A 71,555-nucleotide genomic window follows, 5' to 3' on the forward strand; every position below is an offset into this window, starting at 1 on the left:
GCTCAGTGCTGGTGGGAGGGTCCGGTGGATGCGATGGAGATGCCACAGTTGGACCAGCTGAAGAATTCCCTTGAGGATCTGAAGAAGAACGTGTCGAAACAGGCTGATAGGGTTTTGATCCTGAACACCACAAACCCTAGCAGCCAGTATTTTGTGGGAAGCTCAAGTCACCAGCCTGTGATTCCAAATGTTGGGTTCAACGGGAATCATCATGTTATGCCTCCCCATCCTCTTCCCCATCCCCATGGATGGAACCACCCAGCTTATGGACGCTTTTTCTGAAGGCGTGATGATTATGTTGCTCGTTAGGCACTGCGATACAGACTATCTCTCTGCAGTGTGTGTTATTTATTGTGTGCTGCTTGTTATTGTGTTTATTTTCTGTTGTTTGTTTGGTATATGGGTATGACCCATATGTGTTGTTTTCGTTTGTTTGTTTGGTATATGGGTATGACCCATATGTGTTGTGTTCGTTTGTTTGGTTCATAATTTCATAGATGAACTATAAGAATTTTTACTGAGAGTGATGTTGTAAAATAAGGCCGTTTTGGTGGTCACAAATAAAATTGTTAGATTGATTTGAATATTTCTGGTGGACTCAATTTGATCATGCGATATGCATATTCAGTTTAACATTCTGTCTGTATTCAAATCTGCAGATTTTGCCCTAATTTGGTCATAGGCCAAATTGTGGTTTTTTATTAAATTTATCAAATAAAACCTGATATGATAGAGTTTGATGGGATATTTCTATATGAACTAAGAAAAGTACAGTATCCATTGATATGAGTTAAACAGGTAAGTAGTCAGAATTGGAATTTTAGCCATAATAGTGCTCGATCTTACAATTTTAGCTAGTTGCACACGGAGATAGATTGTCGCTCAAGTTAGGGTTTCTTACTCCTATATAAAGAAGCCTATGCGCATTAACGAAAGACTATATATGTATACCAATCATATCAAGCCTGTATTGGTATTTTTGCGTTCTTACCCATTTTCCTTCTGTAGTTTTGATTTTCGTGACTTGAAGGATTGCTCTGCTAGACTTTGCTCTAATATATATACATAGATTTCTTTTCATCAGTTTTTTTCTTTGTAATCGCTTTTCTTATACTCATTCGACTAGTTTTAAAGCAATCCAATTGTTTTTCGCATGTTTGATTAAGCTCTCCCCAAATAGCTTTTACATTCAAGACCTAGAAAGAAGCAAAATAGAGCTTTCAGTAGATGTACCAAGAGTACCTATATCTATTCCAGTTAAAAATGCAATCGTTTGATTGAAAGTAAAAAAAATGCAAAGTACTCATATAATTTTGTCTACTAAGAGTACCTAGTACCTGTTCCAGTTGCCAGGAAATTTGGGGTAAGCACACTCTGAGAGGGAGTGTGCAACTAATTATCGGGTTCAATATTCTTTGGAGGAATAATGCTTTACAAGTCAACCAATATATATAAGTTCCAAAATCTTGGATACCGAATGATTGACAAATATTTCAATTATTTGTGTACATTCATCACATTCTTCACATCATTAATTTCTCACAAATGAAATATTGATATATCATCTATTGGATTATCTATGATGTATTATGTAAGAAAATAATCTGACATGTTATGTTATCAAATGATGGATGTAAAGAGTTAACAAGTAGAGATTTGTTTCAATGTGTGACACAAATTAGTCTCGAAAATATGCCATATATAATGTACAAAGGGAACATTACGTATTCTTTTGGAGTAGAACTGGGATGAGGTCGGGCTAGATTGCCGGATTATGATATAGTACATCCCAAGTATAATCTGTTGCTAGAAAGTTTGAAGTTTGAACTGAATTTGGCCCATTGATAGGAAGAACTTTTTCAATGCAGGATCTGAATTACAGTCTTACAATATAATATTTCGCATGAAAATATTACCTATTTTGCATGAGAATTACTCGTTATATATGAATGTTAGCATAACACGATTGGGTTAAGTTGCATGACTGTAATATTATAAGCAATTTTTTTTCTTTTCCAAACATTCACTTGTTATGAGATCAAATTGTTAATATAGAGTATTGATAGTCTTGTATGAGTCGTATTCATAATCCAGAAATATGATGCTAGATATCTCTCGATCTATGATTGAACAGTGCGTGGCTGAATTTACCTTTCAACCCTACCCTAATATCTACATAGGGAGAGATTTTCTTTTGCAACTAAGTTTTAGTTTAAGTGGTGTCACGGTTTAATAAACACTAACTAGATGTGCTCAAAAAGTTCACTTTTTATCTGATATGGACAATTGTTACGTGGTTAAATTGTGACATGAAAGGATGTCTCCTATATAGAGCAACAAACTATATATGTGTGGGTAGATTTGCCCTCCCATATCCCTACCCTAATACCTACTTTGGGCACCAATTCTCGGTATTTGCTCCATCTTGTAAATTGGGCAGGTTTTCCTTTTCCATATATCTACCGTGATACCTACTTAGAGGCAGGCCGGCCCAGGGAATTTAGGGGCTATGTGCAAGATTTAGATGGGGATCTTTCATTTTTTAATATTGTATTTTCTTTGTTATTTTATTTTTCAATTTGTATCTATAAAATTTAAATACTACAAATTAGAGCATCACTTTGAGTGGACAAGAGTGTTTCCTGTATTGAAAGGTCTTTAGTTCGAAATATGTTGCATGATTTTTTGTGTAAAACTTATTAAGTTTTTAAGTTAATAAATTTGCAAAACTTAAAAATAGTAAAATAGTTCTACAAGGACTCAAACCTAGGCCATGTACAAGGGGATTGAAGGCCTACACCACTAGCGCTTGTGTGATGATTATTATTATCTTGCACATTTAAGTATATAATAGGTATCTATTTACATGTAAAGAAACTTTGGAGGCCCTTCTGAATCGGGTGCTCTGTGCGGTAACACCTGTTGCACACCCTTAGGGCCGGCTCTGCTTAGAGGGCATATTTTACTTGTCAATATCCCGTATAATAAATTGGATATCGATCGCTACTCTGCTCATCTTATTTGTTTAGTTCTTTGAGTTTTCTGGAAGTAAAGCTGGAAAATGAAGAGAGCTATTATTTGCACTTCGAGTCATATAGCACTTCTTAAAAATCAGTTTTATCGGGTGACGTTTTGCGGTTACCCTAATAGAAAATGTTATTTTCATTTTGTAAATGTAAATGATTATTTATTATTTACTCATGGATGTGGTTCACGCTGACTTACCAAAAGTCATATAGTTTTCTATATTATGTCAATGATTTTTTTAATATATGTCAATGAGCAATAGGTTATCATCAGTTTCATAGTAACTGTGCATTAAGTGAGTAGAGATTCATAACTTCCAAAAAGATATTGAATTAATAATTTTACGGTACTAATGTTAATATTGCATTAAGACCTCATTGGACAATACAATAATACGCCCAACATAAGTGCCATTTAATAGAAATAATGAGTAAATAACCCTATAAATACATGTCTTGTCCCTCCCCCCCCTCACACGTCTTTGCACAAGAAAACCAAGCAAACATTAGGTAATCATCATCTAATTATCTTCTTGACTCTTTTATCATCCTCCAGATATGGTGATGAAGATCAAGAAACCTAGCCAAGGTCGCCAAAAGATTGCCATTGCCAAAATACCAAAGAGAAATAATTTACAAGTCACATTCTCAAAACGTCGTTCAGGGCTCTTCAAGAAGGCCAGTGAACTATGCACACTTTGTGGGGTTGAGATTGCAATCATAGTCTTCTCTCCTGCAAACAAGCCGTTCTCCTTTGGCCACCCAGAGGTTGATTCCATCGTCGACCGCTTCGTTGCTCGAAACCCTTACCCTAATTTCCAAGCAGGGTCCACAGGTTCTACTCAACAGCTTGTTGAGGTTCACAGGAATGCTAGTGTCCATGAGCTTAACATGCAGCTGACCCAGGTTGTGAACCAGTTGGAGGCTGAGAAAAAATGTGGAGAAGCACTTGATAAAATAAGCAAAGCTAGTGAAAAGCAGTGTTGGTGGGAAAGGTCTGTGGAGGAACTAGGGTTTCATGAGCTTCAGATATTGAAGGCTTCATTGGAGGAGCTCAAGAAAAATATGACTAAACAAGCCAATGGGATTTTGATGGAGTCTAGCGCTGCTGCTGTTGCTAATTGTTCTTCATCATCATCACCATTTTTCATGATGAACATTAATGGTGTTGTTCAAGGTGACGATCTTCGTTGTTTCGAAAGCAAAATTAAACCGACAAATCAACTTGGATCTGCATATAGTTTCGGTTATGCTGGGCATAGTCTTTTCTGAGTTTTTGATGTTGTTTAATTTCTTTTGAAGGGAGTTACATGCAAGCTAGCTAGCACCTCGCTACAAATTATTATTGTCATTATATTAATTACTTGTTCTTCTCTCTTTCAGTTATGGTTTGATTGTTTTTTATTTTATTTTAATTTATTATGTCTAGAGGAGGATTTGAACTATTTACAATAATTTAGTGAATACGGAATTTCGAATCCGGAATGCATGAATGGAACCCAACATGCAGTTATGGTTTGTAATTGTAAATGTTCAATATTATATTAATGGATTTTCTCTTATCATGGACATTGTTTATCTAAATATTCATTGTCGTTGAAGCCCTTAATTAATGAAAAAGAAACAAGTTTGTTACAGTTTAGTAAGCGCATGATCAATGTAACAATTCTTCATCTGGGGATGGCGCAAATACTTCTTCGACTAGTATTGGAGGGGAAAAGCTATGGAAGAAATTATGGAATGCCTGTGCTCCCGGGAAGGTAAAATTTGTGCATGGTGTGCATGTTTGGACTCTCATCCCACAAGATCGAATCTCGCAAAGAGGAAAGTTGTTGTGGAAGATTCATGGGTTTTGTGGTTCACATGGTGAGTCGACAGAACATGTACTAAGGGATTGTAGTATGTTGAAGGCGGTCTGGTTTGGTAGTCTGGGACTAAGGGTTGATGGTGGCAACACACAGCACCTAATGCAATGGTTATTACAAATTGCTATGCAATTTCTATCCTCGGATTTTGAACTATATGCTTGGTGACTTGATGGACACTGTGGAAGAATAGAAATGATGCTTTATGGAATGGTAATTTCTTGCCGCCGCAGGAGGTGGTATTTCGAGCTGAGGGTTGGCTGCATGAGTTCTAAAAATAGCATAAATCTGCTGCGAGGAAGACAAATCGTGTCTCACAAAAGTGGAGAAAACTTGATGTGGATTCAACAAGGACTACAGGGTGGTTTTGGTGTAGTTCTTTGGGACCTTGATGAGTCAATTTCATATTATATATTTTACTCTATTTTTAGTATGATTTAGTAATTATTTTGGTAGAAGTTTAATACTTTGAATTATATTTCCAATGTAGGACATTCGACTTTTTTTGGAGTAAAATATGGTGAAACGAACGAATTTCGGAGTGATTCCAGTTGAAGGATGTTTATGTCTCTTTCAACTTGTTTGTATCAAAGTTTTAGATTTTTATACCAAGCAGTTTATTTATGGCAATGAAATAAAGGAGCAGTGTGTAGTGCTGTCAAAGTGACGTTTTGGGCTTATTTGGACTTTTTGGCGTCCAAGATGATGTCTTTTGGGTTAGAAGTCTTCTGCAATTATGTTCGGGACATCTCAAGCTTTAATTTCAGTCATTTGGAGCCTATTTTAGAGCCCTGAAAGTAAAAAAAAAAAAAAAAAAAAGAGGCTGATTTGTGGCTGGGCAGATTTCCCATAAGTGATTAGGATTATGTTTCCTAATTTATTTTAAGTTATTATGTTTCCTAGTTTTTAGAAGACCTTTTCTAGTAAGGATTTTATTTTTTAGTAGTATAAATAAGGCTTATTAGCCATTAGGACTTTAGAGAGGAGAGAACACATTACTTTAGAGGAACGCATTACTTCAGGGATAACGCACTACTTATTGTGTTGTCCAAATCGCAGAAATGTCACCACCAAAGAATAGACTGTATGGCTTGCCGACAAGCAGCCCAGGCTACCCCAGCTACCAAATGGCAACCAAAAGAGACGGTGGGTAACGAAGATGACCGACAACCTCCAGTAATCATGACTGAGCTGCTTCAAGGAAAGAAGGCAATCGATCACGATTTTGAAACCATAATTGAAGAATCCGATGAGCGAATCAAACTCATTCTTCGGCCTCGAGCACTTCTGGAAGGAAGCCAAAAGCAAGCTTCCTCCACTACCCCCACATGAGCCATTAATTAAAGTCAGACGAAATAGCCACCAGTCATTTCTCAGTGAGGCTTTGGAATACATGCAGGAGTTTCACAAGAAGCATTTGGCTAATAACTTGTACTGCCTGCCAAAAGCATGCCAAGAGTCTCTTGATCTACTGTTAACTTGCCCTGATGCCTAACAGATCATCCAAAAGTGGTCGGATCTGGGAATGAAGGCTAGATTCCAACATATACGCGAGGCCTGAGTTTTCGGCTTTGAGGTAGAACCACATATTGATGTTGATACTACCGATCTTCCTTTCTCTCTCGAGGACCTCCAATATCTGCGGTACCATTTTGAAGTTTTCTCATCCGTTTCCTTCTTCGGCCTTACGACTAATGAAAAAGAGCACGTGGTGCATTTAGATGCTCACATGGACACATGAGACGCCCGTATCACATATCAGGAGCGGACTTGCAAGGCTTTACAAGCGCAAAACCAAGTCCTAACACCGAGAAAGCCAGTGGTCAAAATTCAAAACAAAACAGCTCCGACAAACATGCCGCATGAACGTGTTTTCGCTGCAACTGAAGATGGCCAAGCGAGTAATGCCCATGAATAAGACATCTCGCCCAAAAATCCAAATGACGAAGATCATGACCTGATGGGCCCTTCAGTCCTCGACAACATGGAAATTAACATGGTCCATGTCTTACCAACATAATTCTAACTGACCACATCCTAACCAAATTTCTTGGACGATGACGTGATTGCCAAAGGGGCCACACAAGTTGATTCTATGGTCATCGAAGAAACTGAGCAAATAAGCAAAGAGGAGAAATTTAAAGCAGCTCTTGCCGAATTGTTTCCCCGTTCTTCATCCGTTAATCTTCATCCCTTGAAGCCGTTGTATCTCACGGCCCATATTGAACGATACCCGTTTCCCATTTCTATCATGAAAGCATTATATCGCTCCAAAAATGAACTCATTCCATTAAGGGTAACCATGAGCAGCTCTTTCGACGATAAATATTAGACTAAGGGAGTGCTTCCTTTATAGGTGAATATTGTGGGTCAAAATCACATGATCACATTTTTTTATAGTCGATTCAAAGACCTAGTATAATGCATTACTTGCTTGTGACTAGATCCACCAAACTAGTTGTATCCCCTCATCATTATATCAAGTTCTCATCTTCTGGGACGACAAATCGATTGTAGTTCATTCGGCTGACAATCAGTCGTTCGAAGCTAATATGAATCAAGCTCAATTTTATGATGATCAAGTCGGCTACATCACCCTGCAAGGTTTCAACAAAGAATGACGGTCGACTCAGATCATAATTTAGAAAGACATCGAGGTTAGAGCCGAGAGTGTTCAGCAGTATTCAGCGAGGCTCAGGTTGGCTAACCTAATTGACAATCATGATGCCTGATACCGAACAGGATAGACGCCGGGCCGCGGTTTCATCTATCATGGAATGCCTGCTGGCCCATTGGTATACTATTTCCAAGCAACCGAATTCTGGCATGAACTTAGTAGAGTTCCTCGCCGTAAAAGACAACGGTCCAATCCTGTCATTTGATAAAGTCCAAGCTGCCCCAGCCGAGCTTAAAGGCAGTCGGCCCCAATTCAAAGATCCATTAGACGAAATAAATGTTGGAACAACCGATGACCCTCAGCCTTTATTTATTAGTTCTTTGTTGCCCCAACTTATGAAACCTGAGCTTTGTAAACTTCTCGAAGAATTTAAAGACTGTTTCGCTTAGAGTTACCATGAAATGCCTGGCCTGGATTGAACACTCATCGAGCATGAATTACGCATCAAGGTTGGTTGTAAACCTTTCCGCCAACCCCCATCCCCGACGATTCTCGACCGAAGTTTAGCTTGGCATAAAAGATGAACTCGTTCGAACTTTAAAAATCTATTTTATTCATACAGCTCGATACGTCAAATGGTTGGCGAATATTGTCCCAGTTTTAAAGAAAAGTGGTGCTTTACGAATTTGCATTGATTTTCATAATTTGAACTTGGCAACCCCTAAAGACGAATATACTAGGGCTGGTTCGGGTCGGGATCCCGAACCGAAACCCTCAATCCGAATTCCAAACCGAAACATTTCGGGATGGGATTTTATATCCCAACATTGAACCGAAAATATGCAATTCCCGAAATTCGGGATACCCGAAACTGTTTCGGGATTTCGGGTCGGGATACCACAGAGTTCTCAATCTCTTGTGCAAACCAAAACCATGGAAAAACCTGCAGGTGGAGACTTAGGCGGCGGTGTTAAAGTTCAAGAGAGTTCTCTCTCTCCTCAGCCATGGAAGAGGAAGAGTGAGAAAGTTGAATAAAAACCTAAATTATATACATATACATACACTTACAGCACGCATGCAATAATCAAATATGAAACAAAAGGAATCCTTGCTGCTCATGATGCAGCTGCCATGCCCATGATTAAATTACACTTTGTGGGAGTGGATTGTGAAGTGCTACTCATACTGAATGCGTTGCAGAATCAAAAGAGGGAGGAGAAAATCATGGGGATCCCACTCCCACATGCAGAGCATCTTCACCGTCCACACCCCCTTTACTCCCACTAAAGTCACTTGCACACCACCAACCCTTTCTCTTTCTTTTCACCCTCTGTACGAACATGAAGTCATAAATAAAAAAGGCTCAACGAAGCTTGGCATGACTTGAATCGATGGAGGAGCGGCAAAAACAGCGTTTGGGAGAGTGGGAGTGAGCGGCTGAGTCTGAGGAAGTGAGGAATACAACAAAAGACCTAACTCCCAATGGACGGTTGGATTAGATCTTAACCAATCCAACGGTCCAAGTGATTTCTAATTATAAATTAAAAAAAAAATATATATATATATAATATTCGGTTCGGTTCGGGATTACCGAACACTTTCAAAGATGTGGCCGAATCCCAAACCGAAACTTTCGGGATCGGTTCGGTTTCGGGTACCGAATTTTTCGGGAAATTCGGTTTGGGCATTTTTCGGGTAAATTTCGGGACGGGTTCGGGACGGTTCGGGATTTTCGGGAAAAAATTCCACCCCTAGAATATACAATGCCAATTTTGGACTTGTTAATCGACACCGCAGTAAACCACAAGATGTTATCTTTCATGGATGGCCATGCTGGTTACAACCAGATTTTCATTACTGAGGTTGATGTCTACAAAACTGTTTTTTGTTGCCCTAGGGCAATCGAGACCTACAAATGGGTCGTCATGCCTTTCAGACTTAAAAATGCCGGTGCCACATATTAACGAGTTATGAATACCATTTTTCATGACCTGATTGACATAGTCGTTGAGGTATAAATAGATCATGTTATGGTCAAATCGAAGCACTACAGAACACATTTAGATGATCTTCCGCAAACTTTCCTTCGTATGCGCCAACATAATTTTAAAATGAACCCTACCAAATGCGCACTTGGTATATCAGCATGCAACTTCTTGTGCTTCCTTGTACATCATTGTGGCATCGAGGTAGATGAAAATAAAGCTTGAGTGATCATTGATGCTCCACCCTTGACAACCAAGAAGCAATTTTAATCCTTACTCGGCAAAATCAATTTCCTCCACCATTTCATTTTTAACTCAGTGGGGAAAATGAAGGTTTTTTCCACGCTTTTGAAACTTAAGGATTCTGACAAATTTGAATGGCGCAAAGAACATTAAGATGCTTTCACGCAAATAAGTTCTCCCTTACTACCCCACATGTCCTCGTTCCACCTAGACGCAGTAAACCTCTTAAGTTGTATATCTCGGCTGCCGAGGAATCCATTGGTTGTCTTCTTGCGTAAGACAATGACACTGGGCAGAAGCAGGCCATTCTTTTATCTTAGCGTGAATCTTAACTCAGCTGAGATAAATTATTTAGCCATCAAGAAACTCTGTTTGGCTTTGTTCTTCGATGCGTATAAACTCAGGCATTACATGCTCCCTTCTATTACTTAGGTCATTGCCCAGACAGATGTTATTTGCTATTTGCTTACTCGGCCGATAGTAAAAGGCTGAATTGGGAAATGTACAATGGCTTTGTCTGAATTTAGTTTGCAATATGTGCCCCAAAAAGCTATCAAAGTATAGGCGCTAACCGATTTCTTAGCTTAACATCCTTCTCAATACGGTTTTGGAGGCAACGATGTCGAAATTGGCATGGTAGAAACATGTGATCATTATTGGACGATGTATTTTGACAGCTCTAGTACCTCGACCTCAGCTAGCGTTGGAATCGTTATCCAGTCCCTTGATCACTACAGATGATATTTTTCTCTCAAGTTGGATTTTGACTATACAAACAATCAGGCCAAATATGAAGCCCTCGTCATCGGCCTTAATGTACCATCCTCGGTGATTCAGAACTTGTAATTAACCAACTCAATGGGACTTTTCGTTGCATGAGTTGTACTCTAGCGCCCTATCATATGGTTGCCAACTATTTAGCCGAATCATTTGTAGGCATTACGTTTAAGCACATCTCACGAGTTCGAAATACTGACGCAGACGAGTTGGCTCAAATAGCCTTCGGAGCACAACTCATGGAGCTGTAGAATTGGCTGACTGAGGAGCACCTTCAGTTTGGATATACATCACTGCTTCGAGACCAACTGGTTATTTATCCAGGTCTCGATCAACAAGGATTTCCGAGTCCTTGTTGGTAGAGGTCATCTCATCAGCCTTCTCGACAAAGTGAGGTGTTGCTAGGTTACTAGGCTTGGCATATTGAAAGCCCAAGTTTTATTTTATGATTGGATATTTGCAAGTACATTTTAGAATTCGGCATTCCGACGGCCGAACCACATTTACAATCAAGACATTTATCTCTTTCGAGTATTTGTGTCTGTACAGCCGGGTACCAGTTCGGCGTACTTATACTCTCACGAATATAATTATCGAGACTGAACTCGGCGTTGACGATTTGTGAACTTTGAAGAAAGTAGCAGCCTTGTCTTCAGGCTCTATAACCCGAAGGCCGAGGCGTGTTCCTTCCTCGGTCGTAGTCACAAGATCAAGAAGATAGCAGTGCGCCCAACACCACATCAACAAGTAAACACCAATGTGCACTAGCATACATTTGACCAAGCAAAAAGCAAGCAAGCATGTCCTGTATCGTCGTGGTGGGGTTAAGTCTCATCCTCCATCATTTGATCCAGATCTTTGAACGTAGGAAGTTCTGTTCATTGTGATTTCCGAATTTCCTATCATTGTATTTTTTCCTCACATCTATTCAAAGAATTAAAAAAAAATTCTAGGAATAAGAAAGTATGAAAAATTTACAAACGAACGAGAAACGAGAAACTTTGAATGGGAAAGTCTTCTTCGAGTGTGTGAATCAAACTCTCAATGAAAGCACCAATTTGTGGATGCAAATTTCCGTTGTCTTCTCCTTTGACGAAAATGCACCTGCAAAATAATAACACCTAAGATTAAGGCCAAAAGCCTCACACGCCCTTGATGATTTTTTTGGGGGGGGGGGGGGGGGGAGGGGCTTTGGCCGAAGAATCTTTTATGCCAAAGTTAGAAATTGAGAGAGAAATTGTTTAGGAATTTTTAGGTAGAGAATGACCTAGCATTTTAGCGGGAAAACATGGCTATTTATAGGGGAGTGACCGGCCCTATTTAAAGAATAGGGGCCAACCACATATGGCCAAATTATGAGTGTAATTGCAAGATATTATGTGAAATAATATCTTGCAATTAACTTGGCAATTAATCCCAAATTGAATAGGAAAATTGGGAGTTACATTTTGAGTGAGAATTTGATGAGGAATGATGAGAATGTTTTGAATAAATACCATTTTGATCACCTTGAACTCTTCCTTGATCCGTTATTGTCAGTTGCATGCACGTGGGAATCCCGACGTGCCTCGAGGATAATTTTGTCCCTTTCACCCAAAAGTATAAGTGTCGCCTCTATAATTTTCTTGATTATTTTTTGCTCCACAGAAACCTTAGAAAATATCAAATACTGATTTAGATGAAATATAAAAATTTCTCCCATAGTTAAAATATTGTCCATTATTTTCTTTTATTTTAAAAAGAAATGCAAACTTAAAACTTATATAGTGACTTCGAGATGCAAAACCCTTTGCACTATCCATAACTTTTGGAAAAAGCCACATTGTGCACAATTATTAAATCTTTTGTAAACTATTTTAGTCCATCTAATTTAATGTATGGATGTAAAAAAGGTGGCATTATTAATCACTCCTAAACTGCTCACTGCTTTCCTTTACCATCTTCCTCTAAACTTTTTTTTAATTAAAAAAAAGTCGTATTATTCAATCCACCCGCTAATATCCTGCTTTTAAATAAATTTTTATTTGCAAGTGACTCTTTATTATAATAGTAGAAAAAATTTGAGTCTTTGCGTGGCAGTAGAAGCTTAAATTCAGTTGGTAGCTAATTTATTGTTTGATAAAAAAATAAAAAATAAAAAAAACTTTTATTGTATTATAAAATAAAAGAATGAAAAGGGGGTGTGAGAATCGAACACACAATCTCTTCTACCCAAAGCAATAACCATACCACTGAATCAAATACCAAGTATGACCGGTTAAACTCACTCCTTAATGCTAGAACAACTCTTCTCCGCCACTATAGTTTCTGATTTATTTGCTTTGTTTTTGCACTGCCACGAGCGGTTTGAAGCTCTCGCAATGAAGGCGCTGAGCTGGTGGCTGATGGTGGTGGGCTCGCTCCTGCTGGTCTCCGTCTGGTTCGGGTTCTTCGACATTTGGGCCCTCCGCCTCGCCGTCTTCTCCAAATCCCCCAGTACACTTCTCTCTCTTTCTCTCACTTAAATGTCACTTCCAATACTTTTCCTGTTTGGTTGCCGAGAAATTTTTTTGGGTTTACTCTTTGGTACTTAGAAGGTTGAGAAAAACAACCCATTTGTCATTTTTTTGTGTTATGTTTCACTGCGTTTGGTAAGTAGAGAGCTAATGTTGATTAACGTGGGAGTTTGATTGGATATGCATTTGGAAATCTTGTGTTCTTAATTGTTTGAGGATGTTAAGGAAGTTCTCAACTATTTGATTTTATGGATTTTGGTGGATATGGAGAGATCCAAAAGAGCTGAAATTGTTCTCACATTTCATCCATAAGTAGCAAAGTTTGTGTTGCGAGTCGTGTCTTTCGATGAGAATGCGTAGCAGGATGGTTTTTCCTCGAATATGTCCTCGTGGGATGAAGGCTTTGTGTGGATGTTCGGATTGTTTGAGATTTTAGATATGTTAAAATGCCTCAGATCACTAGCTTTCACTAGGTAGTAGGTACTGGTACTGCATTCGAGATTCAATGTCAAGATCACACCCAAAGTTTATATCTCGTACTGAGAAAAACCCAAAACTCAGATCACTAGCTTTCACTAGCTATTGCTACTGCATTTGAGATTTGAACTCAAGATCACACCGAAGTTTATCTTTCGTGCTGAGGAAAACCCAATACTTGCTTTGTCTAACTGATGGGAGGCATGCATGTAAATATAATATTCGTAGTCCTTGGTTCCCTAATCTTATTTAGTTATCCTCCTAAATTGTTCATTGCTGAATTAGCATTTGCAACCTTGTGAATTTTCGTTGCTTTTGATACTATAATCATATGTTTCTTATGCGGAATGGAGAGTTCGATTTTAGTTTCTGTTTTTGAATTTTTGCTTTTTCGCTTTGTACTTTTACTGTTTTTCTAATTTTTCATGTGTTGTATTTCTGATTCTTGTTTCTGCAGTGACTGAAGTTCATGGGAGGACATTTGGTGTCTGGACTCTTTTAACTTGCACACTCTGCTATCTCTGCGCCGTTAACCTTGAAAACAAGGCTCTCTACCTATCTACGTTTCCGTCGTTTGTCTATGCACTCGGTCATTTCCTGTCCGAGTACCTAATATATCAGACGATGGCCATTGCAAATCTTTCTACTGTCAGCTTTTTTGCAGGTATCAGTTCACTTGGCTATATTACATCATTTTACTCTGCATCCTTTGTTGTTCTGATTTGAAGTGATGTGCAGCAATTTTGGTGTTTGTGTCAAAAGACCTCTAGTCTACGGTCTCATCTGTTACTTGTGAATGCTTACATGTTTTAAAGCATACAAATGTGACTGTTGCTTTTAAGCATCATAAATCATGCTAGAATTCGGGGTTCATATGCACTAGTCGGGGCTAGAAACACGTGTTTGCGTATACGATGATTCTTATCAGAAAGAAGAAGAGAGAATTCCAGGATCTATACTCAGTATGACAATGCCAGCTTGCTCTGAAGTAAGTTGTTTGGAAGGGGAAAAAACAAAAAAAAAAAAAAAAAAAAAGCTTGACCTGCGAGCACTTTTTAAGAGAGAGCAGGATTAGAATCTTGCGTTCTCATTCACAGGCTATCTCAGAGGAATATTTCAATTGGAAATAAAGTCTATATTCGTCTTTCAACTGTTGGCAAACTATTTATACGCTATGATATTTTGTGAAAAATAGCGTTTGGATTTCCCAGAAAGACTTGGTTGATGGTTGATTTACTGTCTTATGGTAACATCGTATAGTTCTGAGTTCTGATTGCTTATTTCATGTTGAACTGAATTACAAAGCAATGCCCGATGAATTTTGTTCTGGTCTTGATCAGGCACGGCGATAGTCTGGATGCTGCTGCAATGGAATGCACATCAAGCGCAACCTGTGTTAAAATCAGAATGAAGTGTCTGATTCCTGCTTCGGCTTTCTCCGCATAAGTTGATTAAGTGTCTTCTCAATCATGCTTGACTTAAAAGCGCTTCAAGAAAGGTCTTCAGCCTCATGTTTCGACTTTGTAAGAAAGCTGACATCGTTGACAGCTAAGATCATCTCCAGAGATGTCAAATTTAAAGATAAAATTTAATTTGGCAACTTATATGGCCCTTTGACATCTTTTAAAGTTTTGCTTTCCACCTGATATGTTAAATTTTAAACATAAAATTAAATTTCAGGCTTATTTTCTTTGTATTGGTAATGAAAGAAAATGAATTAAAAGGTACAAAAATGTTTATACATTGATTAAAAGGCAAGACTTTAGACCAATAAAAAAATTAATAAAAAGTATTTAATAATTAATTAAAAAAATATTTGACGCTGCTGTCAAAATTGGCAACATAGAGAGATGTCATTTTACGTCATTCCACATCAACTTTAGCTTCTCAATTGAAAAATATTGTTGCTGCTTATTTTTATTGTTATTGCTTATTTGGACATTTTGACGTCTTTAGAAATGTTGCAGTCGAAATCAGACTAAGATACAGGACATGCTTGCTTGCTTGCTTTTTGCTTGGTCAAATGTATGCTAGGTGGTGCACATTGGCGTACAAATTGACATTAGAGTTGAATACTTTTGCCATACAACTCGCAATCTCATCCCATGAATTTGGTGCAGCGGGCTCACATGCCACATCATCATTTTATAAGCCGAAGCGAAAGTAAACTGAAGGAGCTATTATTGACACTCTAAAAAAGTGATTGCCGTCAAACCAAAACTTAATTATACACCAATACGCACCACCAAGTATACAACAGACCAAGAAGTTTTTGTTTCATAGCGTCCGGCGAAAAAACAGCGTCTGGTAAAAGGAAACTGCTTCCAAAACAAAGGCTTAACAGAAGGAATAACAGAAGAATGCTTTAGCATTACCAAACACGACAGAGTTGCTTAAGAGATTAAACATTTTTCTTCAGCATCATCAACAAAACACAAACCATTCGACAAAACTCTAGCAAACAATTTACGTATTTTTTCCGATTCAAATGACATCCAAATTTTCAACTTGGATTAACAATTCATTTCATTTTTAAGCATCACAAGCTTTGTCCCAGGAGCTTACAACTTACACGAACAGCAAATAAAAAGAATAAATGAAAAGAAAGACAAAGGTGCAAATAAACAGCACAGCAGACGGTTGGATTTAGTTTTACAGATTAAACCTGCGGGTGATATAAACTAGCCAACGTTTTAACAGCTATATTGATTTTCTAGCCGTAGATTAAAATTCACAATAACTAACCTAGTTGCTTTGCAAAGGCTTGCATGAAAACATCAAGCGCCAGAAGAAACCAAAGACAACGATCATCATTCTGCTGCAGCCTCTCCATTCTCATCCCCCTCGGTTGTTATCTCCGGCAGTGTAGTTAGATCCGTGCGATCCTCCTTCTTGTCTTGGGTGATATGGGAATCAGAAGAATCAATTGGATCACGCTGAGTTGCGTCCTGTGTCCCATTTGTGGAGTCTGAACCTTCATCTGTCCTGTCCGATTCACTTGTACCATTGGACTCTTCATTCTGAACAGCATCTGTGGCCTCCTTTAACGATGAAGATCTAGAACCACCCTCTGTTTCAGCTGTTCCATCAGATCTTAAGATATTCTCTGACACGTTAGTCGCTACCGTATTAGAGAAGGAAGATGATTCTCCCAATGCCCCATCTGCATTCTCAATTTTAGTGGATATTGTTGAATTTGAGTCAGATTCATTGTTCTGAGAAGCTGTGTTGTTAGCCTGTTCCATAACCATGGTTAGTATGGTCACGCTTTCTCCAGTACCCATACCATCCACCGTCGCATTTTCAGAGTGAGCTGACTCAGATACGATCTCTGTACCGTTCTGCTGGTATGAACCACTTGCCTGGTTGGTTTCTGTAGGGTTATTGCTTGCTTCTGTACTCACTATTGTTGAATTATCGTTAGCTTCGGCACTCACCATTGTTGAGTTATTCCATGCTTCTGGTTCATCATTAGATTGTGTTTTCACTTTTTCATGTAAAAGTGAGCTCTCCGCAGGATTGGCCATATTACCATTAGCTTTCTCTTCACTTGCACCTACATTTAAAATAGTACCATTTTCAGCCATTCTATCTTCCACCATTGTTGAATTGTCTTTTTCTAGCACAGTAGTTTCTGGGTTCTCATTTAAGTTTTCCGAACTTACTTTCTCAGTTTCAGTGCTTGTAACTTCATGGGCCACTGCACTAGAAGCATCATCCCCTTTGTAATTCTCCTCTCGTGCTTCATGAGCATTCTTATCATGGGTTTCATTATCTTGATCATCTGATGAACTGTCATGTTCTTCTTGATCCTCTCTCTCTTCACCGTCATTCTTTTCACCATCCTTCTCATTCCCATCATCTTCTCTTTCTTTCTCTTCATCTACAAAATCCTCATCGTGCTCCACTTCCCCTTCATTTCCCTCTTGCTCATTTTCATCTATCTCATCATCTCCAGCTCCTCTTCCCTCATCCTCTGTCTCTTCATTCTTGTTTTCTTCCTCCTCTTGCTCTTCCGCCTCATGCTTCAGATCCTCTTCTTCTTGCTTACCCTTTGGATCCTCTTCTTCTTGCTCTCCTACTTCATGCTTCTGATCCTCTTCTTCTCGCTCTTCCCCTTCATGTTTCTGATCCTCTTCTTCATGTGCTTCTACTTCATGTTTTGAATCCTCTTCTTCATGCACATCTACTTGATGTTTCTCGTCTTCCTCTCCTGCTGCTTCAACTTCATCCTCTTCCTCTTGTTTCTCATTTTTAGGGACTTCAAGTTTCGGAAGGTCCTTCCTCCCAAGTTTCAGAAGCTCACCTTCACTCAGGCTTCTGGTTGGGGTTTTTTTATCTTTCTTATCTAATGCCACTTTCTTATCATGGGAATGCTTGACCTGATAGATTAACCAAAAGCACACCCCAAGCAGCAGACAGATCTGCAGAACATGCTTCACCTTGATTCCTTTGGTTCTCTGGTTCCTACTTGGCGCCCGCTTGATCATGACGTATGCCCCCTAGTACCCTACCCGTATCTCTACTTCTCCCTATTTTCAAATGTTGCAAATATCGATCAGAAACCTGCCTATATCCAAACTTTAAACTAATAAACTTAAAAAAGATTACTCAACCTATGCAAATCAATCAAATTAAAAGTCTAGAACGCAATCTAGGCTTCATTTCACACAAATTTAACGCCAATTCTCGAAATAAAAGCAAATATTGTCGAAACAGATCCCTTGTGTGCCCAATTTATATTCCGAAAGCGTGATTAAGCCAGAACCAATTTTTTGAATTTCATCTACCTTTCGAAACACTTTGACACAAAACACAATATGCATACACCAAAAACACTAATTTCATAACACAAACGAAAAGGGGAATTCAAAATAAAAACTAACCCATTTTCTTCCTCGTAGAAAAGCAGCAAACTTGACTGAAAGAAACTAAATCCATCACCAGAAACTTGGTGGAAAATTAATACCAAATTTGCAAGTTAGCATTCAAATTCTAACTGGATAACGAATTAAACCCACAAGCAAACCCTATAACACTCCATCAATCACAAAGATTTGAATAAACAAATAAAGGGGATAGACTTAAATTACTTAACACCCCCAAATCCAATCTTATTCATTCACAAGCAAAACCCATTTCCAAAATAGTAAATTGTGAGCAAAATGAGCTATTCAACACCCATAGGCACCAAGAATGGGAAATTACTGATTAATTACTAAAAGTAAACTTACTGGAGAAATTACGGAGGAAGAAGAGGAGGAGAGTACCTGAGAAGCACGCAGTTGTTGTCAAATGTTGAGTGGGGAAGTAAAAGGCAGGGCTCGTGGATGGCAAAGCAGTTCTCTGTCAGACTGAGAGGAAGAGAGAGAGTGTGTTTGCGCCTTCTACACTTCAGTAGAGAATGACCGGATCTAATGTCAACACTAATTCCGAAGAAGCAACAAGCAAACGGGAATATTGTAAATGGTGATTTTTTTTTTTGGTAACTTGGCCATGTCCGTTTAGTCTTTTACGGATCGGGAAGACTCACGCTTCATTTCAAATTCTTTTAACTACCATCGTGTTTATTAGCGTCCAAAGTCGAATTTAGGACGTGACGTATGAACAACGGGCTTGGAATTCATCCCCAACCATTAAAGCCACTCCGTGGTGGTTTATAAATGGTGATGCTCACCACCCTATTTATCGTCAGTTTCAGTAAAAGTAAGAGAGGCTTTAAAAAAAAAAAAACAAAAGAGTAAGATATTTTATTTATTAAAAAAATATTACAAATATATATCATAAAGAACTACCCCAAAATGGTTCTTGCACCCCAAAATGGTTCTTGCAAGATTTGATCTAAAAAGATTACAATAAAACATTACTAATCGCAAAATAATGAGTAGACTTCAAGTTCGTTGTCGAGCTCATCAGAAAACGTAAGATTACATAGATCAATAAAACCGTTAAACCTTATGTTACAAGGGGATCATGTGTGAAATTTTATCCCCTAATTTCACTATATAATTAAGTATTTCTTATTTGCACAATTTTATTGTAATTTTTTAGTTTCATTAATTTAGAGTTTTAGTTACTTAGTTAAAAAAACTTGAATTTTCATAAACGGTCAATTAAAATCCATGGACCTTTGGGGTCATACTTAGTGCTTTCGAATAAAACTTGATTCCATAAGAGTGTAAGTGAAAACCGTTTGCGAAACAGAGCTATAATGAAAAAATTACGAGCAACGTAAGTCGGGTCCAAATAGTAAATTTGACTTCCTACAAATAGCAAGCCCAATAATGTGGGAAAGCAAACCAATCTCACTCTGGGAAGTGAACAGACGACTCGGATCGTGACCCATTCATACCCCATACCAAAATACATCCAAGGTCAACACGTGACGTCAAAAATACTTGTTCATCTATCATGCCCTATTTACGAGTCATGATGACTAAAACCAATCCAATAGTTCAATAACATAGTAACCTTTTTACATATTTCTTGGATGCATCTAACCTCTGTGTTAGACTTCCTACGTACCATAAGACATGTTCAAGCCATTCGTAGTTCACTATTTGATAAATTCTGACATTTCTATAGTATTTTCTAGCAGAAAGATATAGAGCTCCAAAATCACTCAATGAAACTTCAGTAGCATGAATCACTAAATTCCAATCTACATAATGAAACTATATGCCAACCAAGATTGTCATTTCGTCATTCACACATATAACATGTTTTTCAATACAACTCCACAATCACAGTAATCAATTCCATTAATCCAAGCTGCACAATATTAACATTCAACAACATTGATCAACCAACAAGATCAAATATCACTTTACTAATTTTTAATAAAGTCAACCCTTATAAGGTTTACTATATTTTTTCTACTAAAATCCAAACATCAAGCATTGTAACTCTAAGTTACAACCACAAACGTAAACTTGAGTAACTTCTATGTACAAGAATCTAGGATTTCAAACTAACTCAACGGAACCGAACATGAAATGGGATTTCGGACCAACTCAACGAAATCCAACTAGGAAGTTGTCGCCATCGTGGATTTACCAACAACTATAGGCATAGTCAAATAATGTAGGCAGTTATCATCCATCGCCGATATAGCAAGCATGATCACCCCTAAAATACGTATGGTCCCCCATCGTGGATATACCAAACATGACCGTATCCTAAAGTACTAGGTACGATCACCCATCGCTGATATACTAAGCATGATCACTCCCAGATGGGTATGGTCCCCTATCGCAAATATATCAAGCAAAACAATATGCATAGTCTAATAGTGTAGGCAGTGATCACCCATTGCATATGTACCAAGCATGATCATCCCTAAAATAATATGGTCCCTCATCACAAATATACCAAGTATGACTGTATATGTACCACACTGCTACATGGTGCAGTCACATTATCATACATCATATAACATACACCATACATCCTACATCAACACCCATGATATGCATTAGAGCACATACACTAGTATCAATTCCAAATGACAACCAAATATCTAATCATATAGACTTACAAGTTCTACATTAAAGCTCTAAAATTAACAAAAATAATATAAAATTCTGTAAATACAAAATACGTAAATTACAATAGTGAAATCAATGAATGGGATTTCACACTTTTACACTCCTACAATCGCTTCCTAACACGACTTATGCAACTAAATTCCCACACTGATTCACTCATTTTTCTAGCAAATCGAAGTCACCCACCACCATCAAATGACTTAACAACACTCCAAGATTGTTTTTCACCCAAACTCGACCTAGTTTGGTTAATGTTTCCCAATGAACAATGCTCGTCATTTTTCGAGCTCACAGCCGATGATCTCACCATTTCTAGGCATCCTGACATCGACCACCACCACTAATCGACTCATCTTGACCCCATGAGAAAAATCCAACCAAGGTTTAAGGCATTACAACATCAATGACGTTGAATCGGCGATCACCCTTTTAGGGTTTTTCGGCCCTTTCTTGCGGTTTTCCAGCGGAAGTAAGGTATAACTCTTACTCCACTCTCACGATCTTCATTTTGGTATAATTTGAGCCATTGTAGCATTTAGGTGGAAATTTCAGCGAGTCGTGACCGCCAGCTGACGCGTGTGGTGGTGGCTCATGACCAAAGAACCCACTTAGTCCTTCTATGCTAAATTCGATACTCTGATTTCATCTTTGACATTCATGTGTTGTAATTTAGTTGTTTGAGCCTAGTTTCGTAATTGTCCGCCACTTGGGCGAATAAAGCAAAGGAGATTTGTGGTTGTGGGATTCAGTCAATATCATAGTACAATGCTTAAATGGAAACATTGATATAATCAATGTTCTAAAAACGGCTGAGGCGAGGCGTTTTCTTGCAAATCGGTTGGAAAAATCAGATGGGCTCTAGGCGGGCTAGGCGGCGTTGGACGGTTTTTTTTTTTAATGAAATTAAAAAATAAAATAAAAAATCATATCTAAGTAGTGGTTTAAAATTGTGAGTTTGTTGTACATATGTCATCCTACAATACTCCTCACTATGGTTATATGGCATATATGCTTAATGTGTTTTTAAATTTTGGACTTGTTAGATACTCTTTTTGCATTTTATCATTTTTTATTATCTTATCCATGGATTTCATACAAGTATAATTTTTTGTATGTGTCAATATGCACTTATTCACAAGATATACAAGAAATTTACCTAAATCTTCCTAGCCCACCTAGGCGCCCGCCTAGCCACCTAGGCGCTAGGCGCCAGCCTGCCGCTCGACTAGCGCCTAACGTTTTTTAGAACCTTGGATATAACCATATTTTATACCCTTGAGTTTAGATTCTTATTATATTTTTTGAGTGAGTTTAGTTCACTTTCACTTAGTTTTATGTTTTCGTAGGTTTGAAGAAAAAATATGAAGAAAGAAGAAAAAGGAGCACTTTTGCGATTGAAATGAGTTTGGCATGCTTAAAGCAGAAGCTGTCTGTGCAGATCAACCAAATTTATGGATTAAAATCTACTACCTTAGATGGAACCAGCTGTTGATCCATATACCATTGGAAAGATATGGAAGTTAGCTTTCAAAGGAATATTACGGTTCGTGATTTCAGGTTTTCTAGAAGACGTTATAGCGATTTTCATACAGGACATCAGTCAACAAAGTCTACGCGGAGATTGCAAAATCTGTTGGGTTTTTAAGTCATAATTCAACTGAAGTTCATTGCCCAAGAGAGAACGTGTACATATGACTTTATTTCTATTTCAAAGGAGTCTGAAGTAATTTACTTGGGAAGTTTACTCGCCACATCATCAGTTGTGGAATACAAATGAGGAAAGGATTGCAAAAGACCTAATTATTATAGGATTTTGATCAATATATAAAGGAGAGATTGTAGGAAGTCTAGGAGGAGGTTTTGGGGAGACACTTTATCGTTTGCATGATTTTATCGTTCCCTTATACGTAATGAGTTCAACTTAACATGCCTTAACCGGATAAAATGCATGTTAGGATATATGACCTTTGCCCTAACCGGAGAGAATCATATACTTAAGGAGAACTATGGTCTATAGTTCCTTAACCGGACTTAGATACGAGAATAGTCATCTAAGAGACAAAATATTCCATTGAATGCATTGAAACCTAAGCATGATTGCTTGTGGTTGATTCTCCTTAGACCTTCATCCCTTGCCTTAAAACCCAACATTTTATTCTCTTTAATTTTTTGTTCTATTTTTATTTGCTTATAAAATCATTACAACAAATTCTTCACATCTTTGTTTGAATTGTTAATTATGGTTGAGTCCAAGGAAGAAAATATCGGTAATATCGGAAATATCGGTAGTCCGAAAACACGGAAATATCGATGGAAATATCGGTAAAATATCGATATCGATAAAAATTACATGGAAACCACGGAAATTGTAAGAAAAACTTGGAAATTTTTATTGAAACTTTGCAGGATGTTTATTTAGTCAATTATCTATTAGTTTATCACAAAAAATTGGAAGGAAATGCATTGCATGATGGATTTAACATTATCAAGTTGATTATATAGCGAGCCGACAAACATTGTGAGTGTAGAAAATATGTAGTAATTAATGAAAGAAGTCTAAACACACCATAATCATTTATATATAATGAATTAGTACAATATTTTACACTTTAGTACCACATAGAGTTTCTATGAGGTTTAAATTTTTCACTATCTTCATCATCTCTACGTGTAGAATGAGTGTATTGTGAAGAGTAGTTATCAAATGATAAATCCCCAAAATAGTTTTGCATGTAATTGTTAACATGCCACCCATATGGATCCGAGATTGGTTGAGGTTGTCCATAAGAAAAATCATTTGAAGATTGAGTCTGGGATTGTTTCCATGAGTCGCTCGATTCCATTCTAACAGGAATGGGATATGAAGGGTAGGGAAATGGTTGGTTATGAGTATAACCATAGTTACTACTTCCCAATCCAACAGAGTCTGAAGTTCTAGATAACGAGTCATCTTCTTGACTTGACAAAATCCCCTTGCCTCTTTCTCTGCGAGTATAGTCTTTCCCTATGGCACCAATTCCTGGTCCTGCCCGCCTACTGCCATGGTCATCATCCTGTGTTGCATGCGTGAAGTTTGCCTCACCAATGAAGGGGCTCATATATCCGGGAGGTGGTGGTCCATAATAGTTTCCATATCCACCACCACTACCTCCAGCTCCACTACCTTCGGTGGTAGGTGAGTCTCCTAATCTTGTACTAGAGCTATCATTAGTATCAGCACGATGTTGTGGTTGTGTAGGATTGGAAGAAGGTGGAATTCCAGTGTTTCTTGGTCTTGGGTGCAAAAGTTCTTCCAAAGAGTCAGCGCTGCTAGATCCCACCTCCTCCTCTAATACTCTTTCTACATTTATCCCTTCATTACGTGCTTCTTCAGCAACTCTGGGAGCTGGGTTGCCTTCATCATCATCTAAATGAAGAGGTCTAATCCATTGAAAAGGTTGGTTACCCTCTGTATCATCATCTTCACCAACAATATCAAACACATCTAGTGGGTCCCCACGGTCGACATGATCTATTTTTGCTTCCTTATCTCGAATTTGAAGCTTCATGTTGTAGTAGCAATAAACTAATTTTTCCAAGCTACTATGAGCCAACTTATTTCTTTGCTTTGTGTGTATGAGTGCAAATGTGCTCCAATTTCTTTCACAAGCAGATGAAGAAGCTGTTTGTGATAATACTTTGATTGCTAACTTTCTCACAGTTGGTGCATCGGTCCCATACATGATCCACCATTCAGCTACAATGAAAAACAATGTTGATAAGCCTAATAACTCCAACAAATTCTATTATAAACTTATAGTGAAATATGTTTATACTCACTAGGAGACATATTTGTTCGAGCAGCAACTGATGTTGGTTCTCCAAAAGTTCTTCTTGCATCTTTAAACCATGTTAGCTGAATTCAATAAATCGTGTTAGTTTAATCCAACAAAGTAATTATTATAATTTAAGTAATTGTCTACCTCATTTCCAAATTGGCCAACTGCTGGTGATGCAGGGTCTAATTTAGAGTATACATTATGTACAGCACGTATAAGGTTACCATCATCTCCAACACCGGGTCTGTATTGGTATCGGGGATTCAAATAATATGCTGTTCAAAGAAACACATACCCTAATAAGAGAAATAATACTTATGCAACTAAAGAAACGAATTGCAAATTATGACATAATTTATACCTGCTGCATGCAAATCGTGGTATAATGTTTTATACCATCGGTCTTCAATTATCTTTATGACCCACCTTGCACCATGTTTTCTTTCCAATTCATCCTTCACTACACGCATCAACTCATATACTGCCCCATAGTAGGATACACCTCTGTGTCAATGATCCGTAAAACTTTGTAAAGAGGTTCAAACACTTGGCACACATGTTCTGATTGAGTCCAAAAAGCATGATCAAGCACTATACTTTCCACCATACGACCTGTATTTGAGCGGCTCAAATTGTGGTTGGCCCAATCGTCACTAGTGAATAGTTGCTTCAACCCTGCTTTCTTCTTGAGTATGCTGTCTAATGCAATATAGTTGGTGGCGAATCGAGTGGTAGCTGGACGAATAATTTCTCCTTTGCAAAATTCACGCATCTTTGCCAACAACCAACCGTGATTGTAAATATAATTTGTGATCGTTCTAGCTCTTTTGACCACAGTAACAACATTCTCTCTCTTCCCCATTGCCTCAAACATGAGATCAATACAATGTGCTGCACATGATGTCCAAAACACATTATGATGCTTCATTAACTTTTTTCCAGCTTTGACAAATGCAGAACCGTTGTCGGTCACGACTTGGACAACATTATGCTCTCCCACCTCCATGATTACATCCCTCAATAATTTGTAAATATACTTGTAATTCTTTATATGGTCTGAAGCATCAACAGACTTAAAAAAAATTGTCTTTCCCTTGGAGTATACCATGAAGTTGATGATAGACAATCTGGTCGGGCCGGTCCATCCGTCACACATGATTGTGCAACCATTAGTTTCCCACTTTGACCTCAACTTGTTAACATACTCGCCAATGTCTTTATACTTCATATCCAAATATTTGTTTCTTATCTCATAGGGAGTGGGAGGTTGTACTCCAACACCGGCCTGTTGACATCCCACTACCATATTTTTGAAATGATGTGATGATGCCTTCGCAGCAGGGACATTTTCATAGATAAAAAACTTGCTAATTAGACGCCCCATTCCCTCCTTCACATTACCTCCAGTGAAATAACTCCAAACACTCTTTTGACGTGCTTTGGATGACTTATATAAACTTGGGGCTATTGGTGGTGTTGGTTGTGATTCTCTAAGACTGCCTCCCCGTCTCATTTGTGCACCACCACTTGTCCCGGAACCTTGTGCTCTATTAGGAATTTTATGAAGGTGTTCTCTTTCCCATGCTGACTGTTTGGAGGCACGTAATGCTTGTTTCAAACTGCGTCGTTCTTCAGGTCCCATGTCATCATCACATTCGTCCTCATCGTCATCATCATCACTGTCAAGCTCTTGGCCATAGACTTCTCCCCGTAGCCCAGCTCGAATATTTTCCATTCCCTGTGTTATCTTTTCCTTATGCTGTTTTTTATTTTTTAATAATGTGCTGATGAATGCCTTCACTTCTGGGGGGACATTATCGCATCGTTGGACATTTTTTGATGGATCTAATCCACTAAGATGGTACTTAAGTCGTGTCACTCCGCCACTCTTCATTACCCGACCACAATATTTGCAAATTGTGCCATGTTTGTTTCCGTCTATTGGGTATCCATGTTCCCAAGCTGGATCACGTTTAGTAGCTCCACTGGACATCGTAAATGTACCTACATTTATTTTTCATGAAAATTAGACAAATATTTTTTGGCCAAAAAATATAGTAGTGATGACGGTTATATAAGAGAACCTAAATAATAAAGTTATTCTACAAAAGAATTAAATATGAAGTAAAGAAAATGATTGTAAAAATTTAAGTAATTAAAAAAATAATATGGAATAATAAAACCTAATATTAATGAATAATAATCCAATTTGATAAAAAAATAATCCTAATATAAATGATGAATAATATTCCTTTTTGATAATAATCCTAATATAAATAATCCTACTATAAATGATGATAATTATGTTTCATGAAAATAATCCTAATATAAAACATAGTGATGAATAATATTCCTTTTTGATAATAATCCAATTTAATAATAATCCACTTTAATAATAATCCAATTTAATGAATAATCCAATTTGATAATAAAAAAAACCTAATATTAATGAATAAAAATCCTATTTGATAAAAAAATAATCCTAATATAAAACATAGTGATGAATAATAATCCAATTTGATAATAATCCAATTTAATAATAATCCAATTTAATGAATAGTCCAATTTGATAATAAGCCAATTTAATGAATAATCCAATTTAATGAATAATAATCCAATTTGATAATAATCTAATTTAATGAATAATAATCCAATTTGATAATAAAAAAACCTAATATTAATGAATAATTATCCTATTTGATAATAAAACCTAATATTAATAAAATAATAAATAACATTAAACATATTAAAATTATCCTAGGGAATAATTATACAACATTACTTAATTACTTAAAAAAATTAACATGTAATTGTTAACATTACTTAACTACTTACAAAAATTAACATGCAAGTATTAATTACTTAAAAAAATTAACATACGAGTCCACACAAATTTATTTGTTGTTGTATAAATTACAATAATATAAATATAAGTTTGTAAACTTACCTTAAATATGGAACCCTTTGTGTTCAAGCTTTGGAATGGAGCTGGAATGGCTTTGAAAATGGTAAGGGAAATAAAATAATAAATAACATTAAACATATTAAAATTATCCTAGGGAATAATTATACAACATTATTTAATTACTTAAAAAAATTAACATGTAATTGTTAACATTACTTAATTACTTACAAAAATTAACATGCAAGTATTAATTACTTAAAAAAATTAACATACGAGTCCACACAAATTTATTTGTTGTTGTATAAATTACAATAATATAAATTTAAGTTTGTAAACTTACCTTAAATATGGAACCCTTTGTGTTCAAGCTTTGGAATGGATCTGGAATGGCTTTGAAAATGGTAAGGGAAATAAAATAATAAATAACATTAAACATATTAAAATTATCCTAGGGAATAATTATACAACATTACTTAATTACTTAAAAAAAATTAACATGTAATTGTTAACATTACTGAATTACTTACAAAAACTAACATGCAAGTATTAATTACTTAAAAAAATTAACATGTAATTGTTAACATTACTTAATTACTTACAAAAACTAACATGCAAGTATTAATTACTTAAAAAAATTAACATGTAATTGTTAACATTACTTAATTACTTACAAAAACTAACATGCAAGTATTAATTACTTAAAAAAATTAACATACGAGTTCACACAAATTTTTTTGTTGTTGTATAAATTATAAGAATATAAATATAAGTTTGTAAACTTACTTTAAATATGGAACCCTTTGTGTTCAAACTCTGGAATGGATCTGGAATGACTTTGAAAGGGGTAAGGGAAATAAAATAATCGAAAAGGCTCTGAATGGCTATGATACTCGACCTCTTGAAAGAATATCACAATGGCAGCTTTGAAAGAATATCACAATGGCTCTGATACTCCACCTTTTAAAACAATATCGGCACACGGTTTTGAATGAAACCACCATCCATGGTCTGAAAAGAATACAAATTATAATTGTAAAAGTGGTCTGAAATTGTCAAAATAATTGTAAAACTTGTCGGGAATACTGAGTGAGTCATGTGTCAAATTGTCAAAATAATTGTAAAACTTGTCGGGAATACTGAGTGAGTCATATGTCCTCCTGACAGGAGGAACCCACACACACACACACAAATGACACAATGCACGCAACCACACACGCACACAACGCACGCACACAAACATCACACACGCAGACCACGACCTCAGTCTCTCTCTCTCTCGATCCTTCTCGATCTCTCTTCTCCCTTCTCCCACACACACACACACACAGAGATCTCCGATCTCTCTTCTCCCTTCTCCCAAACACACACACACACACACAGAGATCTCTCGATCTCTCTTCTCCATTCTCCGATCTCTCTTCTCCCTTCTCCCACACACACACACACACACAGAGATCTATCGATCTCTCTTCTCCCTTCTCCGATCTCTCTTCTCCCTTCTCCCACGTACACACACACACACACAGATCTCTCGATCTCTCTTCTCCCTTCCCCTACACACACACCACGGCCTTCTGCTCCTCAGTCCGACAATCTCGAATCCCTCTCGATATCTGGGTGTCGCCGCTGTTGATCGTGGCTCTGGCGAAGTCGGAGTTGGCTCAGTCGTCTGTGGCGGTGCGCCGCTGAGCAAGGAGTTGGCTCAGTCATCTGGTTCGTCTTCGACTCGAAGAAAACAAGGTGAGATTCCATTGAAACCCTAAACCCTAAACCGACATCACATATGTTGAATCGTTTATTACCTCTTGCATGCGTGAAATTTGAAGTTTATATGTGAAATTGAAGTTAAAAATCGTGTTTTTGCAAGGTTTTTGGGACGAAATCGGCTCGGGAATAGGCACACCATCTCCGGCGTTCTTCTCCGACGTTCGGCTCGGAGTCCGATTGCACCGTTCAAAAAAATATCGCGATATTTCCAAAATATCGCGATATTATCGATATTATCGATAATATCGCGATATTTGGACGAAAACCATTCGGATACCAATTAAAATATCCATTCCCCGAAAAACCGATAATATCGGCGTGGTTGAGTCTAGTTCATTGTTTATGTTTATATTTTCATGTTTTTGTATCTTTAATATAATTAGATTTGGTTTAGTTTATCAAATTGGAGATTGAATTAGAATCCTTGCAGGAACAATATTTGGACTTGCGAAATGCTATACTACGACTATCATGTGCACTTGCAAATTAACACCAAACGTACAGGGCACGATATTGTGATGTTTGAAGACATACATAAGTTGGATATATTAACATGAATGTTTTGTAGGAAATGTGTGTACGGATGAGGATAAAACTGAAGAATGAAATTTGGAGTGTTAGCAACGATAGTAATGATTTTTGTGTAAAAAGCCATAGCAGTAATTGGTAAGTTATGTGGTAGATTAATAATTAATAATTTAGTTAGTTCAACAGTAATCATTTGAAGTTGGATTAACGCTACTGTCAACTTTAAAATTAATCAGAATTTCCTTGTATCTTTTGGGGGTTTCTGGCTTACTGCAAAACCAAGACTAATAATAATGATTAAAGAATGTTCTTCTTGTTGAGAGATTTTTCAATGTGCCCGGATACGGGGCGATACGCCACATGTTATCATATAATTGGTGGAAAGTTTTTTTTTTCTTTCTATTTTTTCAAGTGTCCCTCTAATTGTATAATTACATGTAGTGTATCACTATGAGTTTCCAGCACATTGAAAAACCTCTTATTCTTGTCAAAGATCGTTGTCCCATATGTCTTTGTTCTTTTACACAAACAAAAGAACAATTTTATTTGAATTTTTTTATATATTTTATTTAAAAGTATAGGAAATTCAAATTTGAGACTTCTTCCGACATAACATGTTATTAATCTGAAGAATTAGTTCTCAACAATATATTCGAAGTTTATAACTATGTTGATAAGTTGGATTATACTAATGAAATTTGTGCAATATATGGATGACTTGGGGGATCTGCTGGCTGTTCAAAAATTGGGTCAAAAAGGAAATCCAACTCATGCACAACCCTACAAGGGGAGGGAAGGAATAACCTTAAAGACCTCATGGAGTATAGAAGGGATGCTTGAGTAACCAAGTTATCCTAGAAAGCCAAAATGAAAACAAAACAGTCAATTTTTCTCTTTCTTCAACTTTCTGCTAACCTAACAGATAACTAAGCTCTTATTTAGAAAGCCTAGGGGCATGCACTATGCTAGTTAAAGTTATTATTGAGCTTAACTTGCTCAATTGTTTCTGTCAAATGAAAAAAATGCAATGTGTCCAGATTTTATAATTTTTTCATTCGACGTTATTTGAATTAATCTAATCTAAATTCTGAGAGGCGGAGATTCAAACTTGAGTGCAGAAGGAGGAGCACGCTGTTATAGTCAACTTAACTAACTCAAGTTTGCAATGATCAAAGTTTTAATGACATCCTAATAGGAACCACAAAACACCCATAATTATATTTCATAAGATGCTAACAACCAAAACATTTCTTTGCTTCCCCCTAAAGATATTCCTGCTTAAACAAAACCTTCCTTCTATCACACATTTTCTGTCGTCTTTTTACGATTCAATGTTCTTTGTTCCCATTTTCTGCCTCCCCTTCCATGCAATCAATACCTATATATATAGCTTCTTCAAACATCTTGCTATCATATTCTTCCGAGAAACCTGAATCAAAACCATGACTGAGAATAACAGGATTATCATCTTTATTGGGCTTTTTCTTACTTTGATATCGACTCGAACCGTAGATGCCTCCGTTGTTTCAACAGGTGACTTCAACAAAGATTTCTTTGTCACATGGTCTCCTGGCCATGTAAACACTTCAGCTGATGGCAAGACCATGAGTTTGAAGCTCGACCAAGAATCCGGTACATGATCAAAATTCATAAACTCTTTTAATTAGTCGTAGCATTTCCGAATTCTGATGATGTTGTTTTTCGTTTCCCCTAGGTGCTGGTTTTGCTTCAAACCAGATGTTTTTATTTGGACAAATTGACATGCAGATTAAACTAGTACCAGGCCATTCAGCAGGCACAGTTGTGGCCTATTATGTAAGCAAAAAGAACAACCATTTCCCTCTTCTTCTTCCGCATTTTTGCTAATGACTGAGTATTAATGGATTGTATATGATCAACTGGAAATTAATCAATGCAGTTAACATCTGATCAACCTAACCGTGATGAGGTAGACTATGAGTTCCTTGGCAATGTTGAAGGCAAACCATATATCCTTCAAACAAACATTTTCGCTGACGGGTTGGATGACCGTGAAGAGAGGATCAATCTATGGTTTGATCCAACAAAGGACTTCCATACCTATTCCATATTATGGAACCTTCACCAAATTGTGTAAGCCATCTATCAAATCTGATCAGTACTACATTTTAATCTTTCTTTTACATATTTAAGTTAAGTATACACAATAAATTTATGGGACAAATTTGGTTTACTTTTGCTGCCTATAGATTTATGGTGGATTGGGTTCCAATTAGAGTATACAGAAACCATGCAGACAAGGGTGTAGCATTTCCAAGGTGGCAGCCAATGAGCATCAAAGCCAGCCTATGGAACGGCGACAGCTGGGCAACAGGAGGCGGGCGCGACAAAATCGATTGGTCGAAAGGCCCCTTCATAGCTTCATTCAGAAACCACACGATTGATGCCTGTGTTTGGAAGGGAAATGCTAGATTTTGTAGGGCAGAGAGCCCTACAAACTGGTGGAACGAGGAGAGGTTTAGTACCCTATCAAATGCACAGAGAAGGTTGTTCAAGTGGGTTAGGAAGTACCACATGATTTATGACTATTGCGAAGATAAGGAGAGGTTCCAAGGCAACCTTCCAAAGGAGTGTTCTCTACCTAAATACTGATATAAAAAAAAAATTACCAAAAATATTAATTTCTCTTTTATTATTTGTTTTCCTGTATTTTTTCTCTCTCTGTTTATCTTGTAGCTGATTTATTTGTGAGATAGAAATTACATAGAGGTTTTTTTGGGATGAGACTTGGAAGTAAAGTAACCTTTTCTTTTGGATTTCCTTTGCAAGATGCCAAAATGTTTCTTCACTTTTGTTATATTTGGAAGAATTTAAAAGAAAAGGTAAAAGAATGCATTCTTAGGGCTTTTGACCGGAAGAAAACCTTTTTATACAAAAGAAATCTCTTAAAATAAAAGGCATATATTGTTTTTTTTTTTTTTTTTTTTCATTTTATTTGATTTCCATAAAAAAGTAAAGGGCTTTCCAATGATCATTTTAGTTTAGTGATTCGATCAAGTATATTCTTATGGGAGTTTTAACGAAACATTCTTGGTACTATTCATTTTTAAAGAAAAGCCACATGCTACTCACTATACTTTTATTTGTCATTTTTCAATAAAACTAAAGTTTTTTTTTTTTCATTAGTTTTCCTTTTATTATACATCATTAATCAACAATTGTTGTTCATAAGATTTGAAATCAAGATTCAACAAAGTGAAGCTAGATGCTACTAAACCAATTCATCATTGGGCTGCGAATGAGATTTTGTTCTCTCTAAGTGATGATTTGAATTATCATTAATGATCATTGCAATCCGGTATTGTGCATAACAAGCAAAGGATGTTTCTACCAAGACATGACGATAATACACCACAATTTTGCACGAAAACAAAGGGTTTGAGTCGAGCCTTATAAAGTCGTTATGTAACGGCGACGTGATATGAACACATTTCTTCTTAATGGGTCGGATTATTGTTTGTTCAAGAAACACGTTTAACACTATAGTACACGTGTTCATATTTGTTGTGTAATACAATATATTTAAAATTTAATACAATACCGAACGGATTTGATTTTATATATTTGAACATGATAAGTTTATGGGTAGGGTTTTTGTTTTTTGTTTTTTGTTTTTTGTTTTTTATTTTAAAGGTACAATTGGTGGCAAGTCATGCTTATCCACCTCTTCCGGGGGCTGGAAAAATTCAAAGAAGTATTTCAACCTCCCTTATAGGTCGGGTTTGTGCTTGAAATATTTTTGCCCGACAAGAGTAACGATAAAAACACAAAAAGTTGCCAAACGGCCCAATGAAGGGCCCATATTCGACCATCAAAGAAGGGCCATAGTGATTAAATGATCTGAAGGGCCAATTAATTCTGGTTGATCAAGCCCATTACACTATCTGAAATTCTAATGAAACAAAATTAGAATCAACGAAGAAAAAAACATTAGAAAATTGCTGCCGTTTAGTCCAAAACCCTAAACCCTTTGGTCGAGTACAGTTGAGAGAGAGAGGAAGATGGGAAATACAAGCAAAGACCTTCTGCAATTGGAGCACAAAAAGGCTTCAACTTCACCCTTAGGTCTCTCTCTCTCTCTCTCTCTCTCTCTCTCTCTCTCTCTCCTCTCTCTCTATGCAAATTCATGTAGCTTACTTTCTGTATATTTCTTGCAGAAAGCACGCTACTTGTTTGTAAAAATGCCTCAACGAAGAAAGCTCAACCCGAAGGGAAACCCATCCCTGCTCTTCCTCTTCCCAAAAGCCAAGGTACTCGATTCTCCCCATTTAAATTTTGGGTTTTTCTTTCAATTGTGAAAACTTCAATTTAAAGGAATTTGAATTATGGGTTCTTGGTAAGAGATTAAATATGAGATCCATTTGATGTGATGCGCACATATGTGAAAGATTTTATTTTCCGGCCAGTAATTTTCTATGTTGGTTTCTACTTGGCCAACTAAATAATGTTTAATTCTCAAATGGATCTATAATTTTGGTGATGGATGCTTAATTTCTTTTATACGGGGTCTCGATCCCAGCATAGTGCCTGTGCTTCTTGTTTCCTTTTTAAATTTCCTATATTTTATATTTTGTTTTTGAACTTCCTAAGTTACTAAGTTGTAGTGGTTTGAATTATAACTTTGAAGGGTGTGACTCAAAGTCCCCTGTTATTGGATTTGTCTCATTCTTCATATTCCTGCGCTGAAATTTCATCGTTTAATTTGACGAGATAGGATTATTTTATGTTCTGTTTACTTTTTCTTTGCTCCTGGTGTTATTGTTTTCTTCCTCTTTTGGTTTATTGGTAAGCATCTTGCTTGAGATAGAGGGTAGGAAGTTCTTCATTGTCTGCTTGTGATTGGCTTGAATCTCTGTTCATGTCGATCCACTACAGTCAGTTAATTGCTTTACCACGGAATATTGTTGCTCATACACTGTTTCCCTATTCATATTTTTCCTTTTCAGTAGTGAGAACTTGCATTACTTGCATAGTTCTAGCTGAATTTTCACAAATTTTTAGTGTTAGATGTGATGCTTTATACATTAGCTGATGATTGTGTATATAATGTCATGGGGAGGTTGTAAGGATGGTTTAGCCTACGCCCCAAGCTTTATTTGTTTTAGGCAAATGAAAACTTCATTGATGATCGGAAAATGTGACAAATTTGAAATAGGTTAGAGAATGTTGTAGCATCAAATTTGTAGCCTATGCCCCTTTTTGTTTGCTCAAACAGTAGTTTTCAATTTATCATGCATTTGAGATTCTCTGATTCTGTTTTATTTCTAGTGTTGTTTTGTTGGAAGTACCATGCAAAATATTGTTCATATTACTTGCTTACTTGGCCGCAGTTTTGGGACAAGTAAGGGACTTTTTGGGAGTCATATCAGAAGCTAACGAACGACTATACCGGGATGCAAAGGTTGGCACATTGATCTTGCAACCAAATCTAGATTGTTTATCCCACAATTCTAACATCTGTTTCAACACATAACTGTGTTTGCTCATTTACTGACACGTAGGATAATCCAGAAAACTATGATATTGAAGTGCTCACGGGCAATGAATCTGAAGTCATTAATATGGTCTCTCTCTCTCTCTCTCTCTCTCTCTCTCTCTCTCTCTCTCTCTCTCTCTCCCTCTCCCTCTCTCTCGGAAGCACACACATACACACATGCACGCTCACAGATTGTTGATGCCTTTAATAATTGATTTGTGGGTGGATCTGAATTGACAGGAGTTGATGCTGGGCGTTGCTGATCTTCAAACTCCTGAGGCTGTGACTGCTGCTGAATCTGCAATTTCTGGTTGTCAGCCTGTTATACCATTAGCCGTCAACAGTAGCGGAGAGGAATCAGAGGATAGCAGCGATGATGACAGTAGCAGCAAGGATGGTGATGACGAAGATAGTTCCGACGACAGTAGCAGCGAAGATAGTTTCGATGAAGATAGTGATGATATCAAAGATGATACAAGTGATAAAGATGATAAGAAAACATGCTTTCATGCGAAACTCAAAACACGCGAGCCTGATCAAGATAATGCTTTGAGTGAAGATGTTGGTAACAATCGGTCCAAAAAACGACCAAGAATTGTTGAGCTCTCATGAAAGTCGTGTAAGATCTAGTTATATATAGAGTTAATGTTTCCACATAGTGAGAAGGGCATATGATGAATGATTCTGGGAGAGTCTGGAAGAGATGATGAGTAGTATGAAGAGTTAACATTTATGTTATATCGTTTGTGTGTATTTCGTATGTAATTTCACCCGAATCCTTCTAAATACGATGTTTGTGGATGAATTTTATGAAATTCTTGACTAATTACATGTATTGTGGTGAAAGGTAATTCCACTGCAAATCTATCGGGTTTGAGAAGTTATTTTACCACTAGAACAAAAAATAGAAAAAGCCACAAAGACTAAGTATCATATACGGTTCGAGGTAAATCCATGCATTGCAATTCTTCCAACATCGAATGAAATTGTAGAAGAAAATGCTTTGGCAACATTGTGTGGTGTATGCATTTTATTTTTTGGTTGAAAACGGGGCTTATAACCCAAACAAAGTAAATAATAATAAATTTAGGCCTGTACATCCCAAGCGGATCTTCTGAATAAGGCTACTTGAACAAGAAAGAGGATTATCAAAATAATGATTTCCGATGCTTAAAGCAACAACTAAACTTAAAATTCAAGGTACAAAGGCCGTTACATAGAGATTTCTAGAGATGACAATACATTCAACCTGAGTCAGATTTGTCATCCCATCTTCGACCTCACAAAAATTTTCCTTCCCTATCCCTCTCTCCACAAACAAAGGGATTTGAGTTGTAATTATAGAAGTTATTTAATACTACGGTCTAGTAGTATTCATTTTCACTTGTACGTGAGAGGTCATAGGTTCGATTATTGCCAAAAATGCAAATTTGAACAACATTATTGCTAGTCCATTGTAAGGCCAAGCTCACCCCCCCTCCTCATTGTTGTAGATAATATTGTTTGTAAAAAAAAATTGTAATTATAGAAGAAAGCTAGTGTAAAATCACTGTAGTGGAACCCCGCAATATTAGTCAGAAATATTGCTTGACTACAAGAGCAAGCATGATCTATATGAACAATATCAAGGCACTAGACATGCTAGGAAACGAAACAAATTTACATAAATACCCTTGGTGACCAAAAGCAAAGAGTCCACCGTCTCTTATTTTATTTCATCAAAAGCTTCAAGGGATCAATCCTCATTATTTTTATGGTTTGATCATAATTAGTTAAAATTACCAATTAATTAGCAGCCATGCATGCCATAATTTGGATTAAGCTTTCCTTAATCAATAAGGACGTTGCCCAACGTAGTTTCCAGGTGGGGAATAGTTGCAAGTCACAAACCACCACCCATTGGTACACTGAACCCTAGCACACCCCAACTTAACCGAGTTCTTCCAAATCACCCTAAACTGAACCCTAGCACACCCCAACTTAACCGAGTTCTTCCAAATCACTTGCGTGTAATTCAAGCATTGCTGCCCACCAACACAAGAATTAGAGTTGTAATCGTAGTTAGGCTTCTCCGCCACCCACAAGTTCACAGCCGCCACGCCCGTGAACGAGCCACTCCCTTTAGCCAAGTTCTCGCCGTAAGTCCCATTGGAATTCGAATGCACCAAATTGCAGTCACCAATTCTCGAGTTGGCGTAGTTTTGAGCATACGCCGCTACGGCGTTGTCCCACACGATATCCGGCACGTTGACTTGCGCTCGCGCCGCGTTGTGTGCGTTGAGGAAGTCTTGCTGTGAGTTTTGAGCATGAGAGGGATGAACTTGACTTAGTGCCGTGACCACGATACAAAGAACTGCAACCCACAACGCCATTGTTGATTTTTTATTTTTTATTTTTTATTTTCTGCTACAAATAATTGAGAACTTATAAGGATTAATTGTGTGAATGTGTGACATCTTATTAGGATTTTTATAGGAAAAAATCTAATTGCGTGAAATTTTTTTATGAGCAATATGTTGGGAAATTGAAATATAATATGGCAATTTTAAGCAACCAATTGGCAAAAAAAGGTCCCCCTTGGTCTTGTATTAGCTTTATTATGGTAAAAATTAGCAAGTGGTGCAATGATCAGTACAAGTTACATGTTTCTTTTTCTAAAAGAAGTAAAGTAAGTTGATATAAAAAATAGAAAGAATTGATGTGTTACTTCAAGTTTAATTTTCATAAAACTCAAATACATTGTATCGCTGTGTAGGTTTCTTAATTCTTTTTATTCTTCAAATGTCTTGAGCATCTTATTAGTATTGTAAATTGTTTTTCGAGATTGATTTCACATAAATCTTTTCATTGATCATTAGTCAGTGCTACAAGGGCATCATATTTAATATTATAATCTTAATTTGGCTAACCAGCCATAAGTTGAAAAAGCAATTTGCATGGAACAAATTCATCCGCTGCGTGGTGTTTTGATCTTAGTCCAACAATACAATATCGTGTGAACATCAAAAAACTTACACATGACATTGTATTAGGCACCACGATGACAGTTGAACTCATTTTATATGTAACTCATTCTCCATAAATTTGCATAATTTTGATTTTTTGTAATCATGATCTCTGCCACACACGGATGATTATTGTTTGCTTAGGTTTGATAATGTCGGTGCATTTTTATTGTGAATTCCCGAGCAGATGACTTGCAAACAAATGATTCAAGAAATATGACAAATTAAGGAATTGATTTTTTGCAACAGAAAAAGAAAAGAAAAAAGAAAGTGATTCTGAATGGGAAATGATTTTCAACTTACAGAAAAAAAGATAAACGGGTATGCGGTTATAATTAAATGGGTATGTGATTATGGTTACGATTACCTATTTATAAACGGTTATGGGTATGAGTATACTCGTTTATACAATTACCTAAGGGTATACGATTATACAGGTAAGGGCTTACACATTTATGGGTAAATAACCGCGATTATCCGGCCACTAAAACTATAACCCATCCCTTCTTACGAGGAAGCCTCACGTAAGAATTTCTCCTTATTGACATGGTATGTCTTTGCCTTTTTAGGACTTTCTTTCACTAGGGAACTTAATTAATTAGGTGAGCCGAACTCGTAATTAAGAATTAGTTATAAGTTGACATTATCTAATTATGATGTGATATAGTTACATTGGAAGTACGTGGTGTTGTGCTGCCCTCAGCGTCCGGGCTCGGAGATAAAATGAAGCGTCGTCCTGTGACTAAGTCTAGATTTACTTCTGAAAGGCTCAGTACTATGAGAAGTGGGGAGGAAAGTTCGTCACTTGGGAAAGTGAAATTTGCTGCTTAAGAGACATCAATGCTTACTCATTTTGTTGCTGTCGCACCAGTGCTGGTTGCCTAGAAGAAGGAAACTACTCGAGTTTGATTTCTCAGATGTTGTAGATAGAGCAGTTGAGGATGAAGTTGCAGAGATTGGAGCTACTAAAGATAAAGCGGTGGAAGTTCAACCCGCTCAAGGTGAGGTGGCTGCTGAAAAGCCAGAGATCATCCAAGAGTAGCCTACTTTCAAACTTAGAGAATTTTTAGACTTTGTTTCTCTTTGTTTGCTTTAGCTTATGTTAGATTTTTATCAATTTACTAGAAATTTAATAAACTGCTTTCTTTGCTTTACTCCATCTTCATTCTTCGATTGCCTTGAATGTTTTTGAAACTTTTCTTGCTTGAAGCGCTTGCAAAACTCTAGCCATTGAAGTGCAATGCGGCTTTGATCAAAGCAGGCGCTCTTAGAAGGCGTGTCTAGGCTGCGAGTTTTGTTTTATGGGGCGTTAAGCTGCCGCATTCATCGTGCGTTACTACCCCTTGATCGGGTGATGTTGTCGCTGCCAAGCTGGTAGTTTACTTCGTTGCTTGAACGAAAGTCGTATGAAATGAGAACCTGTTTGTGTGACTAAGGCGAGGTTCCATGGGCAATGTACTTAAAGCTTATAAGATCTTGTACTTCACAAGGGCGAAGTGCGTGACACGATGAAGTCTCTCATAAGTTGCCTGAAAGTTGTACTACACTTGTAATTTGAGGTCACTAATCCTTGAGTTATGTAGCCCGTAGCGCAACATGATAAAAATCTGTATAGAGACGAAAATTGCTAACTAGTCACATAAAATGTGTACAATTATATAGAAATTCGTGGTCAACGATTTGAGGAATGCACTGCACTATATGTCACCAATCCCTTAAACTGCATAGCCCATAACACAACATGATAGAGTTCAGTGTGGACACAAAATTCGCTAACTTGTCGCAGCAACGTGTGCAGCTTTATGAAAATTCGTGGGCAACAATTCAGGGAATGTGCTGCACTTTTTTTATCATGGATCCCTTGAGTCGCATAGCCTGTGAACATAAAATCACTAACTTGTCACAGTAGATGTGTGTAGTTGTGTGGAAATTCATGGGCAGCAATTCAAGGAATATATTGCACTTTTGGGGGCACAAATCCTTTGAGTTGCATAGTCTCTAGCACATCATGATAGAGTTCCGTGTGAACATGAAAATTACTAACTTGTCACATCAAACGTATGTAGTTGTATTGAAGTTCGTGGGCAGCAGTTCAGGGAATGTATTGCACTTTATGCTTGTTCTGGCAAAGAAGCCTGGGTCTTCACAGAGTGGGCCAAGGGCCAAAATCCTTCGGTTAATTAAGTCTTGATAAAGACTATGGTGGCTATTTCTAGGAAATGCTGGCAAGGTTGTCGAGTGTCCAGTTATACTGGGGCAGCTGAATCCGTCCAAGTATGTATATCCGAGCAATTTACCCTCTCAGAGGAGAGCATACCTATGTGGTGGTTTGGTGGTCAGATTTGTTGGAGAGTAGCCGGGGTGTCGTTGCTACTCTCTGGATTGCAGTGAGAGTAAGAGAGAGAATGTGAGAGAGAGTGAACCGAGGGAAAAGGGAGAGGAGAGAGAATGAGGGAGAGAGTGTTAGTGGTTACCTTAGAGGAAAAGTTTCCTCAAATAAATAACTACCCAAAATAAACTGCAAAGTTCACGTGCAAACTAGAAGGTTCCACTCAGTGTGGTTGGTACCAAAATTACCAATATACCCTCAATGTTAATGTTTCATAGAATCTTTGTTTTAACTCTAAATTTTGTTCCGCTTGTGCTCACATGTTTGTAGTGACAAATATTACAAGAAAATGACAAGAAAAGTGACAAAATATGAAATGACCTTAAATATCCACGTAAGATTTCTACTTAGCCTTTTAGGAACGTTTTCGGGATTTCACAACTTTGAGAATAAATTACACTAAAATTAGGGACAAGTCGTAATAAGGTGACTTAAATGATAATCAGTTAGATAAAAAAAATAAGTAATTATTCACTTCTGATTTTGCTAATGTGTTTTTCATAAAAAAATTCTCCAAAAAAAAATTTCCATGTAGCGGGATATATTTATGCTCTATCTTTCTTACGTATTGAATGACTTATCACACCATGAGTTAGAGTATGAATTCACCATAAATCAATGACAATATGAAATTCCTAACTTCAACTATTACAACAATATTATATGCGTTTAAGTCACTATCTTATTTGATTAGCATAACACAACATTTAACAGTTCCAAAGAGTTCAAAGTGAATTCATCCAATTGGTCACGCTTATAACAATATGCTGATCATGTGAATTCGTGTCACTTAATATCTTAATAAGGGCCAAAAGTTGCTTAAACAATACCTTTTAAGTGGTCATTTTGGGACCACATTTCACAGATCCGGCAGTGGCTTATTTGTTCGGTGTAGCTCATACATATGCCTTAGTTTTTGTTTCCTTTTTCTTTTTTTAACCAACACAATAAGACTTCTAAAATTTGACATATAGGAATTCAAAACTATACATATTCTTCAAATATCGATTAAGTCAGTTTGCTAATTTAGTGTAATCGTCCTTGTACTGTAAGCGTCTAACTTCAAATTTCATTTCTCATAAAAGCAAATCTTAACATCCATTTGATATCGCATTTGTTCGCGATCGGTTTCTTCAAGTAAAAAGATTGGATATGAAGAGGAAGCAAATAAAAGAGAATGATGAAGAAAAATAAAAGAATGTTGACTCAAGTTCAGACCTAAAGTCAAAATGTTTGATTGGTTGTTGTTACAAGATACACACTGCTCACAAAGCAACGAAAAATTTAAACAAACATTAATATGTTCGACCTAGAAAAAAAAACATCAATATGATTAATTAAATTGTTCTTTCTTTTGGATTGGAAGAGGAAACATTGAATCACCTCTTTCTTAAATCATTGTAAAACACTCGTATGTTCGATAGTTACTCAATTTATCATTGATATTCCTTCTCTACATTCAGACCTCATTTCTTGGTTACAACATAAATGGCATAATGCTCAACCCTTCACTACAACAGAATTGGTGTCACGTCCCGATCCCGACATACGTCTAGGATCGACACGTGACATCACCAATTACATGTATATCTAACATACCCCGCCTCCGGGATATGGCAAAGCATAACTTGAGAATCGAATCACATAGTTTCGTATACTTTATGACTGCATCTAACCTTCTCGTTAGACGTACATACCCTAAAAAGGGATCAAGCCATTCGTAGTTCACCATTCGCTACAATTCGACATATATCACAGTCCGTTCAAGCCGAAAGGCATAACATTCCTCAATCAATCATTTGGACTTGACAAGAATGAATTATTCGATTCAAGCTACTTAACGAACCCATATGACAATCAAGGTTTCTATTTCATCCATTATATAAATCATTATGTTTCAACATAAAATCGCAATTCATAGCATGTAATAAATATCAAAGAATCAACAAAGCACAATAGTATCCTCTAGTCACATTGATCAACTAATCTAATCATATTAATAACAATAATATCCAACATCATTCCACAATCCCTTCAAGTAACCAATTCCATGAATCAAGGAGGCACGATATTAACATTTAATTATGTTAATCAGTCAACAAGATCACATATCAATGCATGAAATTTAATAAAGGAATTCTACATAATTCCCTGCCTGGATCCCAAGTAATAACATTATAATTCTAATTTATAAACATAACGTCTACTGTGAGTAATTCCTACTCACTCGAATCTAGGGTCGAACTAACTTTATGGAAATGAGCAAGAGTAGGGATTCCGGACCACTCAACGGAATCCAACCCAAAATATAATCGCCTATCGGAATGTACCAAGTACAACTAATCCTCATCGTGCAGGTAGTGATCACCCAACGTGGATATACCAAGCATGATTACCCCTGAAATACGTATGGTCCCCCAACACGGATATACCAAGCAGGACCACATCCTAACTCTAGGTAGTGATCACCCAACGCGGATATACCAAGCATGATCACTCCTAGAATGCGTATGGTCCCCCAACGTGGATATACCATGCATAACCATATGCATAATCTAATAACGTGGGTAGTGATCACCCAATGCGGATATACCAAGCATGCATGATCACCCCTAACAGTCCCCCAACACGGATATACCAAGTAGGACTGTATCCTATAGCTCTAGGTAGTGATCACCCAACGCGGATATACCAAGCATGATCACTCCTAGAACGCGTATGGTCCCCCAACGCGGATATACCAAGCAGAACCATAGCATAATCTCATCGTGCAGGTAGTGATCACCCAACGCGGATATACCAAACATGATCACCCCTCAAATACGTATGGTCCCCCAACGTGGATATACCAAACAAGACCATCCATGTACCACTGCTACATGGTGCAGTAAATTCAACACACAACCTACCCACAACTCAACCCCTATGAGTTACAACGTAGTCACCTACACCATTAACTCCTCATGGCCACCAACTAATATGTCACACAAACATATATGTTTTACATTATACATCTAATAAGATTTTAGGATCACATTGTCATAACATTTATCATACTTATCATTCACATTATTAAGAAGATGAATGAACACATATATATCACAATATGACGTCCCATACATGAAAATCGAGGTATACATTAACTGGGATAACTCACTAACCAATATAGGCCCACTAAGCCCTACATAGTCTCTAGTAATACTTATATTAATATTTAAGATCAATTCGTAACATATTGACCCAAGATCAACTCTCCGTCTATGATGGGTCCACAACCCTATGCAAGTCAATTTGGAACATCTGCCTATGGATTTCCGATCCATAACTCCCAAAGGTCTCACTACTCTTCTAGAACAACATACTAAAATTTCATTACAATCCATGAGTTGGATCTCCGCCAATTGTAAATTCAAGTGGCGGTCAACGTTTGATTTTACGAACTTAGAAATCCCATTCAGGAAGATCCGTACGTCGGATTCCCGATCCGTAAGTTCCAAATGGTGCCGATCCAACGGTCAGATCATCAATTCATATAATGACCCTATGACAGCCAACTAGGTGGTCAACTACAAAACTATATTAAAACCTCGGGATTTCACTAAACGAATGTCAAATATGGAATCAGAGCATCAAAATTAGCCTAGGATGGTTAGGTGGGATCTCGGCCCATGCACCGTTGCCATGCGCTGCCGCATACGGCAGCTGGCAGCCTCGACTCGCTGGAAAATTTAACTATTTCCAAAAATTACCAAATTTTACCAGAATGAAGATCTCAATGTGTAGACCAAGTTTTATAACTGTGACCAAGGCCAATTTGGCCGGGAAAATCCTCAATTTCATTTAAACCTGTTGGAAACCCTAGAAAGGGTAGGTTTCGATTCGACCTCCATACTAACTCCAACGCCTCCTCCACTGCTTGGGCTTTGTTCCTGAGGTTCAATGGAGTAGATTGGTGGTGGTAATCGATGGAGTGGGCTTCGAAAATGGCAGATTGCTGTCGAGACACCATCGCACCCACCAATGCATTTCCCGTGAATCCAAGGCCAAATTGTATGAATTTTGGGGTGGAATTGGTAGAGGGAAGGCTAGGGAGTTGTTTCCAAGTGATGGATGGCGGAGATTCACCGTGAACGGCATTGGGAAACATGGCGCCGCCACCGGGTTGGGTCGGATAGGACGGTACACCGGTTCCCCCGCTTTTCCCTTTCTCTCATTTCCCTCCTTTCTTTCCTTTCTGATTCATCCTCACCCTCCCTCCTTTCTTCTCTTCCACATCTCTCATTTCCCCTCTCTCTTGCTGCCATCTGGCAGCTTCTAATTGTTTGTTTAGTTGTTTTGTTTTTTTTTTTTTTTTTTGTTTTTAAATCACTTACTTAATTTCAAACTTTGTAACTAGTTTAATAAAAATCTAAATTCAAATAAATTAATATAAAATTTCAATAATACAAATACGAAGATTATAACAGTGAAATCTAGGAACATGATTTCACAATTGGTCATTTATAGCGCACAAAGATCTTTTACTACATGTTCAAAAATAGAAAACCAAAGACACAAAGCTCTTTTTGAACAGAAGATATACCTCATGCAATTAATGGAAACATTTAAACATATTAGAAATTATTTAGCCAAATTGTGGACAACTAATAATATTTGGATGAAGGAAATAAATTTGGAATTTGAGTAAATGTCAGAATTTATAAATTGACATGCACCAATTCTTTTATTTGGATTCATAAACACAGAAATTTAGAATTTCTGCGTAGAAAAAAAAAGCTTGGAATTTGGGACCTCCAATTCCCAAGTTCAAATTTCATGTAAATAGAAGTCATTTATCAATTTCTATGATTGAGAGTTTTAAAATAAAAAATTCCATATCCGATTCTATTGTTCTTTTACATTGGATGAGGAAAACAAACTTGGAATTTGAATAAAAGTCTGAATTTATAAATTGACATGCACCAATTCTCTTGTTTGGATTCATAAACATAGAAATTTAGAATTTCCGCGTGGAAAAGAAACTTGGAATTTGGGACCTCCAATTCCCAAGTTTAAATTCCATGTAAATATGTGTCATTTTCTAATTTCTATGATTGAGAGTTTAAAAATAACAAATTCCGTATCCAATTCCATTGTTCTTTTAGGTTAACCAAACAAAAAAATTCACAAATTCTAGAAAATAAAATCCCATCATTTTAATTTCCGTCATTCTAATTCTCACAATAATCTTAAATTTCTTCATCCAAACATAGTGTAATGGTTATGTCAAACCCAATGGTTTAGCATCCGCAGGATTTGTTATGCCAAATATGTACGATCAAAGCATAGCCTTATGTAAGATATTATGAAATTTGCAAGCCGAAGCTGCATGCCTTAAACCAGCTGGTCTTCTTTGGGCATCAAGGTTCGATCGTGTTCAAGTGGAATTAGATTCATACATTCTTATTAACATATTTAACGTTAAAGCACAATTTTTTTGAAGAATTATGTATGTCATCCAAGATATCAATTTCCTCATGTTTTGACAACTATCATTCACACATGTCTTCTGAAAAGTGAATGTGGTAACTGGTGCAATGGCGGCAATAAAACAACATTATCATCATAATTGTACTTGGTTCTCACAGTTTTCTAGTGACGTTAAAGATAGATGTACTATGATTACATGTTTATAAAGATCCATAAAGGATCCTCGATGTAACTTCAATTTGTTATATAAAAAAAAGGTTCTTTAGATATAGATCTTTGCAACTCTTATATCCTAAACAAAAATCCACATAGTTATAAACATCCAAATAAAACCCAAATTTAAAAATAACTGCCAAGTATAGAAGTAATTGACCTATTATTACAAAATATTTACAATTTCTACCACAATATTCAAAATAAAATCAATAAATGTTATTACTCACCTTAATGAAAATATAATTGTTGCACATATTATTACCCCTAACACACGCATATATACGTTCAAATGTATACATTACTACCATAAGCTCAATATATATATATATATATACACTTATATAGTTTACCTATATATACACATGCCCTTTAAGGGAAGGGATCCCCATTTTTCAAAAAAAAAAAAAAAAGGGGACACCCTCTTGACCGTTAGATTTGGCTTTAATGAAATTCTATGGTTGAGATTAAATCACAGGCCACAAAATCTAAACTACAGAATTTCATTAAAGCTAAATCTAACGGTCAAGAGGATGTCCCCTTTTTTTTGAAAAATGGGGATCCCTTCCCTTAAAGGAAACGTTCACACACACGCACACACACGCGCGCGCGCGCGCACACACACACACACACATATATATATATATATATATACATATATACATATACATGCATGGTAACATCCCACATCGTCCAGGGGTGTGGATCTTGTAAGCCTTATATGTATATTCCCATCTCTACCTAGCACGAGACCTTTTGGGAGCTCACTGGCTTCGGGTTCCATCAGAACTCCGAAGTTAAGTGAGTTCGCGCGAAAGCAATCCCATTATGGGTGACCCACTGGGAAGTTCTCATGTGAGTTCCCAGAAACAAAATCGTGAGGGCGTGGTCGGGGCCCAAAGTGGACAATATCGTGCTACGATGGAGTCGAGCCTAGGATGTGGTGGGGGCCCGGGCCGGGATGTGACAATTTGGTATTAGAGCTAATCCCTGGCCGAATGTGTGCCGACGAGGACGTCGGGTTCCTAAGAGGGATGGATTGTAACATCCCACATTGTCCAGAGGTGTGGATCTTGTAAGCCTTATATGTATATTCCCATTTATACCTAGCACGAGGCCTTTTGGGAGCTCTTTGGCTTCGGGTTCCATCGGAACTTCGAAGTTAAGCGAGTTCGCACGAGAGAAATCCCATGATGGGTGACCCACTGGGAAGTTCTCGTGTGAGTTCCCAGAAACAAAACCGTGATGACGTGGTCGGGGCCCAAAGCGGACAATATCGTGTTACGGTGGAGTCGAGCTCGGGATATGGTAGGGGCCCGGGCCAGGATGTGACATGCATAGTACTACATATATGATCAAACATATTAAACTAATTAATCTACCTATATTTAAATTTATGATGAGCAAATAACATATATTTTGTAGGTAAATTAATATTGAATCAAATAACGTTCTTTTATTTTGTAGGTATTTATTTTCCATGTATTATTACATATATTTGGCACATTTTATTATTATAAGATATATGTACTAATAATAGGTAAATTAATCTTTAATAAAATACAATTGCTTTATTTTGTAAGTAAATTAATTTTGAATCAAATAACATTTCTTCATTATGTAGGTATTTTATTTTGTATGTATCATCATATATATTAGGCACATTTTATTATTACATGTACAAATAATAGGTAAACTAGTATTGAATAAAATAATAACATTTTTTTATGTAGGTATATTATTTTGCATATATTTGGGTTTGCTTTATTATGTAGGTAAATTATTTTGCATGAATTTTTATGTATATCAGGTATGTTTTTTTTGTTGTTGTTATATATGACACACCCCGACCCAAGATGTCCACTAGGACTCCGAATCGAGATGTGATGGCTGACACCTTGAAGGTAACGAAGCCATAAAGCGTAGTGATGTGGAAAATGTGAATGAATTTAAATCTAAAAGTGCCTAAGTACAAGAGTGCGCGATGAGCGGGTATGAACCCATTTCACACGTGATGACAGAGCATAAGTATAGTACAGTAAAATATGGTGAGAATTATACCATCGATGGTAATCGTCTACACCAAGTTTTGCCAATAATCATCGTCGATACGCAATCACTGCTAATATACTTGGAGGGGCGAAAAATAAGGGTGAGTGGGCCTAAAAATAAAGTTTTAATAAAAACCTTTTGAAAACGTTATAACCCCTTACCGTAAAACTTGTATATTTTCTAGAAAATAATAATACTACGTAGGTATGAAAACCAATGCACAAGACCAACGAAAGCTGAGATGTGCCATGTCATAATATTTCAGCACTAAAAGATGTAAACCAGATCTGCAACTAATATAAAATAGTATGCCAGTCGGAGTCACCTTGCGTGACTTGTACGACTGGATCTATAGCTCATCAATCTAGGCTAGCACACGAGTCGGAGTCACCTAGTGTGACTTGTACGATAGGCTAGGTATAAATATGTACGCTCAAGTGCTACAATCACGTGAAGACTGTGCGTTAAATCGCGGGTCACCTACAAGTCGGAACCACCTATTGTGGTCTGTACGACAGGCTGGCACCAGACTTGGATCCAAGGTGAGCGTGTTGTGCGGGATGTGAACAATCACGTGAAGGCTGACCTTGGCCCCTGGCGGGAGCACTAATATCGAGGTGCAGCCATGATGAGCTCTAAATGAATATATACATGCTCAGATAATTCAACCATTTCAATCACATAATAACTCACCTGAACTTACCCACGCCCCTGTATGATCATTTGGCATAATCACAAATCTCATCATAATGCAATATTTAAATATAGCACCCTTAAATCTTGGCATGCTATGCATAACTCAGTTCAAAGCATTTGTGGAAACTATAATATATATATATATATATATATATATATATATATATATATATATATATATATATATATATATATACACTATAAAAAGGAAAAAGATCCACACACCTGAGGTAAGATCTGCATAACAGATTTCTAATCCGTAACTTCCAAAGATCCACATTATGCTTCTAAAACATCATACTAAAGTTTCATTAGGATCCAACGGTTGGATCTCCGCCAATTGTAAATTCAAGTAACGGTTAACGTTTTATTTTATGAACTTACAAATTCAATTCGGGAATATCTGTACATCGGATTCCCAATCCGTAAGTTCCTATGATCCTCAAATATTACGTACTATAATGTATTAAGGTTAAGTGACAATCCAATGGTCGGCTCGTCGATTGCTATACTATTCAAGTGGCGGACCTTAATGGAACTAAGTTCAAACGACAGAAATTTCATCAATCGGACTTCACATATGAAATTGAAGTATCAAATTTAGCCTAGGAAGGTCAGGGGATAACTTGGCCCATGTGCTGTTGCCACGCGTTGTCGTATACGGCGGTCGGCCGCCCCGACTTGCCGGAAAAATCAACTATTTCTAAAAATTCTCAAATTTCATGAAAATGAAGATCTCAATGAGTAGAGAAAATTTTATACTTGTGGCCAAGTTCAATTTGGCCGGGAAATGCTTCAATTCGTCTTGAACCGACCGGAACCCTAAAATTTAGGGTAGCTTCGATTCGCCAAATTTGCTACTTCGCTGTCCCCAAACTTGACACACCCCATCCCAAAATGTCCACTAGGACTTCGAATCAAGTTGTGTTAGCTGACACCTAGTAGGTGATGAAGCTATAAACTATAGAGATGTGGAAAATGTGTATAAATTTAAACCTAAAAGTGCCTAAAGACAAGAGTGCACTGTGAGCGACAATGAACCCATTTCACACGCGACTTCAGAGCATAAGTAAAGTACAGATCATACCCTCAGAGGTAGCCACCTATACTGAGATTCGCCAAGAATCCTCGTCGATACAAACTTGCAGCAGCTAAAACCTAGAGGGGCAAAAAACAGAAGGGTGAGTGGGCAAAAACAAAACGTTTGAAAACACATTTCTCTTTTCTGAACATAATAACCCCTCATTGTAAAACCCGTATAATTTCCCAGAAAATAATAATACATACATATATAGAAATCAAGCTTGAGAGCAATGAAAAACCAAAGTATGTGCCATGTCAAGTATCTCAGTAATAAATATGTAAGCCAGGTGCTGTGAATCAATATAAAATGATATGTCAGCCGGAGTCACCTAACCATGACTTGTACGGTTGAATCTATAGCTCATAAATCAATTCCTGCACACGTGTCGGAACCACCTATTGTGGTATGTACGACAAGCTGGGTGTAAATAAATACGCTCAAGTGCTAAGATCACGTGAAGGCTGTGCGAAGTATCGCAAGTCACATACGAGTCGGAACCACCTAATGTGGTATGTAAGACAGGCTGGCACCTGCCTTGGATTCAAGGTGAGCGTGTGGTGCGGGAGGTGAACAATCACGTGAAGGCTATGCCCTGGCCTTGGGCAGAGCACTAACACCGGGGTGCTAGATAATGAGCACTAAATGCATCTACACATAACCATACACACTACAATTACTATCATCAATATGCACTCACCTGAAGCTTACCTGGGCGTCTACAGCGTCATGCAATAATATGCATATCTATACTAATTAGACCTGACAATTTCTTACACGACTTGTTAACACGACACGTAAACGACACTAAAATAACAGGTTTCGAGTCAACATGATAACTAATCGGGTCATTATCAGGTCACACGATAATAACCCGTTACTAATGGGTCCTTAACAGGTTTACACGAGAGTGACACGCGAGTAACCTATTTCAACACGTTTATTTTGATGATTCTAATTTTTCAAACTACTAAAAAAAATTACTATAAAATACAATAGATATAATGAATATGTATATATTGTTTATTAATTATTATTCTATATAAATTTTAAAATTTAAGTTTTATTTATTTATTTATTTTTATAGGATATTATAGGCAAATATTGAGATTAAAAATCATAAAACACATTAAAAATAAAAATATCAAGTAATTTAAAAATACCAAACACATTAAAAAATTATAATAATTAATTTACATGTGCAAAAAATATGAAAAAAATATGCAAACACTCGTATTCGCATCATCTACGCTTTGAGGATGGGTATATGATCATTTGAATTTTTAAAACCTTACAAACCTTACAAACTGTCATGAATAGTAATTTTTAAAACCTTACGATAGTTACATGGTCGTTTAGATTTTTAAAACCCTCCAAATCTCATTAACAATGTTTTTTATTTGAGTGCAAAATGAATAAAATGAATAATAATTATTGTAGAAGTGTGAAAAATGTAATCACTCGTAATGAAAAGCTTTACAACTTTCATGAAGGGGTCAACTCCGAAATTTAGTATGTATATACTAATTTAGTATTATGTTTTACATTTTTTGGGTCAAATTATGTTTCTCATTTTCATTTTTATTGATTTAAAATATATTTTTCTTAACGGGTAACGGGTCGGGTCATATTACCTGATAATATTAACGGGTTGATTTCGGGTCGGGTCATATTACCCGTTTACTTTAACGGGTATTACACGACACGACCCGTTAAGCTATCGGGTATAACACGAACACGAGAAACACGACACGAATGCCAGGTCTAATACTAATGCATATACTAAAATGTAATGCAATTGACATGGCATTTAAAAACGTATATCCATTTAAAACCATTTCTGGGAAAATAAAAAACATATATACTTATTTATAGAAAACCAAAAGCCCACTCACCTGGAGTCCGCACTACAACTCCCTAGCACAAACATCGAGGCGTCACGAACGATCGGCGCCTAAAATAATTATCAAACCACATCTTAGAATCCTTATCAATAGAACACATAACTTACATAAAACACATCCCCAAGGACGTTCTAGAATGATTTGAGACCCATTGACCAAAAGTCAACCGTCGGTCAAAGATCGACGGTAGGGTCTACAACCCTACGTAACTCGATCTGGAAGATCTGCACCTTGGATTTCAGATCCGTAACTTCCAATTATCCAAATTATGCTTCTAAAACATCATACTAAACTTTCATTACGATCCCACGGTTGGATCTCCCCCAATTACAATTTCAAGTGTCGGTTAACGTTTTATTTTATGAACTTACAAATCCAATTCGGGAAGATCCGTACATTAGATCTCCAATCCGTAAGTTCCAATGGTCCTAAAATATAACGTACAATAACGTATTAAAGTTTGGTGATGATCCAACGGTCGGATCATCGATTAATATTCTAATCAAGTGGCAGACCTTAATGGAACTAGGTTCAAACGACATAAATTCGTCAATCAGACTTCACAAATGGAATCAGGGTATTAAAATTTAGCCTAGGAAGGTCAGGGGACGTCTCGGCCCACGTGCCGCCGCATGCGCCATCGCAAGTGGCGGCTGGTCGCCCCAACTCGCTGGAAAAATCAACTATTTCCAAAAACCCTTAAATTTTATAGACAAGTAGATCTTAGTACGGGGAACAATTTTCATATCTATGGACAAGCCCAATTTGGCCGGGAAACACCTGAAATCCACCTCGATCCGCCAGAAACCCTTAAAATGGGTGTTCATGATTCGACTCCAAACAAGCTTCGACGCCTCAACCATTGCTTGGGCTTTGTTCCTGGGGTTGAGGGGAGTCTATTGGTGGTGGTGGTCAACAGGATTAGCTTCAAATTTTGGTGATTCGAACCCAAAACCGCCGCACCCCACCGTGCGGGTTATCCCAATTTCATGGCCAAATCCTTTGATTTTTGGGGTGAAATAGGAAGGGGGAAGGTCATGAAGGTTTTTCCAAGTGGTGGTTTGATGAAATTCGCCGAAAAAATGGACGATTCACCGTTGGAAAATCTCCCAGAAACGGGTCAGGTCACGGGTTAAGGGGAGGGTCCGATTCTCTCTTTTTTTTTCCCCTCATTTCCCGTCATTTCCTTTCTTTTTGCCGGTTCCCTCCCTCATTTCTCTCCTTTCTCTTTTCTCCTTCTCATCCCAGCCATACACGTGGCATTTCACATGGCTTCAGATTTTCTGGAGCCTTCTAAAGAAGGTTAAAATTACCAAAATATCCCTGACTTTAAACGTTAATATCTCCTTTGTTATAACTCCAAATTACGTTCTGGTTGCGCCCACGCGTTCGTAACGACAAATACTATGAGGATATTTCAAGAAAATAGATCTTACATGACACGACAAGGCGGTCAAACAAATCAACGCATTTTCCTCGAAGGGCATTTTAGTACATTCACTTATTAAAATTAAAAAAACCGTAAAATTGGAAACGGGTCATTACAAAACTTGTTTGGGCTTTGTTCCTGACCTCTAAAGGAGTGCTTTGATGGTGAAGATCGAGTGTATTTCATTCAGAATTGGCGGATTGCCACCAAGAGTCCCACGACACTGTTGCCGGTGTACACCATGAAAAAGACCTCATTTACTTCGAATGTTTGGGTGATCAACTAAGGAAGAAGGGCGTGATGATGTTTGTAGGTGAGGGGGGGTCCTAATTTGCTGGAGAAAATGGTGGGAATGCGTCGGAATTCACTCGGGGTGACCGGGTTTTGAAACGGGTCACTGGTCAAGGGGATAAGGACCGGGTTCCTCTCCTTCTCTCTTCCCTCATTTCCTTACTTTCTTCTCCTCTTGATTGGTCACTCCTCACATCCTTCTTCTTGGTTAGGCAAAAACCCTTTTTTTTTTCTCTCATCCAATTGGGCAGCAGCCCTCATTTTCCTTTGTTCCATTATTCTTCTTCCTCCTCGATTCCCTTCTTTTCCCCTCTCAGCCATACACATGTGGCATAATGAATTAGTAATATAAAATAGTATAATATAATTAAAATAGTGATCCCCTTAAAATACTTTCAGATTCGTAGCTCCGTAAAACTTTAACCGTAGCTCCAAATTCACTTCTGCTTGTGCCTACTCGTCTGTATCGTCGAGGACTTCAGGAATACACTAAAAGAATATTTTGTACATCTCACTATACGTTCGTCGACGAAAGTCAATACCTTCACCTCTAAGGGCATTTTCGTAAAATCACGCTTTTAAACTTTATAAAAACGTAAAATTAGGGAAGGGTCGTCACAGTCTACCCACCTTAAAAAAAATTTTGTCCCTGAAATTTGAAATTATTTGCTAAACAAGAAATCAAGTTAGAGCGGTAACATAAAAGAGAATGTCATTCCGTTGTGATTGGAGTGCAGTGATTCCTCTTTCATGCCCCCAAACTCATACTTTCCTTCTCCTTCAGTACAATACTATAATATAAAATCCTTTACGAAAACATCAAGTCAAAAATAGACATATAGCAACATACCATTATCTCTATTTTAGTTGCTTGTAACTATGGTTACAATTTTGGTTTAGCTATGGTACCATTGGAGCCGACATATAGGGATTTTACGCCGGTACAATTATGTGTAATTGCGGTTACATTCTTGGTTATGACTATAGCATCATTTGATATATGGTATAAACATTTTATGCGCAGTATGTGATTTACAAATGAGAATTGCGAGCAGGTATTTGAATGATCGAGCTTGTGATATAGATAATTTTATGATATTGACGATGTTGCCTGAGAAGGTAGTGCGTGAGCACGATCGAGGCTTTGTTCAGACGATGTATGTGTATTTCCCAATGAGGGGCAAGATGGTAATATTGCACCCTCGAAAATTATTTACTTGTTTATCGTGACAACGGTGAGTTGTCGGTATTGCGGGCTACAGATCGTAATATTGATAACTTATTCTGTTACATCCCAGTCTTGACTTCGCCGTAGCACGATATTATCTGCTTTGGACCCGGTCATGCCTTCACGGTTTTGTTTCTAGAACTCACATGAGAACTTCCAAGTGGATCACCTATCCTAGGATTGCTCTCGCCCAAACTCGTTTAACTTCGGAGTTTCGATGGAATCTGAAGCTAGTGAGTTCTCAAAAGGTCTCGTGCTATATGGAGGTGGACATGTACATATAAGGCACATCACCCCTTCTCCGTTGGTCGATGTGGGATGTTATAATCCACCCTTCTTAGGGGCCCGACGTCCTCATCGGCACACTCGCACCACACGGCAGAGTGGCTCTGATACCATTTTGTCACATCCCAGTCTCGACTCCGCCATAGCACAATATTGTCCGCTTTGGGCCTCGGCCTCTCCCTCATGGTTTTGTTTATGGGAACTCACACGAGAACTTCCCATTGGGTCACCTATCCTAAGATTGCTCTCGCCCGAATTCGCTTAACTTCGGAGTTTTGATGGAATCCGAAGTCAGTGAGTTCCCAAAAGGCCTTGTGCTATATGAAAATGGGCATGTATATATAAGGCACATCACCCCTTCTCCGTTGGTCGATGTGGGATGTTACAATATATATGTGTGTGTGAAATAATTTACCTACATTTATATGTAAAATATAATTTTATTGACTTAACTAAGCATGTATTACTACATTTATTAGGCATGTTTTATTGTTATTATATATTATGCAATGAATTAATTATTTTTTTTATTTTTCTAAAATCATTAATTCTGCCTTACAATTTGTATGGAATTAATTGTTTATATCAAACATTCAAATAGGGTGTTTTGGGCATCAAAAAATTTTAAATGTGTAAAGTCAAATATAATTAATGAATTTGCTAATATGGAATCTAGTCAATGAGTTTTATTTCAATAAAAAACTTATGTTGGGTTTTATATGGAGAAAATTAAGTTTTAGGAACTAAAGTCATATTTTCAGTAAAAAAAATATCAAAAAAGAAAATGGTTAATCATTATTTTTTAATTATTTTTCTGTCACCTCTCACCATATACAGCAACATGAATGTATTCGTATACAACAACAGAAAACATCATCTGTCACCATCCCCCTCTTATGACCAAAAAAAGGGTGTGCATGCATGACATTATTTATATACAACATAAGTAATGACATAGTAGCATCTAGTAGGGGCGCTCGTCGTCCTGGTAAGAAGGATCGTAGCTGCAAATGGCATAGTTTTGTCCATTCTTGCATTTTGAAATGCCACATCCAACATAAGTAGTTTTGCCCTATATCACACCAAGACAGTGGCCACATTCATCTCGGACACATTTGTTTTGCTGGTAGTCATAAAATTCCTTCTCGGTGACCTAGTATTTGGTAGCGGCTGCACTGGTCATGCCATCACCGGAGGCCAAGTTCTCGCCGTAAGGCCCCATTGAGTGCTCCATTTGGAAGTCCTCGATTCATTTGTCGGCATAAGCTTGAGCGTACTCGGCTATGGTCTCGTTCCATTTAAGCGGTCAATTGCCAACCTTGGCACGAGCTATGTTATGTTCATTGATGAAGCCGTCGATCTCTTCCTTGGGTAGGATTGCGGCGACATGCGTCATGATGATTGCGATGGTGCAGATGCTCAAAATAAGCTTGACGTTGAACGCCATTTTGTATCTCAATATGGGGTCTCGGTTTTGTTGTACAATAGAGAACGTTGATTTGATGGATGTTGGTTTGAGAGGAGGAATGCACATAGGGTAATATTTATAGAGACAAAATAAGAGTAGGGTGTCTAAAATGGACAAGGATTGTCTGCCCTTCTGTTTTGTGTGGTCACGGTTAAGCCACGTTAACATTTTATATATATTTTTATAGAGATAATAAGACAAAAACGAATAGTAATATAAAATGTTGACGTGACTTAACCGTGACCACACAAACAGGAGGGCACGGGAGGGCACCGGAAGTGGGAGGGCAGACAATCCTTGTCCGTCTAAAGTAGGCCTTAAGAAATGGGAGGTTGCATATATTTCGATTCTATTTATAGATATAGCCATAGAGGACGGGAAAAGAGAGAGAAAGAATAGATTGACTTACATTAATTAAGAATTAAAAAGTTACTTAATAACACGGTCTAGTGATATTTATTGTCATTTGTAATTGAGAGATTTTAGGTTTGATTTTTACTAAAAGCGAATTCGAACCAAATTAATATGGTACCCATCCCCCACACTGAGTGTAGATAATATCCAATGTATTAAATTATTTTTTAAGAGATTGACAAAAAAAAAAAAGTTATGGGATTGGAAAAAAAAATAGAATTTGGTTTGGGTAACTAAAATTTTGTTATCTTGCATGTTTTTTGGATTCCTTTTCGTTGTCCGGAGTTTTTTTTCAAGTGGTTTACCTAGTTAAGGATTTTTCTGATACCTTATCTACAAAAAATTGTTCTGCTCATATTCTTAGTCTTTCGATTCTTGAATAAAATCCATTTTTTTTCCAAAAAAACGATTACTTTTATTTTGCGGCAGTCCTAATTCTTTCAAAAGTGTGATTGTGTAAATCTTAGTAGATTGTGTGTAGGATTCTATGAGATATTTTAGATTTCGATAATGTACTTGTGTTACTTGGAGAGCAAGATTATCCCTTCCTTATCACATTAAATAAAGGCACAAAGAAGTGAGAAATCAAACAACACAATTCTCAAAGTCTCTCCACTCTCTCTGCCACCGGCCCTCTCCCTCTCTTTTCCCTCAGTAGAATAGGCTTACAATATGTTATCAACACACTCCTGTTACTGCGCCAAGAAACTAAAGAATTTTGGACAAGGATCTTCTACATCATTCAAAGGCTTTCATCGTTTCCATCTAATCCAAGTTCTTATAAAACACATAATCGATATTTTATAAACCCTGATAGCATGAAAACATTCCCCATGAATTCGTGATGCATGAACACCAAATTTGTAAGGGTACTATGTACATACAACAAGATTTTATTTCACTCTCTAAGTACAAAGGCTCATTTATCTAATTGTACGTAAAAAGAAAAAAAAGATTAAGCCCTTGTGCAACGGAAATTAATTTCATCTATTAAGTAATATGTATCCGACGGAATGCAATTTCGTCTCTTATTGTACATATTAAAAAACAAAAAAAAAAAAATTTGTCTTGCGCAATGGAAAGAAATTTCGTCTATTAAGATAACTTGCCCAATGGAAGTCTGCAAGACTCCGGCGCCTAAAGTAGTTAGGGTTCAAGGTATTCGTCGGGCAAGATTACCTTGGTCCGTTGGACAAGTATATTGGCATATCTTCACCGAGGATTTTTGGAGTGGGGAAAACTAATTTCCACAATCCAACCATCAATACAGTTGATATAAGGCTTGTTTAGATGTGCTTTTAAAATAAATGAAAGCACTTTTAGAAAAAATATTTTTGGGTTTTAAAAGCACTGTAAGTGTTTTCTGCAAGAAGCACCAGTTATGTGCTTCTTCCAGGAAGCACTTTAAGACCTTTTCCAGAATTTACTTGCATCTTTACTAATGATTGGTTCTAAAAATATTTTCACCAAAAGCGCTTTCAGTCATTTCAAAAGCACATCCAAACGAGCTCCATAATATGAGATTTTATACGCCAAAATTCACTAAAATAAACATTTGAGCATTAGGTAATGAGACGAATTCCTTCAATGGTTGGAAACTAAAATTAAATATTTTAGCTCTGAATTTTCCGAATTTTTACAACTACACTTACCGACTCTAGAATAAGACAATGAACAGACCCGATCATGATTTAAAAATACTTACAAACAAAATGGTACAATACACCTAATAGGGCTAAGGATTAAAACACTAAGTGTTGGTTGAATTGAATGCATTGTGGGGATTCGAACTCTACGAAATTATTTTTAATGATCCAACTATCAAACTTGTTTGAATGTAATAAAAGATCGCATACGTAAAAAATCATCAAAAATAAACTTGCACAGCTAGAGATTGGTCTTAAAGGTTGGACAATTACAAACTTAGTATCACGATTTAACGGCTATATTACTTTTTGATTCTGTTATTTTGAATTGTTTTATAATTTTTACTTATTGCCCGACGAAATGGTTGTTTCCTAGGGCGGGAGGCAAAGCAGTCGTTGGGTAAGGTTGGAACTGTCGACGGGCAAAGTTTCGAGTTTTCCCCCATTTTTTTTCACAAAAATCAAAATTCCCTCCAAAAATTGGATTTGCTCGACAGTCTGCGTGGTACAATACGTCGGATTAAGGTGTTTCCCCACCCTTTTTTCTGCAAAAACTTTTCACTTTGCAGTATTTTTTATCTAAATCCTTACTCGATGGAATGTGTCATCGAGCAATCCCCGAAATCTGACACGTGTAAAAAATTTAAATCCTTGCCCGACGAATGGTTCCATCAGGCAAAGGCCTTTTCTCCTAAATCCATTTGCTGCAATTCATCATCTCCATGCATCTCTCACTCTCTCTCCAAAATTCCTGCATTGCTAAAATTAAAGGAAAACTAATGAAAAATATTTGAAAACTTTGAGTTTTAAAGATAAGAACAAAATAAAGGGTAAAGTGAATAGTACCAGGTTTGATTTTTTAGTGTAAAAATGTGGTTTTTCGTTAAAATGAACAGTACCGTGGGCTTTTCGTTAAAACTCCCTAAAATTAATGGCTCCACTTTAGCTTTCACCTACAATCAAGGAAGAAAATATCGGTAATATCGGAAATATCGGTAGTCCGAAAACACAGAAATATCGATGGAAATATCGGGATAATATCGATATCGATAAAAATTACATGGAAACCACGGAAATTGTAAGAAAAACTTGGAAATTTTTAATGAAACTTTGTAGGATGTTTATTTAGTCAATTATCTATTAGTTTATCACAAAAAATTGGAAGGAAATGTATTGCATGATGGATTTAACTGATTTAAGTTGATTATATAGCGAGCTGGCAAACATTGTGAGTGTAGAAAATATGTAGTAATTAATGAAAGAAGTTTAAACACACCATAATCATTTATATATAATGAATTAGTACAATATTTTACACTTTATACATTGCATGGTAAGATACATGAGTGACTTAGTACCACATAGAGTTCATATGAGGTTCAAAATTTTCATTATCTTCGTCATCTCTATGTGTAGAGTAAGTGTATTTTAGCATATTTTCACAAAAACATAAGTGATATGGTGGTCAAGGTGTTGAAGGAGTAAAATGGGAGGGGTTCGAATCCCCTTGGTGTTTTTTTAAATATAGAAATTTATCCTAGATAATAAATATTAGCTTGCAAGCCTTGCAGATATCTTAACAACCATATAAATATTACAGGCTGAATATGTAATTACAAACACATCTATAGCGAGTTGGATAAGGTCTAGGTGTGTGGTTGACAAAGGGAGGGGTTTGAATCCCCCTGGTGTTTTTTTTTTCTTTCTTATTTTCTTTTCCTTTTCCTTTTCTTCTTTTGTTTTCTCCTACCTTTCAACTAAATAATTCATAATTTAAATTTATATAACCTTTATATATATATATATAAAATATATCTCAAACTTTTAAAATTATAAAACATGCACGTAGTGTGGGTGGATCTCAAACTTGGACAACTTTTTAAAATACAAAGAACCCACTACGTGGGTTTTCATAATTAAAACATGACCACAACTTTTTAAAATACAAAAACCCAACCCACTACGTGGGTTTCTCCCCTACCCCGAGACCCCATTTCCTTCTCTCTCTCTCTTCTCTGCACTGTCTCTCTCTCTCAAAAGTTCGAAACCCTCTTACCTCTCTCCCTCTCTTGCCGTGACCACACACACACACGCAGCAACACCATCTGCTCGACTCGAGCAGATCGAGGGCACCACCATCATCACACATCATCAGTCTTCTATCTCCCGCCTCTGCGAGAATGGCGGAGCCCATAACTCTCCGGCGAGTCTTCTTTGATTTTCCGGTTAGGTAAGTCTCGGATCTCTCTCTCCGTGTTAGTGCGAAGCTCAAATTAGTTTGATTTGCTGCACTGTCCTTCGTTCACCACCGCAGAAAGAACAGACAGGGAGCTTGTACTGCTCTAGGGGACTATGGCGAAGGTAGCGCATTCGTCGTCGCCGTCATCGCCATCGTCACCATCACCGTCGGTGGTCAGGTCAACTCCCTGTCCCTCACCTTCTTACCTCTTCAATTGATTCATGCATATGAATTGTGGTTGTGTTTTCAATCGCTCTATAGCTTAGATCTTGATCTTAATCGTGTTTTTGCAAGGTTTTTGGGACGAAATCGGCTCGGGAATCGGCACACCCATTTCCGGCGTTCTTCTCCGAGTAGCCCAATTCCAAAATATCACGATAATTTCGGAAATATCGCGATATTATCGATATTATCGATAATATCGCGGTATTTGGACGAAAACCCTTTGGATACCTATTAAAATATCGGTCCGGCGAAAAACCGATAATATCGGCGATATATCGCCGATATTATCGGCATTTTCTTCCATGCCTACAATATCTCTTCCCAAGTTTCTCCATCTCTCATAGTCCCATAAAGGTATTACATTTATTTTCAATAATTTTAAAGTTGTGAAATCCGTAATGAAAAAATTAGATATAGTTATTGTGAATGTGTTTTTTATTAGTATGTTTTAATATTTGAGATAATTTTGCTTGAAAAAATTGGGGATATTGTTAAGGAATGATATTGGGATTTTGGGGGGATTATTTTAGGGGTTGAAGAATGGGTGGGACGGCCAGCTTGGGGGAGGGAGATGGGTGGCGAGAGAGACATGTTTGGATACGTTATTAACATTTTCATTAAAATTAATGGCTCCCATTATTATATGTATATTTTTTAAAATATTAGATATAGTTAGAAAAGTAGGGAAATTTGAGAAATTTTTTACATAAATGCCTAGGTGCTGCATAACCGTCACCATTTCCCTTGCCCAACGAGTAAGGGTTGAATATTGCCCTATAACTACCCATAAATGGAGTCTCCCCCGAAGTAAAGCAATCCCTAATGGTAGACTCTCGGTAAGTGTTTTTTTAATTTCATATTATTATTAATTTTAATTATTATAGATATTTACTAAATTATTGTATTTTGATAACTACACTTGTTTTTTGTCTAGTCTAGACCAATTTCTATATCAACTTGGAAGACTTGGGTACGGTGGAATGCGTTAAGTGGTTGTGGACTACGAGATTCAGAGAGTAGATGTTTGAGCTGCGCACCCAGTACAAGACTTTTGCAAGTCATGAAGAAGCTCTGACCTATCCGCCCCATGAATTTGCGAATAGAATGGACTAGTGGAAGTGGCTCTGTGATTATTTTCAGAATTTATAAATTCTGAAACGAGTGAAGCTATTTTTGTCATCCGGAATGATTTTTTATTTTATCTTCAACAATATTGTACGAATTGTGGAAACCTTTAAGGGAAGGGATCCCTACTTTTTTTTTTTTTTTTATAAAAATGGGATTAGTTGTAGGGTCCACACCACATCAAACTTTAACGATTCGAACCGTTTATTTTTCAAGTTACACCTCATATATCATCCTTGCAAAATATTAGTCAAATCGGAAATGTTTAAGACATTTAATTGAGTTCAAAGAAATTAACGAATACTTTGTTATATAAGAAACAATGAAATTTTATCTTGATAATTAAATAGGCAAATGATTTCAGATTGAATTAAATTTTTGCAAGGATGATTTATAAATCGAGACTTACAAAATAGATGGTTCGAATCGTTAAAATTCGACTTGGAGTGGACCCCACATCTAATCCCTATTTTTTGAAAAAAAAATAGAGATTCATTTGCATAAAGGGCATGAATTGTTATTAATTAAATAAACTTGTTTAATATTATGCTATTAATATAACAATACTTAGTTAATTATTAAATTAAGTTTTTTTTTTCATTTATTAGTTATCTTGCCCAACAACGCTCTCCGTCGGCCAACGAGATAAAATAATTATTTTTCTTCTGATAAGGGGTTACTAACCATACGAGTAAAGCGATGTCTATCGGGCATCTGCAGTCAACACAAACTTACATGATGGAGGTTTGTCGCTTTGTCCACTAGACAAGACCTTGTTGCCCTGACAAAAATTTGTATCCGCCGACAAAAATGTCTTACGACGGCTCTTGGGCGACGATTACTTCCCGATGGAGTTCCGTTGCCTTATCTTTTGCTTGACGAACGTTGTCCTTAAGAGACGAATTTTGTTCGTCTCCTAAGTTTTTTTTGTTTTTTTTGGGTAGTGGTTGGGTCTCGATCGTGTTCAGCTGGATTTAGATTCATACGTTCCTATTAACATAATTAATGTCAAAGCACAACCTTCTTGGAGAATTATGCATGTCAACCAAGATATCAATTTCCTCAAGTTTTTACAACTATCGTTCACACGTCTTCCGAAAAGTGAATATGGTAAATGGTGCAATGGCGGCAATAAAGCAACATTATCATCATAATTGTACTTGGTTCTAACAATTTTCTAGTAATAACGTTAAAAGATAGATATACTATGATTATATGTTTGTAAAGGTCCATAGAAAATCCTGGCTGTAACTTCAGCTTGTTAAAAAACATTACCCAAAAAAAAAAATGGTTAATCATTTTTTTATTATTTTTCTGTCACCTCTCACCATATACAGCAACATGAATGTATTCGTATACAGCAATAGAAACCAACATCTGTCGCCATCCCCCCTTAAGACCAAAGGCATTATTTATATACAATAGTTTCTAGTAGGGGCGCTCGTCGTCCTGGTAAGAAGGATCGTAGTTGCAAATGACATAGTTTTGTCCATTCTTGCACTTTGAAATGCCACATCCAACATAAGTAGTTTTGCCCCATATCACACCAAGGTAGTGGCCACATTCATCTCGGACACATTTGTTTTGCTGGTAGTCATAGAATTCCTTCTCGGTGACCCAGTATTTGGTAGCGGCTGCACCGGTCATGCCATCACCAGAGGCCAAGTTCTCGCCGTAAGGCCCCATTGAGTGCTCCATTTGGCAGTCCTCGATTCTTTTGTCGGCATAAGCTTGAGCGTACTCGGCTATGGTCTCGTTCCATTTGAGTGGTCCATTGCCAACCTCGGCACGAGCTATGTTGTGTTCCCTGATGAAGCCATCAATCTCTTCTTTGGGTAGGATTGCGGCGACATGGGTCATGATGATTGCAATGGTGAAGATGCCCAAAATAAGCTTGACGTTGAACGCCATTTTGTATCTCGATATGGGGTCGGTTTTGTTGTATGGTAGAGGACGTTGAATTGATAGCTGTTGGTTTGAAAGGAGGAATGCAGATAGGGTTATATTTATAGAGACAAAATAATAGTAGGGTGTCAAAAATAGTCCTTAAGAGATGGGAGGTTGCATACATTTCGATTCTATATATAGATATAGCGGTAGAGGACGGGTAAAAAAAGAGAGAATAGAATAGACTGACTTACACTAATTAAGAATTGACAAACTACTTAATATTACAGTCTAGTGATATTGATCTTTATTTGTAATTGAGAGATTTTAGGTTTGATTCTCGCTAAAGACAAATCCAAACTAAATTAATATGATACCCATCCTCACTCTTGAGTGTAGATAATATCCAATGTATTAATTTTTTTATGAGATTAACAAAAAAATAAAAAAGTTATGAGATTGGCAAACAATAGAAAAAATAGAATTTGGTTTGGCTCACTAAATTTTTTTATCTGGCATGTTTTTTGGTTTCCTTTTGCCTGTCTGGAGTATTTTTCAAGTGGTTTACCTAGTTAAGGATTTTTCTGATACCTTCCCTTATAAAAATGTTCTGCTAATGTACTTATTCTGTTGGATAAAAACCCACCTATGTATAAACATCCAATAAAAACCCAAAATTTAAATAAATTGCCACATAAAAAAAAAAGTAACATATTAATATAAGATTTTTACAATTTATGCCACAACATTCTATAATTGTTTTTGACACACCCCGATCGACAACAATCTTACTTAAAACCTGGAGGGGCGCAAAACAGAAAACGTGAGTGGGCAAAAACAAACGTTTTACAAAATCATTTCATTTATCAACATACTAACCCCTCGCTGTAAAACATATATTAATTTCCCAGAATCAAGATGTAAGCATATACATATATAACTGAAATCATATTAAATCAGTTCATGCTTCACATAATCATATTCATATGCATGTCATGCCAAAGTATAACAAAGTAAGCTATCCAGGTAAGTTTAATTTCATAGAAATATGATATGTTAGCCGGAACTCCTGTCGTAGTCTGTACGGCTGAATTCATAGCTCAAACTCAATCTAGCCGGAATCACTACTATGACCTATACGGCAATATACTGCACATAAGTCGGAACCGCTGGAAAGGGTCTGTACGACAAGGTTGGGTGTAATACAGTTATGCTCAATTCTACTTTCTCAATACTAGTTGTGCGATAATACGTTAGTCACCTATGAGTCGGAACCATCTATAGTGGTCTGTACAACAAGACTGTGCACCTAAATTGGATCCAATGTGAGCATATGGTGCGGGAGGTGACATAATATAAGAAACAATGAAATTTTATCTTGATAATTAAATAGGCAAATGATTTCGGATTGAATTAAATTTTTGCAAGGATGATTTATAAATCGAGACTTACAAAATAGATGGTTCGGATCGTTAAAATTCGACGTGGAGTGGACCCCACATCTAATCCCTATTTTTTGAAAAAAAAATAGAAATTCATTTGCATAAAGGGCATGAATTGTTATTAATTAAATAAACTTGTTTAATATTATGCTATTAATATAACAATACTTAGTTAATTATTAAATTAAATTTTTTTTTTCATTTATTAGTTATCTTGCCCAACGACGCTCTCCGTCGGCCAACGAGATAAAATAATTATTTTTCTTCTGATAAGGGGTTACTAACCATACTAGTAAAGCGATGTCTATCGGGCATCTGCAGTCAACACAAACTTACATGATGGAGGTTTGTCGCTTTGTCCACTAGACAAGACCTTGTTGCCCTGACAAAAATTTGTATCCGCCGACAAAAATGTCTTACGACGGCTCTTGGGCGACGATTTCTTCCCGATGGAATTCCGTTGCCTTATCTTTTGCTTGACGAACGTTGTCCTTAAGAGACGAATTTTGTTGGTCTCCTAAGTTTTTTTTTTTTTTTTTTTGGGTAGTGGTTGGGTCTCGATCGTGTTCAGCTGGATTTAGATTCATACGTTCCTATTAACATAATTAATGTCAAAGCACAACCTTCTTGGAGAATTATGCATGTCAACCAAGATATCAATTTCCTCAAGTTTTTACAACTATCCTTCACACGTCTTCCGAAAAGTGAATATGGTAAATGGTGCAATGGCGGCAATAAAGCAACATTATCATCATAATTGTACTTGGTTCTAACAATTTTCTAGTAATAACGTTAAAAGATAGATGTACTATGATTATATGTTTGTAAAGGTCCATAGAGAATCCTCGCTGTAACTTCAGCTTGTTAAAAAACATTACCCAAAAAAAAAATGGTTAATCATTTTTTTTTTATTTTTCTGTCACCTCTCACCATATACAGCAACATGAATGTATTCGTATATAGCAATAGAAACCAACATCTGTCGCCATCCCCCCTTAAGACCAAAGGCATTATTTATATACAATAGTTTCTAGTAGGGGCGCTCGTCGTCCTGGTAAGAAGGATCGTAGTTGCAAATGACATAGTTTTGTCCATTCTTGCACTTTGAAATGCCACATCCAACATAAGTAGTTTTGCCCCATATCACACCAAGGTAGTGGCCACATTCATCTCGGACACATTTGTTTTGCTGGTAGTCATAGAATTCCTTCTCGGTGACCCAGTATTTGGTAGCGGCTGCACCGGTCATGCCATCACCGGAGGCCAAGTTCTCGCCATAAGGCCCCATTGAGTGCTCCATTTGGCAGTCCTCGATTCTTTTGTCGGCATAAGCTTGAGCGTACTCGGCTATGGTCTCGTTCCATTTGAGCGGTCCATTGCCAACCTCGGCACGAGCTATGTTGTGTTCCTTGATGAAGCCATCGATCTCTTCTTTGGGTAGGATTGCGGCGACATGCGTCATGATGATTGCAATGGTGAAGATGCCCAAAATAAGCTTGACGTTGAACGCCATTTTGTATCTCGATATGGGGTCGGTTTTGTTGTATGGTAGAGGACGTTGAATTGATAGCTGTTGGTTTGAAAGGAGGAAAGCAGATAGGGTTATATTTATAGAGACAAAATAATAGTAGGGTGTCAACAATAGGCCTTAAGAAATGGGAGGTTGCATACATTTCGATTCTATATATAGATATAGCGGTAGAGGACGGGTAAAAAAAAAAGAGAATAGAATAGATTGACTTACACTAATTAAGAATTGACAAACTACTTAATATTACCGTCTAGTGATATTTATCTTTATTTGTAATTGAGAGATTTTAGGTTTGATTCTCGCTAAAGACAAATCCAAACTAAATTAATAAGCTACCCATCCTCACTCCTGAGTGTAGATAATATCGAATGTATTAATTTTTTTATGAGATTAACAAAAAAAAAAAAAGAAGTTATGAGATTGGCAAACAATAGAAAAAATAGAATTTGGTTTGGCTCACTAAATTTTTTTTATCTTGCATGTTTTTTGGTTTCCTTTTGCCTGTCCGGAGTATTTTTCAAGTGGTTTACCTAGTTAAGGATTTTTCTGATACCTTCCCTTATAAAAATGTTCTGCTAATGTACTTATTCTGTTGGATAAAAACCCACCTATGTATAAACATCCAATAAAAACCCAAAATTTAAATAAATTGCCACTTAAAAAAATAAGTAACATATTAATATAAGATTTTTACAATTTATGCCACAACATTCTATAACTGTTTTCATACACCCATTCTTAGCCAACCATTATGGTTAATGTTTTTAACAATTTCTTTTCTCTGTTTAATCTAAACTGCATATTTGTAACATCCCACATTGTCCAGGGTAGTGGATCCTGTAAGCTTTATATGTATATTATCGTCTATACCTAGCACGAGGCCTTTTGGGAGCTTACTGGCTCCGGGTTCCATCGGAACTCCGAAGTTAAGTGAGTTCGCGCAAGAGCATTCCCAGGATGGGTGACCCACTGGGAAGTTCTCGCGTGATGACACACCCCGACCTGGGAAGGTCGAAGCATGCTGGCCATCACCGTGAGGTGACGTAATCATAAGGGTAAGTGATGTAAGAAGTGAATAAATTTAAAACTAATTAGAACTAATTATACTAAACAGTGAAAGAGTGCGCAATCGTGGGATGAACCCACTATAATTATTCAAAGGGTAATAGACAGTGAGACTACAGAAGAGTAGTCAAAGTAACTAAAGTACACTTATTACACAACAGTGATAAGTTCGTACGTATAAACATAAGAGAATGTCAGAACTGCCGAGATTCCTCGAGTGCCACAAAGAGTACAGCTATCTAGGTCCTGGATGGGCGAAAAATAAAGTTGAGTGGGTCAGCAAAACAATACTTATACGAAATCCTTTATTTTCGAATATACTAACCCCTCGCCATAAAACAAGTATAGTTTCCTTAGAACATATTATGTAAGTATGTAAACGATAAATCATCAACATTACGATAGTATTATAACTAGAAATATGCCAAGTCATGATGTATCAAATGCCACAATAATATAATCATGTGATAATCAAGTATAGCTAAGTGCTCATCCATCTAGGCTGACACACGAGTTCGAACAGATAATTTCTAACACGAACAGGACTGGGTGTAATCAATATGCTCTAGTACTACGATCACGTGACGACTGGTGTAGAAGCACGGTCACATACAAGTCGGATTGCCTAATGCAATCTACCCGACAGGACTGGCACCTAACTTGGATCCAAGGAGAGCGAATGTTGCGATGTGAACATACACGTGAAGGACTGGCCCTGGCCCTGGGGTGAGTACTAACACCGGTACAGCAAGAACAGCATGTACAAATATGTATGAATGTCATGACAGTAATATCTCAACCACATAGCAGCATTTATCACAATTATATCATAGTTATCAATTATTTGGCAATATGTATGTAAAGTGAAGTAAATACACATTTATGGAAACTATATTTATGTATAGGTATTAAAACAAACTACCCACTCACAAGTACGTCGCTGGGTCGTAGCCCCCGAGCCTAGCCTGGTCCCGTAATTCCTCGGGATACGTTTCCCCTATATGTGAAATAACTAAAATAGAATTAATTAAAGCACATATACGGAAACCTAAATAAAACCCCCATAGTTTGCTCAAACCTAGGGTTTAAATATACCATCGTGACCTACTCGGCATCACGAACATCCCCAAATTTTTAAAATAATTTTTGGATGGTTCACGCACCCCTACGCGTCGTCAAGGGCACGGCCAAACGTGCCCCTACGCGCAGGCCAGTGCCTGACGTCCGTCAGGAATATTCCATCAGTTTGAAGGAATAGTTCATTAACTTTAACTGACAGAGTTGACGCCGTTACCTGACGCGGTCAGAATATTTTGTCACTTTGACGGAATATTCAGTCTCCTTCTCCGGCGAGCCTCCCTGTCGCCGCCGTTTGCAACTTAACTTCGTAGGATTTCTGGAAAAATTTCAAACTCACTATTCTCTTTCATTTCTCAACCATTTTTTACGTACTTTATATGGATTTGAAGCTAATGAAGTGTAGAATGGCGTTATACCTATTTGGAGTCCAAAAAGTGGATAGAGGTCATCGGAAAAAGCCTCGAAAGTTCAAGCCAAAAGTGAACTCCTTGAAACTCAATCGTTTCACGTCGACCTTCTTCCAAAACAAGCTTAAGACCCTTAGAATGTCGTGTAGAAGCCTTCCTAAGCTTAAAAACATCCTAACTCGTTCGAAAACACGTCGAACTCAATTTGCCCGAGTTCGGACCTTCCAAGTTAACGAGTCAAAACTCATCTAAACTAGGTTTCAAGAACATGGTTGTGATCGTGAAGATGAAAGGAGTATAATGGAGTGGTGTTTGGGTTCAATCTGCGAGCTTTGAAGCTCGTTTGAGAGGTTTGCAGAGAAAGAGAGTATACGGGAGAAAGAAAGAGAAGGAAGAGAGAGAGAATCATTTTTTCTCTTTTTTGATTGGTGGACAGAAATGAGGGAATGGAAGGGATTGGTGGAGTGCACGGGATGGGCTAAATAGAAGGCTAGGGATAGAGTTTAGATTTTGTACAGAAAAGGGTATCGAAAATCTATCCGAAATAGTGTTTTCACATTGATAAAAATTTATGTACACTCGTGACAACGTGTACAATTTAAAAGCGATAGCGAGAAATAAAATAAAAGCGATATGAATACGTCCACGTCACTTGCCAATAAGGGCATAATAGTCAATACACATACTCGGGGAGAAATTATATAGGAAAATTAGGACGGGTCGTCACACGTGAGTTCCTAGAAACAAAACTGTAAGGGTGTGGTCGGGGCCTAAAGCGGACAATATCGTGCTACGGCGGAGTCGAGTCCGGGATGTGACAATATTAATAAAACATTTGTTAACCAAAAACTAATAAAATTACTATTATACCAATGTGGGCATTAAAGTAATTTTGTACAAACAAGTTTTTTCTCTTTTTTTTTTCTTTACCTCACAGCTATGTCATTTTATCAATACCTTCTATACTCATTCTCTCATTCTCTCTCTCTTTCATAATTGCCAACCCCTATTTTTCCGGGATGCCTACCAACCAGTTAAAAACAAATAACTCCTCTCACAAATAAATTAAAAAACAAATATTTAAAAATATAAAAAATATATTTCTCAACACACAGAGTATGTGACCTTTGCTAGTAATGAATTAATATAATGCATTACCATATCTCTTAACTATATAACTTTAGATAAATTATTTTGCGAACATATAAACACCTATATAATAGTAAAACATAAAATAGAAGATACATTTTTTGAAAAGTTAAATTGTAGGTAAATTATATTCGTACAAAAATAAAACTGTAGAAACATTATTGTTGTAAAAAAGATAAATTTTTTATATAAAATTGTAGATACATTATTGTAGCACAGTAGGTAAATTATTTTCATATAAAATAAACAACTAGGTAAATTATGACACAC

General features: G+C 37.0%; 9 protein-coding genes and 1 pseudogene across 10 annotated transcripts in view; 5 read left to right on the forward strand and 5 right to left on the reverse strand.

The window, feature by feature from the left end:
- LOC126584605 (agamous-like MADS-box protein AGL62) overlaps positions 1–307 on the forward strand; it is a 709-nt gene extending 402 nt beyond the window's left edge. Inside the window, exon 1 of the mRNA XM_050248936.1 lies at positions 1–307. This exon is cut by the window's left edge and continues 402 nt beyond it. Within this exon, the coding sequence (XP_050104893.1) occupies positions 1–282 (282 nt within the window). The 3' untranslated portion in view covers positions 283–307.
- Positions 308–3,584: 3,277 nt separating this feature from the next.
- On the forward strand, positions 3,585–4,298 carry LOC126587919 (agamous-like MADS-box protein AGL62). The gene has a single exon (XM_050253021.1). The coding sequence runs from the start codon at positions 3,585–3,587 to the stop codon at positions 4,296–4,298; it is 714 nt and encodes a 237-aa protein (XP_050108978.1).
- An 8,421-nt stretch (positions 4,299–12,719) lies between these two features.
- Positions 12,720–15,170, forward strand: LOC126587050 (ergosterol biosynthetic protein 28-like). Its single transcript, XM_050252029.1, has 3 exons — positions 12,720–12,988; positions 13,943–14,149; positions 14,826–15,170. Exons 1-3 carry the CDS (start codon positions 12,787–12,789, stop codon positions 14,894–14,896), a joined length of 480 nt encoding a protein of 159 aa, XP_050107986.1. The 5' UTR covers positions 12,720–12,786; the 3' UTR covers positions 14,897–15,170.
- Positions 15,171–16,096: 926 nt separating this feature from the next.
- LOC126587263 (uncharacterized) lies at positions 16,097–18,973 on the reverse strand. Of its 2 annotated transcripts, none has more exons than XM_050252301.1 (2): positions 18,756–18,973; positions 16,097–18,055 (listed from the first exon to the last, which is right to left on the reverse strand). In XM_050252301.1, exon 2 carries the CDS (start codon positions 17,973–17,975, stop codon positions 16,296–16,298), a length of 1,680 nt encoding a protein of 559 aa, XP_050108258.1. In that variant the 5' UTR covers positions 17,976–18,055; positions 18,756–18,973; the 3' UTR covers positions 16,097–16,295. The 2 variants fall into 2 exon arrangements, with proteins under 2 accessions (XP_050108258.1, XP_050108257.1); XM_050252300.1 differs by having other exon boundaries at positions 16,097–18,017; positions 18,756–18,971.
- Positions 18,974–31,441: 12,468 nt separating this feature from the next.
- LOC126586827 (probable xyloglucan endotransglucosylase/hydrolase protein 10) lies at positions 31,442–32,845 on the forward strand. The gene is made up of 4 exons (XM_050251786.1): positions 31,442–31,682; positions 31,765–31,865; positions 31,969–32,162; positions 32,279–32,845. Exons 1-4 carry the CDS (start codon positions 31,493–31,495, stop codon positions 32,679–32,681), a joined length of 888 nt encoding a protein of 295 aa, XP_050107743.1. The 5' UTR covers positions 31,442–31,492; the 3' UTR covers positions 32,682–32,845.
- Positions 32,846–33,991: 1,146 nt separating this feature from the next.
- LOC126584140 (uncharacterized) lies at positions 33,992–36,380 on the forward strand. Its single transcript, XM_050248608.1, has 5 exons — positions 33,992–34,154; positions 34,247–34,339; positions 35,420–35,490; positions 35,591–35,653; positions 35,806–36,380. The coding sequence occupies exons 1-5, from the start codon at positions 34,091–34,093 to the stop codon at positions 36,175–36,177; spliced, it is 663 nt and encodes a 220-aa protein (XP_050104565.1). The 5' UTR covers positions 33,992–34,090; the 3' UTR covers positions 36,178–36,380.
- Positions 36,381–37,242: 862 nt separating this feature from the next.
- LOC126587314 (pathogenesis-related leaf protein 6-like) lies at positions 37,243–37,974 on the reverse strand. Its single transcript, XM_050252350.1, has one exon. It carries the CDS (start codon positions 37,935–37,937, stop codon positions 37,398–37,400), a length of 540 nt encoding a protein of 179 aa, XP_050108307.1. The 5' UTR covers positions 37,938–37,974; the 3' UTR covers positions 37,243–37,397.
- An 18,433-nt stretch (positions 37,975–56,407) lies between these two features.
- On the reverse strand, positions 56,408–57,105 carry LOC126587579 (pathogenesis-related protein 1A-like; annotated as a pseudogene).
- Positions 57,106–64,002: 6,897 nt separating this feature from the next.
- LOC126584875 (basic form of pathogenesis-related protein 1-like) lies at positions 64,003–64,703 on the reverse strand. Its single transcript, XM_050249247.1, has one exon. The coding sequence runs from the start codon at positions 64,633–64,635 to the stop codon at positions 64,153–64,155; it is 483 nt and encodes a 160-aa protein (XP_050105204.1). The 5' UTR covers positions 64,636–64,703; the 3' UTR covers positions 64,003–64,152.
- Positions 64,003–67,635, reverse strand: LOC126584876 (basic form of pathogenesis-related protein 1-like). The gene is made up of 2 exons (XM_050249248.1): positions 66,977–67,635; positions 64,003–64,045 (listed from the first exon to the last, which is right to left on the reverse strand). Exon 1 carries the CDS (start codon positions 67,564–67,566, stop codon positions 67,084–67,086), a length of 483 nt encoding a protein of 160 aa, XP_050105205.1. The 5' UTR covers positions 67,567–67,635; the 3' UTR covers positions 64,003–64,045; positions 66,977–67,083.
- Between the last annotated feature and the right edge of the window lie 3,920 nt (positions 67,636–71,555).

Source organism: Malus sylvestris, chromosome 10, assembly GCF_916048215.2.
Source record: "Malus sylvestris chromosome 10, drMalSylv7.2, whole genome shotgun sequence".
Lineage (NCBI taxonomy): Eukaryota > Viridiplantae > Streptophyta > Magnoliopsida > Rosales > Rosaceae > Malus > Malus sylvestris.

Bases quoted from the DNA above. Each gene is read 5' to 3' on its own strand.
- LOC126584875 (XM_050249247.1), bottom strand. From the start codon at position 64,635: ATGGCGTTCAACGTCAAGCTTATTTTGGGCATCTTCACCATTGCAATC.
- LOC126586827 (XM_050251786.1), top strand. From the start codon at position 31,493: ATGACTGAGAATAACAGGATTATCATCTTTATTGGGCTTTTTCTTACT. The intron at 31,683-31,764 runs GTACATGATCAA...CGTTTCCCCTAG, and splicing joins GAAGCTCGACCAAGAATCCG to GTGCTGGTTTTGCTTCAAAC. The intron at 31,866-31,968 runs GTAAGCAAAAAG...TAATCAATGCAG, and splicing joins GCACAGTTGTGGCCTATTAT to TTAACATCTGATCAACCTAA.
- LOC126587050 (XM_050252029.1), top strand. From the start codon at position 12,787: ATGCTAGAACAACTCTTCTCCGCCACTATAGTTTCTGATTTATTTGCT. The intron at 12,989-13,942 runs GTACACTTCTCT...TTGTTTCTGCAG, and splicing joins CGTCTTCTCCAAATCCCCCA to TGACTGAAGTTCATGGGAGG. The intron at 14,150-14,825 runs GTATCAGTTCAC...GGTCTTGATCAG, and splicing joins TACTGTCAGCTTTTTTGCAG to GCACGGCGATAGTCTGGATG.
- LOC126584140 (XM_050248608.1), top strand. From the start codon at position 34,091: ATGGGAAATACAAGCAAAGACCTTCTGCAATTGGAGCACAAAAAGGCT. The intron at 34,155-34,246 runs GTCTCTCTCTCT...TATTTCTTGCAG, and splicing joins GGCTTCAACTTCACCCTTAG to AAAGCACGCTACTTGTTTGT. The intron at 35,491-35,590 runs GTTGGCACATTG...ACTGACACGTAG, and splicing joins GACTATACCGGGATGCAAAG to GATAATCCAGAAAACTATGA.
- LOC126587314 (XM_050252350.1), bottom strand. From the start codon at position 37,937: ATGGCGTTGTGGGTTGCAGTTCTTTGTATCGTGGTCACGGCACTAAGT.
- LOC126587919 (XM_050253021.1), top strand. From the start codon at position 3,585: ATGGTGATGAAGATCAAGAAACCTAGCCAAGGTCGCCAAAAGATTGCC.
- LOC126584876 (XM_050249248.1), bottom strand. From the start codon at position 67,566: ATGGCGTTCAACGTCAAGCTTATTTTGGGCATCTTCACCATTGCAATC.
- LOC126587263 (XM_050252301.1), bottom strand. From the start codon at position 17,975: ATGATCAAGCGGGCGCCAAGTAGGAACCAGAGAACCAAAGGAATCAAG.